Genomic DNA, 60,984 nt, shown 5'->3' with positions numbered 1-60,984 from the left:
GTCAAACAAAAAGCCTGCACTCTGTAAAGTTTGTTAGAAACAGTTAATGAATAAAAAGAAAACACAGGAGCATTACTGCAGAGTCGTTTTTTTTTATTCTGCATTATTCTTTCAGAATTGCTCTGCGCCGACAGACCCTGAGGTTCCCAGAGAGCCGTTCACAAATGAGACACAAGCTTAGTTCACTCACCCACAGTGATTCTGGTGTGCAAGCTCAGTCTCTCCACCAGCACGTTGTTCAGGATCACGGCCATCAGAGCCACGATGATGTATGTGAGACTCATGTCGAACACAATGGACGTGCCTGCAACACACACACACACACACACACACACACACAAGGGTGACCCCTGGGAGCTAAACACAAACGTGCACTCTGCAGCTGTGTGCATGTGAGGTTCTATTTGTGCTCGTGCATATTTACACCTTTAAACTTCTGGTGCAGGTAGTCCACATCCGTGATGAAGCTGTTGTAGGGAAGCAGGAAACCCACTCCGGCCAATAGCATCGCGAAGTAGATGCCATGGTACCGGTCGTCTGGGATCGGCTCCTCACAGTCTGTATGGGAAACAAGGGGTCAAAGGTCGGGGAATTAACACATCAGTGAGGAGAGAAATGAGTTTAAAACATCTGAATGAGGTCTGAGTGCGTCTCTCTTCATCTTCATCACAGCTGATGAGGAGGAACCTGCCTCGCTCCTGTTGTGCTGATCGATCAGAGGAATCGTGGATGAACCGGAGTCGGACCAGCAACTCAACGCGTGTCACTCAAAATCAAAACTTTTTTAACGTTTTGCAGCTGATTCGGTTTTTGCGGTGAAAGTGTGAACTGCAGGATCTCTAGGTTATGGTTTATCATCCTCCTCTGATCCTCTGAGCCCACTTGAAATGGCTCCAAAGGATTCCTGAGCATTTTGATTCCTGCATTCAGCTCCTAGAAGCATCCACATGGTTTTCATCTGCCAGCAGGTCAGATTCACAGCAGCAGAAGCAGAAGAAGAAAAGATGAGCGGCTGCAGAAAGTCGAACCTTTTCTTAAAGGAAATCCGAAGCGCTGCTCACGATGTGGGACTGATGCTTCAGGGCGAGAGCTGACAACATGGAAGAGCTTCAGGATGGATTCTCCCTTTGTTAGGTTCCTGTTTAGGGATCATCTTTCTGTTTGTTTGCTTCGGGGATTGTGAGATTTATGTTTCTCTCCTTAAAAGAAAAAACAAGACTCTCCTGGGTTTTCTTTGAACATGTTTGACCCCCATCACATATCCAAATAATAGATATCCCAGAACTAAAACATTAGTTAATCCCTCTGTAGTGACCAATTCAAATTCAAGATAAATGTTTCCTCCACGATTCTGAGTTTGTCTTTCTGCAGAACGCACACGGAGGTGGATGGAGACTGACAGATGCAGGAGAAGGAGAGACGGAAGCAGAGTATATAGGGATGGAGGGTGGGTGGGGGGTGGGGCTGGGGGGGTTCTGAGAATCTGGGCCTCTCGCTGTGTGGCCCTGTTCTCTTCTGATTTGATTAAAGTGCCCTTTGCTCAACCTGTGTAACCAGGCAACAGAGCTGCTGTGTTTTCTATCCACTTCCTTTCTTTCCTCTCTCTCCTGTTTTCACTCACGTCACCGTCATGTGGACAAACACATTCAAAATCCAACAGGTCACATATTCAGCTTCACTCATTACAATAACTGCCACTGTGCCGGCAGCTCGGCACTTTTAGGGTCAAAGACAAAGAAACGTACAAAAAGATGGACGACACAACGTGAAGCTTAAAGTGAAGCCAAACCATCTCCTCCATGTTAGTGGATCGGACCAAATCCAAAAGTCAAAGTACATCACATACATTTATCTCAAAGATGGTTTAAGGGAACCTCGTTCTTATCACACTGATGTTTGTTCATTGTGCATTTTTTTGGTAAGTTTTGTTTTAACTGATTATTTTATATTTTTTTAAGTAGTGTGAAACATCATGATTGACAGCTGAGACTGACGAGCGCAGGAATTGGCCGGATTTGGCGATGACAACTGGGAACAGACCAATCACACACGAGAACACACAAGTCTCTGAAGAGATAATACAAACTGTAACACAGAAATATCACACAAATCAAATCAAAGTGAATTATGGAGGAGATTCTGACTGAGATTTTGTAGCCTTCACATGTTCATTGTTTTTAATCCACCTCCTGAGTATAAACACGCAGAGGAGAACATTATACTGCTGCTGGTTGTGCTTCACTTGATGTATTAAAACACAAAGGTGTTTCCTGTCTATTTATTTTCGATGTGTGGATCTAATCTCACGGTTTTCCTGCTGTTTCCGGATCAGAATAATAATGTGGTTGTCTTGTTGTTGGAGTTGATGCATTTATCTCTTTGCTTCTATCCAGGGCCCTTCTCTGTGTGAAGCCAGGACACACACACACACACACACAGGAGTTACACACAGTGAGTCAGAAGTGAAACTCCCTCACCGGGTTCGGACAGAGCCAGGACTCCTCGCTCGGGGGCGTCTTTGCTGATCTCCTCCTCCTCCAGCTGGTACGAGTCGAAGCTGTAGCTCTGCACCACGCCGCTCTCCCTCCCCTCCCTCCCCTCCCTCCCCTCCCTCCAGCCCTCCCTCCCCACATCCCTCCATCCAGCTCTCCCTCCATCCCGCCACACATCCCTCTCTTCGGGCGTCTGGGCCGGCGTGGGCCTGCGGCGCTCTGCTCCCACAGAACCCATCTCTTCACGTCAAGTATGCACACATATATAAACACCTCCCCCCCCGCACACACCCACACACACACACACACACTGGCTCTGCAGGCTACACACTGTTGAGAGTGTGCATATTAAACACAATCCCAGAGACTGGAGGGGAGGTGGGAGGCCGTCAGATGATGGAGGATCTGCAGCAAGAAACAACAGGAAACAAGATCAGGAGCAGAATAAAAATGATGAAGAAGAAGATGAAGAGGTGGAAACATAGATTCTCTGTGTTTGTGTGTGACCGTGTGAGAAGCATCTTAACGAGAGAAACAGACAAGGTCGGCGAACAGGCAGCTCTGCATTCAAATAACAGCCACTGCAGTTTATATCCCTGCAAGAGGCAGAAGAGATGAAGTGATAACAGAGTTTTAATGATCTGTTCGTTGATCTGTTATTAGGTGAAATATTCAAACTTTGTTCCAGCTCCACAGATATGAGGATTTGATCAAACTGAATGATTTAGACAGAAACAAGCATCATGAAGATAAGACGTTGTGTTGTCCTGGGGGGGAAATTGTAAAATCACTGAGATTTAGACAAAAGAACTGATTAAAAGACAATTTAACAGATTTGCTCGGTGTCCATTAAGGGATGAATTCATCACTTATCAAATTTAGAATCAGTAGAAAAACATCCACCGAGGCAGTTTACATTTTCTCCAGGTCTCTCCTCCACTGCTTTCATTAACTTCAGTCAACAGGGAGCCGCTGAGAGAAATGATATTGTTACAAGCTCGATCAATATCCACGGACAACAACACTACTCCATTTGCTGTGCAAACACACAACAAAAACCTCCACAAAGGCTCATCCATTGTGTTCACCTGTGTGCTCACACAAACACGTGATGACGTACAAAGCCCTGTCAGAGGGAGCCACACAATCAGGCCTGTGGTGAAGGGGCTGCTGCTGCTGCTGCCGTCTCTCCTCTGTCACCTCCGACGCCCGGAGCTGCTACATGTCTGCTCCGGCTGCCGGCTGCTTTGTTATTATACTGAAATCCTCGTCTATTTTAAAAAGCCAGCTGTCTGCTCACTGAGATGATGTAAGAAGGTTTTCATCCGTGTAACGTGGGCTCGTCCTGCCTGGCCTCCTCGGGATGCAGAGGAGCAGGGATGTTTTTAATATTATTATTTTAAATGTACAAACAGTCTGGCATCTTAGATCAAGATGTATATATAATGAATTGCACAGTTTGTTGCATCTGGCTCACGATGCAGCAAGCAGAGATCAATGATATATGAACTATGGGTAAATGAGTAAAGTAAAGTAAAGTGAAAGCACCGGTTGCATTGAGCTTGTTTTAAATCTTATAATGATTCCAAATGAGTGGCACGTTCTGCCCTCTGCAGACTGCAGGCGGCGCTCTCGGCCCTTCTCCTCCTCCAGATTAAAACGCTCCAGTCAGGGTCTGTAATTGATTTGTTCTCCCGCTGCGGTCCCTTTTGTTTACTGAGGACGAAACGAGCAGGAACACGGAGTAAGAAAAACCCACAGAGGAACGTGACTGTGCGCCTTTTTACGCACGTGAACCTGTCTGGACTCGAACTCCACCTCAGGTAGAAGCTCGCGTGTCCGGCTCGTTATTCATGTGGAAATTAAAGATTGAAGTCAAACACGACGCAGCACAGTGACGCATTAGCGGAGGTGCACCTCCTTCTGCCTAAATCCTCTTTTAAATCCTCCTGCTGAAGAACAAGCAGCTTCAGGTTCCTGTCGCTTCCAGAGCCGAGCATCATCTTTGTGTTTTTCACCCCGAGACAAACAACAGGTTATCAATGTTCCCGTTTACCTGGATGTGTCTCCTCCTCCTGCCCGGGGGGTTCAGACGCACAGGGACCGTCAAGCTGGATTCTGCTGCCGGTCGGACTCGCTCCCTCCTCGGCCCGTATCCATGCGACTGAGAGAAGGGAAGCCCCGGCCCCGTGCGTCCTTCATGCGCTCCTGGAACGCACCAGCATCCAGTAGAGCGGAGGAGAGGGCTGGAGGATGTGTGTGAGCAGGGGGAGGACAGGGGCGGAGGGGGGGAGGAAGGGGGAGGAGGAGGAGGAGGAGGAGGAGGAGAGGGCACTGTTGCCTCTAGCTGTTCATCTTTTGCAATCAGTCTTTATAAAAAACAACCCTGCTCTATATGGAGGATAAAAGCTTCCAAACACATGTGTAAAAACTTCTTATTTGAATTAAGAGCGGTTTCTTTTTGTGCTCATCCTTTGCAAGTAGTTGACTATGAAACTGAGATTGAATATTTATTGTTTTCGAAGGTAAAAGAACAAATACAAGCAGATTCCAGAGATCAGTGGAAATAGTTTTACAGAACTGACAAAATGCCACACAGCAGTAAGTCACTGATGTCACAGTGAATCTCATAAAGAAGATAAATATGTAGAGATATAATCAACTATATAGATATATTAAATGTGTATTTGTCAATGAATTTATTAAGATTTATTCAGTTGCATTTATCCTCATCGGCTTCAGGATGATATGAGAAATGCAGGTGCTGCCAAATATGAGAAATAAATAACAACATAGTGGGGGTAAAGATCTGTATCGCTCATTTCTATGACACACACACAAACACACACACACACACAGAGCCAAAACAAATTCATGTCTGACTCTAACCTTACCTTGACCACAGTTAATAACATAATAAACCCTAAACCAGGCCTTGGTCCCCATGAGGTCAACTGGTCCTGGTGAAGTCAGTGTTTATGCTGGAAAAAAGTCTTTAGGACGTGATAAAAACAAGTGTAGACACACACACACACACACACACACACACACAACCACACACACAGAGACACACTCTTGTTCAGTGCTGGCACCGGAGCCTCTGTGTGATTGACATTTTATCAGTTCACTTCAATAGCTTATGCTAATTATTTATTATTGGCAGGGTCTCTTTGTCATATTGCAAACCCCCCCACTGCGTCATGGAGGAGCGGAGCCAGGATGATGTAGTCGTCCTTCTCTCTGTCCACCGTCAGTGCATCTCAGCAGATATCCAGGATGTGCAGCTGCATTGCAGGTTGTGGGTTTGAATCCCAACTTGATACAACCTTCAGTCCCTCAACACGTTTGACTCAACATCACAGACGAGTTCATAGATCGACTGGTTCAAGTGATGTGGTGCTCGGTGCTCAAGGTTCATCTCATTAGATTAGATTCAACTTTACTGTCATTGCACAGAGTACAAGTACTGAGACAACATGCAGTTTAGAGAAGTAAAAGTGCAGAGTATGTGCATATGTAAAGTGGAATATGTAAATAAATAAGATATGTACAGTAAGATATATGGATTATGAACAGTATTGATACAAGACTAGCAGCAATAGAAGTAGGTAGTGTAGATATGATAAGTCTATATAAAGTACGATGAATACACTATGAGATAAGTATATAAATAGATATAAATATATCTATAAAATATATAATACTCTTTATACACACAGTCTAGTCTAGTGCATCAAAGTCAACACGGCTGCAACCCCATGTTTCCACTCAGTGTAATGCTAAGCTAAGCTAACACCTCTGGCCTCAGAGCTTCTGTGCAGATGTTACAGTTATTTTCATCTCCATATTTATTTTAAATTTTCAAAATGCTAGACAACTGTCCAAACAAACATTTTTGTGTTGTTGTTTTGGCAGATTTTATGTGTTAATTGGTTTGAATTTCTGGGATAAATTATGCAAACTTGTAGATGTGCTGAAATATCCCCCAGAAAATTGTGATTGTAATCTCTGCAGAAAAAAATTATACATTTGCTTTGCATTGTAACAATATTGATAAAATATGAAGTGGATTCCCAAACATTGAAATTGTAAATTAATCCTTTAAAGATGTGAAAAACTGAAATTGTAACTGTCTACTAAGCAAAATCAGGCCAAAATGCCCCAGATTTCAACAGGCTCACTGAATATTAACACAAACAGCAACTGACTAAACTAAGTATTTTGCTTTCGCTATCAAAGAAAGTTAATCGCTTTATTTACAGTAACAAAAACAACAACATCCCAAGAGACACTCTCTTCTTTGAGCTCCGACAGTGAAACAACTCTAATCTGTGATTTATCAGCCAAACGCTTCTTAATGAGTCGTACAATCATATCTCTCACAGCACAGCAGGGTTGTGATGCAGTTCCAGAAAGACGTTCTCTAGAGGAGTCTGATCTGTGTGAAATCCTGGGAGGACGAGGAGGACATTGTTTTTCTCACTGTCTGCCTGTTTGTCTCCTCGGCTGCCTGTCTGTCTGACTCTCTCTCCACCTGTCTGTCTGAGCTGTCATCCCTCCTTCACCCTGCCTGTCTTCCTCACCGTTTGGCTGCGTGCCTCTCTCTCTCTCTCTCTCTCTCTCTCTCTCTCTATTGTCTTTCTGTCTGTGTCGCTCTCTCTGCTCAGCCTGTGGAACGACTCGCGGCTCTGGATTTATGCTGCGTGTTGAATAGTAATGGTTCCTCATGTTGTTTCAGCCCCTGGCCAGTCTGTCCAGAGGAGAATGAGCATTTCCTTCTCAGCAGCTTCTCTGTTATGAATGTATAAAAAGGTCAGACCACGTTACGCCTCCTTCACTCAGATGGAATCATGTCCCTGTCCTACCAACACCCTGCAGGACTGTACAGACGGAAGTGTGTGTACGCCTGTCCATCCCTCTCTTCCTCTCCGTGTGTGTGTGTGTATACCTCCATCCACTCATCCATCATCCCTTCATCCAGCCTGGTGAAGATGCTGAGCCTCAACTGTTTCTATATTTAGCTGCCGGTCCAATCAGTGACGGCAGAGCCTCAGCGCCATGACTCTGCATACTGATAGTACTACGCCGCCTCCATCACCACCTCCGCTCACCTCTGGAGAAAAAGATAAAGAAAGATGGAGAGAGAGAAACACATGAGGAGAAATGCATTAGCAAATTAAAGAAATGATGGGAAGGAAATGAGAGCAAAGGCACCAAAAATTAAAAAAAAAGAGAGAGAGAGAAAGATTGGGCCTTAATCCTATGACACAGTTAGAGGAAGATGGAAAGGAGCATGAGAAACAGGCATCAGGAGGAGGAAGGTGAAGAAGAGGAAGGATGAAAGGGAAGAGACAGGTGTAAATGCAGAGGCAGAGGTGTAGAGGGAGGGAGACAGATGGAGAGAGAGAGAGAGAGAGAGAGAGAGAGAGAGAGGCGGGTGCATGAAGAAGAAGGAGGAAGAGTTTACACATGCAGGCAGAGATGAAGATATACAGAGAAGACAGTGAGTGAGGGGAGAGTACAACTGCAGCAGAGAGAAACGAGTTCCTCAAAGATGGAGAGACTGAGAGGAGGAAGAGAGGGAGAAGAGAGAGCAGAGTGTGCAGCCTGTTGGCATGAGACGCCGACGAGTGGGTTTGTGGGGATATTAAAGTGCAGAGAAGAGTAGAGGAGGAAGGAACAGGTGTATGGAGGAGGAAAGAGGGCGAACAAGCAGAGAGAGAGAGAGAGAGAGAGAGAGAGAGAGAGAGAGAGAGAGAGAGAGAGAGAGAGAGAGAGAGAGAGCAGCTATCTTCACTGGTGTTTAACTGCAGCTACATCCATACTCGTTAGTTTAGAGACAGCATCTCAAGCTAAAGTGATCTCAAGCCTTTTACATACACACACACACACACACACACACACACACACGCACACTTACACACACACACACAAACACACACATACACACACACACACACACACACACACACGCACACTTACACACACACACACAAACACACACATACACACACATACACACACACACACATTCATATCCACAACAAATCTCAGCAGACATCATGTAACCAGAGCTCAGAGATGCTCTCTCTCTGTGTCTCATTATCAGAGCCTCCATCTTACAGCTGATGTTTATTAAAGGTTGCTATGTAACAACCAGCGCCCTTTACCATTCAATTACACAGCGCTGCTTCGTGTGTGTGTTCCCATTCCTGTCCTCGCTGTGTGTGTGTGTTTGTGTGTTTGTCTGTGTGCACTGTAATCTCATTTGTCTCTGTTCTCAGCTGCAGTATTTCCACAGCAAAGCAAAAGGACCAATCTGTGTCTGATCTGCTGCTGAGGCTTCAGGTTACATAAAAACAATAAACAATTCAATTTGGTTATTTACCATCAATGTATACATTAATCTATTTAATGGAATTATGAGAATATTTGCTATTCGTTTATATTTCAGGTGATTTATTTGTAGTATTGAAAGCCATGTTCCAGAATTACAAATGCATATCCACTCACCTCCTGGTTTCATCTCTACACTGAATACACACATATATTATTTCAAATCTAATGAAGAAAGTCACTGAGAATTAATTGTCGTCTGATTAAGTCTGACAACACAGTGAAATTAAAGTTAGATGTCTAATGTTTTCAATTCAATGTAAAGAGAAGATTAAACTGGGTGAGTGATTGATGCAGAAACCACCATCCTCCCCATCTGCTTCCAGAAAAAATATACTGGCAATTTAATAATACTGAACCCCCCGCCCCCCCTTCTATATTTTCCTGCAGATACTCACTCCAGCACTGCTTCTCCTTCCAGACGTTTGAGGCGTCTCTTTGTGATCTTCTGTATCGTGCTTGAAGAGCAGCTTCGATTAGTCAGGGAGTCGTTAGCGGACATTACGTTTAAGTGTGTGAGTGAACGTGAAAGGGAAAGTTTGATTTAGTAGCCGGAGCCATTAGCGCTGCAATTAATAAAATGGTCCCTGTGGAGCTTTTTCTACACATATCTCTCTCTCTCGCTCTCTCTCCCCCCTCTCTCTCTCTCTTTCTCTCTCTCTCTCTCTCGCTCTCTCACGCACACACACACATGCACATTCATTGACATAATACATCCTCTCACTTTATTCTATCCTCACCATCACAACCAGATGTCTAACACCAGCTCGGCCACTATGACCCTAACCTGCTTCTGACCTGAACACGTTAAGGCCGTTGCTCTTGTGGGGACCAGTTATAATGTCCTCACTTTATATCAGGTCTATAACTGGTCCTCACAAAGGTAGAAAGTGCAGGTACACACAAACACACATGTTCCTCTGGGAGGACGAGCTCATTTTAACTGCTCCCCTGGGGATCTGCATATTTCTAATGAGATAGACTAATAGGGAAGTTAATAAACCCTGGGCCTGTCTGACTGTCTGTGTGTCTGTCTGTCTCACTTTCTGTCTGTCTGTCTGTCTGTGTGTCTGTGTGTCTGTGTGTCTGTCTGTCTCACTGTCTGGCAGGACAGCGATGAGGGCGAAGAAACATTCAGTCACGGACAGGAGGAGGAGGAGGAGGAGAAGGAGAAGGAAGCAACATTTCATTACAGGGAGCGAGTGGAGGCAAAAGAGAAGCAGAGGGCAGAAGAGAATTACAGAAGATTAAAAATGTTGGTGTGGGAGGAAAAGGAAACGTTAGATAAAGAAGGAGAGAAGATGTGGAATAAGAGGAGAGAAGATGTGGGGCTTGAAGCTGAACAGGGAGCGACTGGCTGCTCAAAGGTCATGGAAGCTACGGAGCCGCGTGCAGAGACATGAGTTCAGTTCCTTTCTCTCCTTTATCCTTCATCTCCCTCCATCATTCTCTCTCCCTGCTGCCAGTTTATCCTTTTGTATTAAAGTCTTCATCTTTTCTTCCCTCGTCCTCTTTTATAAGCGTGTTTCTATTCTCTGCACAGACCGACTCCCTCCCTCCTTCCCTCCCTCCCTCCCTGTCTCCCTCCCTCTATCTCTATCTCTCTCTATCAGCTTCAAAGAGCCGTCTCTCTGTGGTCGACCTCGGGGGCATCGGCCTCTTGAGGTGGAATAAAATCCCCCCCCCCATGCAGTGCTGGTGTGTGCAGCTGTGGCCGATGCAGACTCCTCAGAAGTGCAGTGAGGCCGCAAGCGATGCACAGACACACACAGACACACACAACCAATAAACAAGCAGGTGAACCAGGTTATTTCTGTTCAGGAGTTTAGTCTATATATGAGATTACAATACACTGCTGTCTGTAACCTTTACTGCCCAAATGAAATGTGTGTGTGTGTGTGTGTAGGTGTGTGTGAGTAGGTGTGTGTGTGTGTGTTTGTGTGTGTGTGTTTGACAGTCTGCCACTCCTGGAGGCGTGTGCTCAAAGGCTCCAATGAGATTGGATTAGAGGTTCTGACCTGCCCCTCCAGGGGGGAGGGGGGGGAGGGGAGGGGAGGAGGAGGAGGAGGGATGGTTTTTAGACTTATGATTCTGTACAGTTCATCGTGTCATCATTTATTGCATGATGACAAATTAATCTAAAGAAGCTACAGATCTTGGAAAATGTCTGTTTCAATTTTTTTTGTTGAACTTGACTTTTGACCGATCAGCTGGAGAAAGACTCCAAAGTAATAATCCAACAAAGTTTGTTAAAAATATGTATGAGTTATTTCGTTCATATACAATGATGTCAGGATTATTATACAACTTGGGTCCAATTTATTAATTATATACAAAAACAAAATCCAATGTTCTGTGTCTGTGCTTTTCTGTGTTATTTTGAACCAAGTTAATAATGTTTGAAACAAAATGGTTTCAGGCCAAAACACAAAGCAATGAAAGAGGGAAACTGTGGAGTCGTGTGATCTCTGTGGGTTTCTCACCACTAAAATATTGATGAGAGACATTTAGAATTATTATTCAGTTTCAAACTTACAGCTCTGGAATGAAAGTCCCAACATTAGACCTTTATCTTTTGATGTAGTGAAATCTAAGAAGATCGTTTTACAATTGTTTTGATTTAAACTAAACACTAAAATAGACCCACACACATCTTGTATTCATGAGGCCACCTATGTGAAGCAGTGCATGTCGGACATCTATTCGAGTCATCGTCTACAGAGAGTCGTTATATGGAAGCAGGGAAATCAGTCTAATAAAGGAAAGAGGTTTCTGCTCAGTCTTGGATGAAGGCCAAAAATCACTGCTGCACCCTAATTCTCTCTTGCTCTCTCTCTCTCTCTCTCTCTCTCTCTCTCTCTCTCTCTCTCTCTTTGTGTGTTGTGTATTGAGCGTATTGATCGGCGTGGTTGCTGAGAAGGGACCTGATCTACCACAGCTCCACCTCTGCCACTCACAGACAAACACAAACACTCTCAGTCCGAGACCTTAACTACATCTTCAGATACTTTATGGACACGGCTGCTGCCGGCTGCTCATTGGTCAGACTGATGGAGGGAACTCTTCAGGTCACTGCTTCAAACTACTTGAGATCTGACTCACACTGGGCTATTTGAATAAGAGAGAGGTTCAACATGGCGTATATAACATATGAAGTACACAAAACACAGTACATAGTACAACATAGAAGCAGTGGATAGGATGAGAGTTGTGCAAACTGGAAAACTGCAAAAATGGATTGACAGGTGCAAAGATACTTCAATATACTTAATATAATGTACATGCACAAGATTAAGTAAATAGTGATTGTACATTATTAACTACTTCTATCTGAACTCCTTCTATATGAACTCCTTCCATAAGAACTATTTCTATATGAACTATTTCTATAATAACTCTTGCTATATGACTTGTTTCTATATGAACTGTTTCTAAAAGAACTCTATCTATAGGAGCCTGGTTCTATATGAACATGTTCTATATTAACTTTTTCTATATGAACTGTACCTATATGAACTCTTTCTATATGAACTGTTCGTATAAGAACACCTTCTACATGAACTATTTCTACATGAACTGTTTCTATAAGAACTGTTTCTATTTGAACTATTTCTATTACCTTAGAGTTAATTGTTAATTCATCGCTAGAATCTGGTGACGTCTCCTTTGCTGCCCCCTGGTGGAGACATTCTAAAACTACATCCTTTCCCACAATGCACTGCCTCATTTTATTCCCATCAGCCCTTGCGGTGAATTTCTCGTACCAGACCAGTCAAGATGGCGGACAGACCAGGTACAGTAACGTGTCCTCTGCAGAAATAATAACACTCAGCTTGTTTTTTTTGTCTCGTTGTGTGTTGCCTGTTGTTGTGTGCAGTTTGCAGTAGCGATGTGTCTGTGTGTGTGTCGTTGTTTGTGAGTCCGTGAAGCTGTGTGTGGCCCTTAAGGCCGCGCTCTCTCCTCCGAGTCACGTCAAGGACTTTGCGTGTCATTGGCCGAGTTGCGGTTTAAATGTCTGCGTGAGACGTTTCCAGACGTGAACCCGTTTTAATGAAGTCACCAACGTGTTAGATTGTGATTCTCTGTTTGTTTGAAGTCTCAACACTCGAGCTGTGTTGTTGTGTTTTACTTGTATACTCCTTTTCTTGTAGCTTGCATGCTAAAAGTGCTAACCCGGTGTCGTCCTCCTAAACGCTCTTCTTGGTTTAAATCAAATAACAAAAACAACTTAAATACAAATAAATAAACAACCAATAACCTTCACTTTCCTCTCAGTGGTTTTATATCAGCTGAATAATTAAACCTCATTCATTTGAAGCTGATCCAGAGCGACACTCACCTGCTAAATGTCAAACGTCAGTCTGAACTTTGCTTCAGTGACTTTACAGAGCAGATGATTTAAATGAGTCTTTAAACTGTGCCACTGCAGCTTCACGTGTGTTTTTGTACACTTTTGTATTGCTACTGTCCAAAGTGCAAAGTTGTGTGCTTTGCAGAATTACAGGCTGTAACCACCTTGAAGGAAAAGGCACCTTGAAATGTGAAGGAATTAATAGATCAATAAAAAATATTGGGTGAAGATCAAGTTAAAGTAAAACATGTCTTGTGAGATTAATGACAAAGATCAACATGTTTATTATGCATTGTGTTACAAGATTAGTGTGGAGGTGTAATATGTTATTAGTCTGTAGAAAGTTTAGATGTTTGTCAAGTGTCATTCTCTGCTCAGAGTTTAAAACCACAACCTTCACTCAGGAGAACGTAGAAGAAGTTACGTGACATTTGTTGTGATAATTATCCATATTGACGGATATGAATATGTTTTGGTGATATTACCCAGCCCTGATTTCAGTGTTTCAAACAAAGTACTTCTGGGCTTGTGTATTGAAGCCTGGCAACCCCCCAATAAATGGAAGCTCACTGAAGAGCAGATTTCAGGACCAACATTCATTTAATTGTTGTTTCTTCTTTATGACCAGTTGCCGTAGTGGAGAAGCGTCTGCTTGATGTGAAGCTGGGCGAGCTGGGCAAGTGGCTCGGAGGTCGAGACTTCACCCCCAATGGTCTCATCTCATCTGTCCGCAGTGGTGAGGAAACCTGTTCTGACTGAAACTTAGTCGACTTGGCAGTTAAACAAAACAAATGTTCAGGATTCAAACCAGTCACTCTTGAGACACACACACTTTCTGCTGTATATTTCCTCTCAATTTGTGTTTCCCCTCCGTCCCTTCCAGGTCATGACAGATACTACAACAAGTACATCAATGTGAAGAAGGGGGGCATCGGCGGTATTGCTATGCTGCTGGTTGGCTATGTCACCCTCAGCTACCTGTGGGAATATGACCACATCAGTAAGAAATGAGTCTCACTTCTTATTTAATGTATTCTACTTCCCTCTGTTTCACTGATATGAAACAGTGATAATGAAAATATAATTCTCTTCCGTTTCTTTTCTTCCCAGAACACGATCGCTGGAGGAAGTACCACTGAGCGCCCTCAGCAGCTCTCAGACCTTCAGGGGTTGGCGGTGGATCTCTTCACTCCCCCGGCTCTTTCTACTCTCAGCTCTTGTGTTAATATGTGACCAATAAACAATATAAAGATTCACACTTGTGTCATGTTTGGATGTCTACACCTATCCGCTGTACATGACCTGTGTGACAACACTTTATAAACATATTTATACGACAGGTGAATCAGTAACAAGAACATTTATTTGAACATATTGTACAGTTTGTAAAAATGTTCACTCCGTCCAAACAAGTGAAGTTTATCCTTTCAACGTAATTAGGACTGAGTTCTTTACACCACACAGTTGAATTTTTTGAGTGTGTTGAGATCTAACAGGAAATAATTATCAATGATTCAAATGTTTGCAAAAAGCCACAGATGTAAGAGTTGGAAAGTAACATTTGACAGTGACATTGTTTCTGGCAAATAAATTTGGGCTCCAATGGATCACAGTAGTTTTGAGTAAAAAAAATTCCTGCTGGTTTTATCACAACTTTTCTTTATATAATAAGGTCAACAGATTCTGAAAGGATTAGCAGGTTGTAGCACTTGGTCTGCCGTCACAGATGTAGTCACGTGACCTGAGGAGACGAAGATCGGCAACGTGTTGGCGCGGTCCCTCCGGAGAGGCACGCTGCAGACTGGTCCCGGGGTTTCATGTCTTCTACTTCTGGGTCGAGCCAAGTCATCCAGCCACAGGGGTCACCTCAGTGGCAGAGTTTGTAAGAGGCAAAAAAAAGTTCATCTTTAGCTTCCTCTGCTCACATGTGGAGCGCTGGCTGCAGCACTGTGGGGTCAGGACCTCAGGACTGAAGGTCACTGTCCACTGAGGAAGGCGAGGTGGCCTTTAGTGCATTTGTTGGCATAGTGGCCCTTCTCTCCACACTACAGACACGGGAGACAAAGGCATGAAGGGGTTAAGGGCACAGACAGGATGGGAGTTAGTAGAATAACAAGTTTAAATATTAATAACTGGATGTTCAGTGTGTTGGTCCACTACTATGTAAGGAAGATGAATTGTCTAGATACTGACGATGCAGTGAGCTACTAGGACACATAGGACAAGTCTCACCTTGTAGCAGGTGACCTGGTCCAGTGGACGAGGCCCTCTGTTGCCAATCATGGTATTTTGCTGGAAACCGCCCATGTGATGGTTGTTCTGCGGCCGCTGGCCTGGACTGGAGTGGGTCAACTGGATGAGAGAGAGCGACGAGCGGCCGAGGGTGGGCACAGGCTGCAGCGTGACACGGTGGGGGGGGGGAAGCAGGTGATTAACATGCGGCAGCAACTGACAAGTAGGTCGATGAATGACTCTGTATAATCGTATCCTCTCACCTTTGCTTGGTTCTGGGATTGTAATGGTAGCGGAGGCTGTTCAGAGGCTCCCATAGGCAGCTCAAAACGAGGGCTGCGGAAAAAACATCTCACTGTTAAATCTATAACTGTTGACGGAAGTCTCTCAGCTTACTAAACGATAACTCATCGTGTTCTGATCATAACACAGGCAGAAATATTATGTAGGAGTCAAATAAAGAGGATAACTTACTGCATAAATTTACAGGATTTTCCTTCTGGACAGAAACCGACCAGGTAGTTCATACAGATCACTCTTCTTGTGTGTCTGTGTCTGCAGTCGGGACCTGAGACAGACAGATGGACAGAAAGGGTCAGCACCTTAATTACAAACAACACAGAGGAAGAGGAGGAAGAGATGCAGCTGATGAGCTTTGGTTAAAACAGAGCGCCGTGGGACCCACCGTGTTTGCAGAAGCCCCGGTCGTACCAGGGACAGTCCTTGATCTTGGACTCTGGATCGATGTGCAGGAAAGGACATTCCTTGTTGCTGCACTCGCCTGCAAGAATCGAACAAACAAACGAAAACAGAGACCAACAGGGTCGAGTCATTAACCAGCCCAGAGAGGAGGAAGAAATACACTACAGGTTATTTAACGACTGGAGGCTGATCAACAATCACAAGACAAACGCAGTAAGGAGAGGGGGGACAAACCAAATTTGGAGTAGAAGTAGCATTCAGGCATCTTGGTCATGTCGTACTCATGGAGGAACTCGCACTGGTCTCCCTTCTTACACAGGCCTCTGAGCCAGTGCTTACACACCACTGTCTTCTCTCCACTGATGTGACGGAAAGGACACATCCCACCTGAGAGAGGAAACACAAACAAACAAACAAATAATCAATTCATGCCCCTGGACAGCTGTGGTAATTGATCACCTTTAAAATAACGTGTCCCTCAAATCCAATGTCAGGTTGCAGATTTTAACCTATTTATTACGACAGTAGTTAAACAGCCGTATCTTAAGGGGTCTTCAGTTACTGTTAAGTTAAAATGGTCACTTCCTGTTGCTCTTTTTTTCAGAGTAACAGCTTCCAACTGAAAAATTCCATCACAAATAGATGAAAATAAAGAAACATGAAAACATAATGAATGAATCGTTTTTGATTTGTTGAAAGCTGCTCATGTGAAGCACAGTCCCACGCTGCACCTTCATTATTATATATTTGAGAAAAGGATTGAATTTAGTAAATGTGCTCTTTTATTAAAGCAGGTAACAGCCAGCTCCAGCAGTGTTAGAGTTGACAGCAGCTGCAGTTTGTCCAGTCAACTCATGTTTGATTTAAAAAACGAGGGAAACCATAAGAAGTTTGATGTGTTCTTGTTTTCTTGTGCACTGAAACTCAACCCGCGGGCTGAACCGAGCAGTGCTTCCTGTTTACATGCTGCAGGAACAACTTCGTGCAGATCGGACACAAGCAACACGTTCATGTTGTGTTTCTTACCTTTCACACACGCCGCTCGCATGAAGTACTCGCACACAGCGGACCCGGACTCTGCAGAAAACAAAACAGATCATTCAGCAGCAGACACCAGTGGCGGTTTGCAGAAGCACACTCCACCTGCAGCAGGCTAAAGCACCAGCTAGCACGCCGAGAACTTACTGTCCATGCCGGGGAAGGGCAGCGGCTGCGCCCCCAGCTGCTGCTCCATCGCGAGCTCCAGGTCGAACTTGATGTGTTCCGCGTTGGCCAGTAAGTCCTGCATGTCTGCGGGGAGGGGGGTGTTTGCGACCGGAGGAAACGTCTGTTAGCTAGCTTGAAGTTAAGCTAGTTAGCTAGGTACTTCTTCATGAGCCAGCTAAAGTGGCTAACGAGGCTAGCCCGGGCTAACCGACACTCCCGACAACAATCGGCGGGCTCACCGACGACACAGCGCCGCAGCTGCAGCTCCTGACGTGCGTGGAGGGGACGTTTCAGACAAAAAGCCCCTGACGGAGATCCGCGTTCAACCGGTAAACTGTCACCGAGCGGCTCCTTGTTCTCCACAGCAGCCGTGAGGCGCGCGCACTGACCTCTGACCCCGGGCCAGGCGCCATTAAACGATCGTCGAGCGCTCGATCGAAGGTGTCTCGTGGGCTCGATTCACTCAAATCACATCTGGATGAGATCGTAGATTGAATGTAAATACAAACTTGAGATATAATAAAGTGTTGATATTTCCTCTGGTTTACATCAATTATCAATAAAGTTCTTTGAGGAAATTATGGTTGTAAAAAAAAATACAATAATAGATTTATGAGAGATTCAAATCACATCTTGTAGGATTTTCCCTCAATTTCACTTGAGGTCTTTTATTTTATTTATATATTATGTGAATATATATTCTAAAAGCTTAATTGTGTTCTTATTATTAACTAGTTTATCTGATATCTATTAAAAGTCTGCTCCACAAGTCTTTCACCTGTTGTTGGGAACCTCTAAATGAGATGTAATAGTGTTTATCATTTTCTTTCCTGTTTTAAATTTGAGTTTCCTTTCTTTAAATCATTTTAACACTATGTTACTTAAAACCTGTTCTGATATGAATTACATTTGAATATCTTTTTAATTTGATCTCCATTCTATTATCAATTAATTTGTGAAACATCAATTATTGTGTTCTTGGTCTGGTGACCTGTTCAGTGTGTATCCTGCCTCTCGCCCCATGTCAGCTGGGATTGGCTTCAGCTCCCCAGTAACACTCTAAAAGTATAGAAAATGGATGGATGGATGTTTGGAAGTTCGTAATACACTAACAAAGTAACAACAGTGGTTTTACAATTCACAGATTTTATTGAAAACGTCTCGTACACAAGGATGATCACGCATGAACGCAGTAATCATGTTTGGCACTCAGATGTGTAGTTCTGCCTGCTGAAAAAAAACTTGAGATTTTGACATAATTAAAGCTTCAATGTAATTGTAACAAGAGAGATTGAATTCACAGTGGAGAAAAACCATCGAAGACAGTAAAGGCCAACAAAACTGATTTTTTGCAACTACAGTTCCAAGCATTGGTATCGTTCTGATTTGGAGAGACAGATTTAACCCTTAAAAGAAATATACACACGACACACAATGTTTGTTTTAAGCATCAGTGCAGCTGCTCTCAGAGTGTGAACTGCTGCCCCCTACAGCTCAGGGAGGCCGGGCATGGGGAACTGACCAGCGAAAGCTTCCACCTCAGCCTTGATCTCAGCCACCCGCTGCTGGAACTTCTCTTCCTGTCCCAAGGCCTTGATGAACTCCTTAAGAGGGGCCTTGGGATCCAGGCTTCTCTGCACCTCCAAGGTCAGCTCCACGCCTGCAGGGGAAAAGGAGAGAACTTGTGGTTAGTTTCAAACATCTCTCAAAGAACATCTTGAATATACTGCCTTTTTTTAAATGTGGGCTTTACGACTATACCTTTGTGGATGAACTCAGCCACCTTCTTGAAGTCATCCTGCTCCATGCCTCTGGAGGTCAGAGCTGGGGATCCAAACCTCAGACCACTTGGGCGTAAAGCACTTTTATCCCCTAAAAGAAAGGAAAAATTAAGAATGGCACTCAAAAAGACCTTTACAGCTTTGCAGGAGCTACATCCACAGAAATAAAAGGATATACTAAATTATACACACACCAATGTCTTCATTAATATAAATCAAAGCTGTATACATGTCTGCCACCTCTATTTAACTGGTCTTAAGTCTGACATTTCTCTAATGGTAGCTTATTATAGAGACACAAACGCTACCTGGACAGGTGTTCTTATTACAAGCGATGGCACAGGCTTCCAGAACCTTCTCAGCTCGTCCTCCATCAGTTCCCTTGCTGCGCAGGTCCAGCAGGATCAGGTGGTTGTCAGAGCCGCCTGCACCAGAAGAGACACACAGCATGAGAGGACATCACATGGACCATAAAGCTATTAAGTGCTTCTACAAATATAAGATTCCTTTAACAGCTAAACCATTAACGAAAGAAAACAGGTGTCATCGTGCAGTGTGTCTCGTACCAGTGACGATCTTGTAGCCGTAGTCAATAAGAGCACTGGACAGAGCCTTGCAGTTAACAAGAACCTGCTCCTGGTAGGCCCTGAACTCTGGGGTCATGGCTTGTTTGAGAGCTACAGCAACACCTGAGGACAACCAGCCACAGACAAACCTGACATAGATGCTGCCGACATAATCAATTGGCTGTTTACTTTGAAGTCAAAGGGAGAAGAAGTATGATACCTGCAATAGCGTGGTTGTGTGGTCCTCCCTGCAGCCCTGGAAACACGGCCTGATTAATCAAAGACTCCAAGTTGTACAACGTCTCCTTCCCCTTGGCATCAACACTCCGCACCCCTGGAAACACAGGCGAGAAAAATGAAATGATTTGATAAATAACACAGAACCAATACAGAGAGAAATACGTGCTGATGTGGTTTGTTTGGACAGAGGAAGAATCATTCTCCATTTCTACCTTTCCTGTAGAAGATAAGTCCAGAGCGGCAGCCACGCAGCGTCTTGTGAGTTGTCGATGTAACAATGTCCGAGTGCTCAAAGGGTGAGGGCACCACACCGGCAGCCACCAAACCACTGATGTGAGCCATGTCTGCCATCAGGTACGCACCGTTCTCGTTGGCGATCTGCCTCAAACGGGCGTAGTCGAGGTTGCGGGAATAGCAGCTTGTTCCTAGTTAAGATAAACAAGGAGGAGATGAACGTTCAGGTTCTGTGGCGAAAAAACTTTGTGTGTGGGTTTGTGTGTACTAAAAATACCTGCAATGATGATTCTGGGGTGGAACAGACGTGCGTTTTCTTGCAGTCTGTCGTAGTCAATGTAGCCGGTCTCTGGATTCACCTACAAATAATTAATTAATACTCGGTTATGATTTCCCCCCCATTTTATATCAAGTTTCCTTTATCTAGTTATGTATTATTTATTTACCTTCTTTTTTTGGCTCCAGCTAATTTTGTCTATTTTTACACCAACAACTCTGTCAAATGATGGACTTTGTAAGAACAGTTCCAGCTTTTATGAGGAACAACTGGCCACTTTTATTTGGTATGATAAAAATGAATCTTGTAAAACTTTGACTCTATAGTCAAAAATTAACTAGTCCAAATATAAAATGTGTTTCAGACAGCCACATTAAAAATTGTGTTTATCTTGATTTAGTTTATCTTACCCAGGGAAACAACACTTATTCTGTGTAGAGTTGAATTAACATGAGAAACAAGGCCTCCACAATAAGAGCATTGTGCCTGGATTCTCATGTATTAACAATTATTATGGAAAAATTTAACAGAATCTAAGCATAGTTACTGTTCACATCTTTAAGAAATTTGTATATAGATTTCCTGACGGGTGTGTGTTTACAGAATGTAATTGTTTGCTCTGTACCTTGTACGGCATGGACTCGAAGAAGATGGAGGTTGCTGAGATTTTTTTCTTTTCAGTCATGAAGCCGTGGGTCAGGTGACCTCCATCAGGGAGGTCCAGTCCCATGATTCTGCCGTGTGGCTCCACGATGGCCGTATAGACTGCGAAGTTAGCAGGCGAACCTGAACAAAGAAGAATCAACCACAGGTGAGCAAGGACCAAACTGAGAGAAAGGACAACAGAGGAGATTGGAGAAAATAAAGTCACATCAGTAATATTTAAATCAATATTTGATACCCGAGTATGGCTGCACGTTGACGCCCCATTTCTCTGAGTCCAGACCATAAGCCTCCAGCGCCCTCTTCTGACAAAGTCTCTCCAGCTCATCAACATGCTCTGTGCCACCATAATACCTGGACACATGGATCACAATGATTATTACAGCAAATGGTTTTATACTTTCTTTTTTTTTATAATTTGACCCACTCAATGAATCTTGTACCTCTGTCCCGGGTATCCCTCAGAGTACTTGTTGTTCATGCAGGAACCCAGGGCCTCGAGCACAGCTCTGCTAGCAAAGTTCTCAGACGCTATCAGCTCCAGACCGTAAGTCTGCCGGTGCTTCTCTTTTTTTATGATAGAGAAAACCTGAAAACACAGACAAACACAGGTGCTGTGTCCTTGAGGGGTACAGTGACAGTTTATCACACAAGATCTTAAAGGGAAAATCTGCATAAATTGTTTTGTACATTAGTTTCACCCAAATAAACCTGCAATTGTCTGATGTAAATGTAGGATGTAAATGTCGTGTATTCATTGATTTATGTATTTTTGTTTGTTTTCAGTTATGACTGCCAAACTACTGATGTTTACTCTGTGTCGGCTGATGAGCAAAGTCCAGGTATGAGGAAACTGCTATCGAACCATCCCTCAACTAGATATAGTGACAATTATAATAAAAAGCAGCTATAAAATATGTTTTTAAAGGTTAGTTAGTGAGTGATCGTATAAAGATGTGATCTAATATGGATGTGATGAACTGATCCACTGGACAACAAACCTCTGAGTCGTTGATGCCCAGAGGCTCCAACATCATCTTGTTGTGCGACTCCCATGTTTCCTTGCTCACACCGTGGCCGTTTGTTGCAGACATGGCGGCTGATTCTTTGGTCACACGGGATAGAAATCTTAAAAAGAGAAAGGTTATGATTTCTTTGTTTAGAGATCGAGATGATCTGAACCACACAGAGATTTGTTTCGGCCTTGGTCGGCCCATGTCTTCACACTGTCACCCTGCGTGGAAGGAGGGCACTTGGGCAGTCTGCTCCTGCTTGCCAGATCTGGGCTAAAAATAATCCAAGACCATACCGCATTTCAACCAGTGGTTGCTTTAATTAGTTTTGTGCTGTTTGGGCCACGTTCACCCTTTACCACATAGGCCACTTTAGAGTTTAAATCCATTTAGTCCAGGCCACAAGATCCACATTATTGACTGAATGGGCCCACATCCGTATTCTATCTGGGGAGGGATCAGCCTGAGCTGCAGTCAGGGTCTAGGGTCTTTGAAACAAGTAGTAATATTTAGAAAACACGTCTGAACTGAGCCAGAAGCAAGTGCAGTGATTCCTGAGTAGATGAAATTTTCCCCTGTTCCCAGAATCATACAATAATACACCTTTCCCAGCCATAAAGGTTTATATATAACCAGTGGAGTGAGTGAGTGCTGCTGCGGACACACTGATCCACCATCTCCATCAGATCTATTATATCAGACAAAGACACATGATGTAACTCTGGGGGTCTGCGGCCTGATGTGGTCTCATAAGTTGAACTTCGACCCTCCATGTTAGAGACAGTTCGATACCACAGCCTCCACGGAGACAACAGGGAGACAACAGGGAGTCAGCGGAGGGTTGAGTCCAGGTCAGCCGAGCACATGACGTTTATTACCGGGTGACTGCTCGGCTCGACCGAGACACAAACATCTGCAGCGGAACGGACAAACCAACACGGATGTGGACAAAAGGACAACTTAAATAAACCTTCACAGTTGAAGTGACGCAAAAGAAATGATTCTAACTCTAATGTTAACAGATTAAACGAGACTTCAAACTGCAGCTGAGCTTGTTATTGTGTCACCGCGGGAAATCAAACTCACAACAAGTGGTTAGTTATTTCTCTTAAATCACTTCCTGTCACTAGAAACTAACTTTAACTACAAAGTTACCGCGCCCATGTGACGCCCAGTGGGTCCGCTACACGAGGAGGTCGCTCACCCGCCAGTGGAGAAGAGGCTCCGGCCGCTGGAAGACGTGAGTCCGGCTGTAATGACACCAGATCCCCGCTAGACCTCGACCCCCACACTGCCTCCCGCACCCGTAGGGTAAAGTCCGCCAAACTAGGCACCAATCACAGCGCTTCATCTTCTTCTTGTGGTCGCTACCTGTCAGAGTGGCTGCAACAGCACCCCCTGTGGTCGAAGTTGTTAATGTGGTTGTTTTGTGTATCATCCCCCGAAATAAAATATAATAAAATGATTTCAAATAAAATTCCTCAGTTGAGTGCTCAGGATGAAGTGGAAATATTCAGTGAATGACCTCGATGATTTTCTGGGGCACTGAGGGACACTCATTACTCATTAGTTTAGATTTATTTATTTAACTTCTCTCCTTAAACATATATATATATTTCCTATTACTAAATATCTCTATATTAGTATTTACATTACGTTAGATAGATGGTGGGAAATGCTAGGCCATGTTGTTTCTTTTGTCGTCTCTGTGTTGAACTGTGAAGTTTAAAACAATGAATGGCAGTTCAATAGTGTCATATATATAAGCTCTAAGCAGAATAGAGCATATGATTTAGACAACTTTATAACTTAAATACAGAAAAAGAGATAAAGGAAATTTATATGATATTCATAAGCAAAGTCATACAGTCTTCTCCTCTCACAAGTGAATTATAGACACTAAGAGTTGAGACTTGACATTAACCAACGTGATACTAATATATAATATATATAAAAGTTTTCATCCATCATTCAAACGGAGAATGTGAACTTTTGTAAAAACCTTGAATGTATGTCTCTTTATTGTACGAGTATCGGAAAGATTTTAAGGATTCTCTGAACTGTGAAATACTTCTATTCTAAACTGAATATCTGTGATGTTGACTCATTTGTTTTTATCAGTGAGTCCAACATGGACTCTTTCACCTGAGGTTGGGAAAGCCTCCAAAATACAAGATGTTTTTTTTCACAGGTAAATCAGCAAACAAGGAAATGAACACACTTGTTTCATCATATTTATCTGAAATATTTTCATGAGTCCGTTATATACAATGTAACATCCCCCAAAATATAGTGGTAATGCTCAATTAGCAAAGTTGAAATAGTACTGTGATAAGTATTACTATAAATATCATGTACAAGCTAAATGGTTAGAAGGGATTCATTCCAAGTGTACTTGAAGACTGATGTCATCTCATTTGTAACTGTATTTCCTGGAGGGATCAACAAGGCCATTATTCCATGCCAAAACATTCACAACCCCTCTGGTGTCATGTTACAGTAAAATCAAATATTCTTCATAGCTCTTCATTTAAAAAATAGTCATATATATATATATATATTGCACCAGTCCAGAAACATGTGAAGACGCCTCAGATAAATCATTTCAGCGTGAGGGAGTTTATTCCTCTGGTTGCCGCTGACGCTGCTACTTTTGCTGTGAAGAGAAAATAAAGGATACACACGATCAGCTCGACAAGATTAAAGCCACATTTTCACTGGACGAAAAACCGAATGATACCCACTAACATCTCACATCCAATTGTTTTGACCAGATGTAGGTGCTCACCTTTCTTCTCTTCGTCTTTCTTTTTTGCAGCATCTTCTCTCTGCTTTCTGATAATGGCGAGGCGAGCGAGGTCAGCTTTGGCCTGGTCCGTCTTCCCTGCCAGGTGCAGCTTCATGTAGCGCTCCTTCGCCCTCTGCTTCTCGATCTCTTCTCTGTGCAGGAGTTGGTGCATGTCAAGGTGACGAGAGCGACATTAGGAAAGTTAGTGTACAATGTTCTTGACTGGAAGCACAGAAAGTACATTTCAAAATAAGTTGTTAAAGTGTTCAGAATATGCAGGTAACATTTGGAAATTTTCAGCACATAAGACAATATAATTGGACATCAGATGTCCATACAATTCTAATTGTGTCATTCCTTTCCTTACCTTTCTCTCCTTGATAACTGCCTCGGCTCATCCAGCTCAATTTGCGTCACCTTCTTGGACTTCTGTGAAATTCTGTTGGGGTTTTCAATTTCTATCATGCCCTCCGTACCTGTTCTCTTTCTCTGCAAACACATCACAACAGTTCGTACAGTATAAGGTGAATGAATTACATCACTCTATGTCGAGGCAACTGTATTTGTGACAACATAGAGCACAGGGTTAGTGTGGCAGTACCATGGAGTCGTCATCATCGCTGTCCTCTGATCCTGATGCTGGTAACTTCTCTGCCACTTCATTCAGAGCTGCAGGCTCCACCCCCTCTGCTTCCTGCTATAAAAGATAAATGACAGACAAGAAGTTGAACAAAAAACAGACCATCATTAGCATGATCGCTTAATGTATTTAGATGATATCACTTAAAAAAACAAAGATGCATTTGCAATGACATCTCAGTAGGAAACCTCCCTATAAGGACCCCATGTCACTTTCCACCCGGTAGTGAAATGGAAAGAGAAAGGAGTTAATGAGGAAAAATAAACGAACCTAGTAGTACAGACAGTCTTGAAACTTAATACTTTTAATATGGGAAACCAGGCATTAAACCACTGGCCTTGGTTATATTTATATTGTTTATATTTCAAGTTACATATGATTTTTTATATATTTATATATTGTGCCACCTTCTAAAGGCTATTGTGATCACTGGCTTCTTCCCGTTTTTATTGTTCATTATATTTATATTTCATATGTTGTTTGTTTTTTGAAAACTTTACTTTAGTAAGATAAAGATTTTAAATAAAAAAATGTTTACACTTCCTAATATTGGTGTAGGGTTATTTATAACGTAGTGTTGATAAACACTGTTTTAGGGAATCACCACTGTGTAAGGACATGAAGTTAAATCTGTGGCTGTTGAGCTTCAAACTTCTGGATCAGGTCACTCAAACTGTTGCATGATGGGAAGTGTAGGCAGGAGCCTGTACTACCATGACCATACGCAGCACACTAACCTCCTTCCTCTCCTTTTCCGCCTTCATCTGAGCGTCTATCTCCTCGGGGCTGGTGTAAGTTCTCATGCGGCCCTTGTGGCTCCCTCGCTTTCCTGCGTCGAGTGGGAAAAAGAGCAGAAAAACAGAAGCTTGTTTATGCACATTGTTGTTTACTAACATGTGAAAGTTAGGACAGCGTCTGCAAGCAGCCAACAGTCTGTGGAGTAATGTGCCTAACAGCAGGAAAACATTGCTGTCAACACAATGGCGCTGGTTTCGGGAATCACTCTTACCTCCTTTGGGCATTTTGATAAACGAGTCCTTGATTAAAAACGTGAACACGGTTAGAAAACACAAAATGTTCAGGCGACAACACAAACTGACAGCTGACTATACTCACAGCAGTGATATGCTGAGTGGTCCGAGGATGTGCCTGTCCAAAAAACTTAAAAACACGTGTTTGTTAAAGCATTTAACAATCCCGTCTGTTGTTATAATCTATATTATACATATATTTGCATTCAATGTGCATTTGTTGAACTAAGCAACGTGAGTTATAAACTAACATAAACAAACTTTCTGTTGTTTTTCTTAAGGCAATTTGCTAGAGCGCTAAACTGATGCAATTCACAGAGAAAGTGAGAAAAACATCTGTGTGGGTTTTATCTCTGTTTTCTTCCTGATATGGAAAAACACTTTATTTAAATGAACACATGTCGTGTTTTCGTCCTGAGGGAAATATAAAAAGTTTTTAAAAAGTGCAATAACGGAGTTTATTTTTTGCCTTGACGTCATCAGAGCGCCAATAGAGGGAGAACCCCCCCCCCCCCCTTGGTGACGTCTAATTTCAGCGCCTGAGATGGGTTCGCATTCATTATTAGAAACGAAAACAGAGAGACAGGAAGTTCAGATCGTGGCAGCGGCAGCTCGTAGAGGCACTTCCGGCAGCAACAAATATGATATGTGCCTGTGCCACACTGTTATTGCAGCTCTGAGGCCCTTTTTAACACTCCATTATTTACATTTACCATCACTGACACAATATGTTATTACAATAGACACTGCTGTAATGTAATGCTTTAATTTAGTTAATATGATCTGCATTTGCACTAATTACTCAAACATTAAAAAATAAATAAAAGGAGATTATTTATACATTTTGAATGTCTCTTGTACTTAGTAACCTTGGTGGAGATGACTAACAACTACTTGTTAGCCAGGAAAGTATTAATAACAGTTTGCTTCGATATTTCAGTATCGTTGACTTTGTTTTAACAGGATAGGCCAGCCTGTATCAACATTGCTGTCCATGGAGTCATTGTCAGTTAACTGAATTCATATAAACACTGAAGACTTGATAATAAAGATTGGTTATAAAGTAGTAGGTCAGTATTTGTTTGTTGTGTACATCTTAGTTTGTCATTTGTCAAGTATATGTACTGTTAAGTTACTGTTTACAGAAGTTCAAAACTCATACATCATATTCTGAGGTTGAAGGAGTAACAATAAGTCTATTTTAAATGTCCTTATGGATGTCAGTGCATTTAACTAAGAGTCCTTGGAGATTGCCTCTGATTACCGTCATAAGGAGAACATTCGGGCCAAAGTCAACTTATGAGAGTAAATAAAACCGTAAATGGTTTGTATGCAACTGGATAGTAACATTTTGTGAGTCTCTCTTTGCTGTCTTGTAACACAAAGAAACACTGAATACATTTCTTCAGCCTAGAGAACCACAATATAAATGGGGAGTGTGCCTGGTCCTGCCATCTCTGGTCAAATTCTTCTTTCGTTGTACTTCCATTTTCTTTGGTACAGTTGTCGTCTATAAATTTCTAGACTACTCTCTTTGCATTAATGCTATCATGGAGTTATTCACCTTCTAATGTAGAAGTTAAGGGAAGGATACAAATGTAAATGTTTGCTTTGGTTTATCACAGTTTACTCAGGCAGTTATTAAAGGAAGCTTTAAACAGTGCGGCACATATCAGTGTCAGTTTCTGTTGCCCCCGGAAGTGCCTCCTCACCGGAAGATCCACTACACCGGAAGTGCCTCGACGAGCTACCGCTGCCACTATTTGAGCTTGCCCTCACTGCGTAAACAAGAGGGGAGCTTTGTTGTACTTTGTACAAAACACGACGAGATGCCCAAAGTGAAGAGAAGCAGGAAGCCGCCGCCAGACGGCTGGGAGCTGATCGAGCCCACTCTGGACGAGCTGGATCAGAAAATGAGAGAAGGTAAAGCCGGTGGATGGCGGTCGTCCCCGCGTTGGCTCCGCTGGACTCGCAGCGTGTAGCTCGGTGCAACGAGTTCCGTCGGTTCTCTTGGTTGTTCCATCACTGTCCAGTTTGGTTTAAACACTGGTGGGTGATGGTGAAACCACTGTTTTTTGGTATTGGCGACAGCAAATGTCGAGTAACACGAGTGGGGAAGACTTCCGTGGAGGCATGGGAGGGGGGGGGGGGGGTCCTGAATAGACGCTTCCACCCCCCCAGTTAACTAGCCACAGCCGACATCTAGTAGTAGTTCCTTAACCGATACAACACGGAGATACTCATTCTCTTTGAAAGCATCAGACGTATCCGTTTGAATCCCCGTGTACTTGTAAAGTTTGACGATTTTACATCTTCTTTCTATCCTGATGTTGACCTACGAGTCTGAGATGGAGGCAGTTCACAGCATCATATCATCTCTAACATCACCTCCATGAATTCAAATCTATTTGTTCTGACTCCAACCTTCTCTGTCCTGTGTCCTGCTCCTCGCAGCTGAAACAGAGCCTCATGAAGGAAAACGAAAGGTCGAGGCCCTGTGGCCAATTTTCCGGCTTCACCATCAGCGGAGTCGATACATCTTTGACCTCTTCCACAAACGCAAAGCCATCAGCAGAGGTGAGCAGCCCCCCCATCGATGAACCACCAGATACCTAATGTTGTCCACTTCAGTATTTTACAAAGTAAACCTGAGACGACTTAAGACTTTACTTTAAAGGTTTTGCCTCACGCAGGTTACCTTTTTGTGCGTTTTTTAATGTGCAGATGGCAATACACACATGTGCATTACCTATTTCCAGATTTAATGAGTCAAGTATTAATGTTCTTTGTGTGTGTGCCCTGGCAGAGCTGTATGATTACTGTATAAAGGAAGGCTATGCAGACAAGAACCTGATTGCCAAGTGGAAGAAGCAGGGCTACGAGAACCTGTGCTGTCTGCGTTGCATCCAAACAAGAGACACCAACTTTGGAACCAACTGCATCTGCAGAGTCCCCAAGGGAAAGCTGGAAGTCGTAAGTCTGACATTGACTTATTTAAAAGACGATCTTAGCATGATTTCTTTATTAAATATGTATTTAAGGCTGAAGTTGGTCATCAGCTTTAAATTATTCCTGCTGAGTTCTGTACAGACGTGACTCATCAAAACTGCCACAGCGACAAATTAGTAACGCTTCAACTCACCAGATTTAACTCCTGAAGGATAAAGAAAATGGTGACAAAACATACCAAAATCATTAGACTGCTGTGTACTTTGAGATTTTACTATTTCTTGTCAAGTTGTTTGGTTTCATGCAGCCAGCTGGTCTGGTGGCTAAACAACATGCTGCTGCTGAACGATGAAGTCCGACTTCACATCAAGAAAACGGGCACAAACCCAAGATGTGCATTGATAAATCTGAGCATATGGGACAGAGGTGTCTGGAAAGAGCTAAATTTGTTGACCATAATTTCATAAAACATTTGTTTATCAGTGTAGTATCTTAGGGTAGTCCTAGATATTTAGGAAGTTTCCTGCATCTAATCCTTTTTTTATCAGGTGAAGGGTTTGACAAACTAGATACTTAAAAATACAAAATTCTGTAAAATCTTGCAACTAATGCTGTTTTTGTGTGGTTCTCCTCTCTCTGCAGGGACGGATCATTGAATGCACCCACTGTGGATGCAGAGGCTGCTCTGGCTAAGTGTAGATTATGGACATCTATTTTCTGTTGGACATCAGGGCTCATCAATCCTCCATCTGTGCTCCCTCACAACCCTGACGTCACAGTTTCTTTAATTCAGTCGCCTGCTTTAGAAACAGTTTGCTAACATCTTCACCACCGACTCCAGCAGACCTGATTAGGGATCAGTATTGAATATTCTGCTTTTAAACATGGTTGGGCAATGGAGAAAGCATTGAGAGGGGCCATCTTATCTTAAATACATTTGTTTTTCTCTGTGCTGTTTTTTTTTAATACACACTAAACTGAAGCCCTGGCCTTAGCTCGAGATGAGGTGTTTCTGGATCAGGTCTGTTATTCAACTGTGAAGGTCAATTTCAATACTTCTGTGTTTCATTTCATTGAAGGGGGGGGGCTGGCAGGAAGTGATTCGTGTTTGAATGTTGTTTTAAACCTGAACCTTTTCAACATTGTTATTGTAGTATAATTTTAAATAAAGAAATTCTGATTTACTTGCTCTCACATTTTTCTCTTTCTTCATCTTACACGTGAAGTTAAATATTGGCTGTAGTTACAGACGTCTTCTTAGGTTGAAGACCTGAAAGAGACTGTGTTCTGCATCGGTCTGTGTATCTGTTGTGATATATTTTTTTAGATGGGAATACTATACTTGAACCCTCATCTCTTTCACGGCTTAGTATAAATTCTACTAGAAACATTTACAGTATAATCAGCTTATACCATTTCCCCAGGAAATAAATAATTGATCTTGATGGGGAAAAAAACAGGACCATTTAGGGAACTGATATCTATGAGTGTTTGAAATTTGGTGCAGGTTGAATTAATTACAATGGACGGTTGAGCCTTTACAGAGGTTTGAGCTCTACTGAGTGACATTCCAGTTACCTGTGCAACTGTTTCATCTCAGGCATTAACATTGCAGGTGAATCTAACTCCTAATTAAAGCCTGGCCTCTCGATGTACAGGGGTTATTGATCCCTAGTGCAGCTGACAGAAGGGCTGTGTGTTTGTGTGTGCCTGCAGGCGTGTGTGTGTGAGCTGTCCCTCTTCTCGAATCTGCGATTACAAAGACGCTAGAAAAAACATCCTCGCCCGAAAAAGGTGGAGAATCTCACATGTTTTCATAATGGCTGAGACACACAGCGCTGCCCACACACTCAACTCCTGTATACCAACAATAATCAACTCTGAACACGACTGTATTGTTGTGAAGTGTTTGTAAATCAATCACCCGCTGCTACTTTCTCTCCCGGCAGGCCACCACCTTTTCCTTCTGGAAACCCAGCAGGGCAATTAGATGTAGCTCACAGAGAAGTATTTATTATTCATGACACCTCCAATGATTGCACATGCGTCATCGCTGAAGCAAGTCACACAGACAAAGAGTCTGTTGGGTATCGGATGTTTAATGTGAGAAATGTGCTCCTTCAGTATCTCACAGTGAGATTCAGCAACATCAACAATATTCGCCCGCCTCCTGTGGAAACCAGGCACTGACGCGAAAATGATTTAAGTTGATCTTCAAAAAAAAAAATCTTCATAAAAGCGTCACGACATTCACAACGTGCTTTATTAAAGTAAATGGCAACAGGGCTGGAGTTAACAGTGGCCCCCTTCGTGGTGAGATACAAAAGGTGGATGTGATATGGCAACATAAGGACACGACGTGTTAAGCACACTGTGGTATGGCTTATTAAAATTACATTCACCTTTTTGCATTAGAGGGACAATAGCTAAAAAAAAAAGGTTTTAATGTCCGAACAGATAAAACAAATAAAAGAAAGACATCACATGAGGCAGAAACCTGAACTAAAAGGGAATAAAAGATTAGGTGCAATTAAAAGTGAGGTTGTCATTAGTAGTTGAAAGCATTTGCCTTAAAAACATATTTTTTTTAAATCGTAGCAGGAAGGACAACAGCCATGATCCCACATTGTTTGACCTTTCACATTAAAACTCTGACCATGCAGTCACAAGTACAGTTACCACCTTAAATACAGAATCAAAGCTCCAACGCCGACGCCACAGAATTAGGAACAGAAAAATCTAAAATACTAACATGGTGCGAATTCACTGGCAGAACTTCAGAGATTTCCTTTTTTTTTTTGCATTTCTTCAGCTTAATCCAAAACAGAAATTCTCAGCATAATGATTCAAATGGGGTCGTGAAGCAATAAATAATAGAACCTTTTGTTCATAGCACACATCCAGCAAGGATCGCTGGGATAAAAATCATAGGCCACTACTGTCCTAAATAAAGTGTCAAACTTCAGAGTTTTGCTTTTGATGGCACAGGAAATTCATAAAATCTATACAAACACAACGTCACCGTCTCTCCCAGCAAACATCTCAATGTGTTCAGCATCCCATCCGAGTCAGTTCGTTCAAATGTAACAAAAACAGAAATATCATCAACATGGTGGTTCACCCCGGCACAAGACAGTCTCATGCTGACACCACAACACTCGCACACAACTTTAAGACAACAGTGAATTTCAATACATTTAGGTTAAGTAGCTTTAAAATGCCACTGACCGTTTGAGTAATATCCATGAAGATGCTCGTCAGCAGTGAATATGGACAGGTTTTGACTGCCGCTGGCCTTACATTGGTGAGTATGTGCGCGATGACAGTTTTTCTCTGGACATGCAACATCACGTGGAAGCCGACTGGCTCCAATTCACACGGCGAATACACTTCCTCATGCATCACAACCCGAAAGCAGCCTCTGGGAACGCTTACTTCGTGCTCTCAAAGGTCAAATCTACTCCGGTTAAAACATCAATACTCCTGGAAACAAAACACACATTCAACCACTACTGCAGAGATATGTGTTCAAAAATCATTCACGAAAGAGAAAAAAAGAAAGTAAGGTCGAGTGAAACAGAAATATGACGAGTGTCGGCTTCAGAAAAGCTTTGGCCCTTGGAAGCTTTGTGGTGGTAGGTAGAGAGGCGTGTCACAAACCAGCTGTAACAAACCATGTCATGGACAGATTCGAGAGGGACGTCTGTTCACCACACAAAATGTCACAGTATTCCTGAAAAACATGTTTACATGTAGCTGAGATGATGTCATCGCTGACAAACTGCTCAGTGGTTGATGGGTGTTAACACAGAGCTGTGATTGAACCTGTTACTGAGCCGGCTGAGGTCAGAGAAGCACTTTAAATACACACAGACAGCCATGTTGATTTAAATTTTGTAAAAGAAAACACACACTCACACACAAACAGTAAAAAAGTGTCCCTGACCTCAGACAAGCACATAAACACAGAAGAGGAAAACCCCCCAACAAGCTCAAAGGGTAGCGATGACACTTGTTTGTCATGGACATGTTTTTCTGTGTGAACCTGCTCTGAACCAAAGTTAACACTCACTCTGAGTCTCCTTTCCCCTGCACACAGAGGAAAGAGCCAGAGCTAAGAAAAACACAGCAAGGCAGAAAAAATAAAAGTCAGTGCAGATTTTCCTGAAACTTAAATAACTTTAGACCTTGTAACAATCACCTTTGGTCCATTAAAAAACAAAGAGACACAGATAATTTCTGCTAAAACCTGCATGAGAATCCTTTTCCCACAAGGTAATTAGATTTTGTATAAAACGCTTGTGGTGTAGTTAAAACTAAAACAAGGTGCGAGTGCGCTGCTCCCTGTGGCGGGCTGTAGGTACTGCTGAGTGATGAGCTGGCTGAGGCACAGCAGTATCTGGCTGTCCTCCTCGCTCAGCCCCAGCTGCTCCTGCAGAAAGCAAAGGCGCCGGCCCTCCACGACCTCGGGCCCCTCTGTGGAGCTGACCGGCAGGTGGAGGTGGTGGGTGAAAGTAAACAGGAAGGCTTTGGCAGCCAGGCGGCACAGCGTGCTCTGTACATGGAGGAAGTAGGTGGAGCCGCGGCGGATGTAGGTGCGATGATCGGCTATGTTGGCGAGAAGCTGGCCGCGATACGGCGGGGCGCGAAGGGTCTTCTGGTCCGCATCAAGGATGGAGATATAGCGGCTGTAGCGGGACAGCGAGTAAAGCATGCTGGAACCAACAGGGGACGCCACTCTGTGGGAGGCAGACAGATACCATAGTTGTCAGTTGGTTAAGAAAGCTTTACATAGAGGTATACATTTATTTTTATCACAATATTATTGTAATATATCATTATTTTCATTTAATTGTTATTGCTATAAGGATCTGGTTTATATATCTCAACATCTATTCGACACATTGGCAAACCATCAGATACAGACATTCATGGCTCCAGAGGATGGATCCTACAGAAGTTCCTACCAAGATGACGTTTGTGGCTTTTAAGATAAATAAAATGTGTAATTCTATCTGCAGCTTTGTATCTGCTTTGTTGAAGTTATCACTTTTCAACAAGAGCATGAATTTATAAAGCTAAAGCTTCCTCTCTGTAAAAACTCCAATACAGTCGAGAGGCTGGAAGGTGAATAGTTTATGTGCGTCATCACAGACTGAGTCAGAGCAGATGAGTAATAGTGGATTGATACAAACTCTGTTGAGGAATCTGTCATCTTCTTCATATTTCATATTGATTAATATGTTCTATGGTTCTGTGAGCCTCAAACTCAATGTTAGAGTAAATCTGTGAAATCAACATAATTTGTCTCGTTCTACTCGCCCTGAATAAAAGCTTTTTATAGCAGTGTTATTTAATATGATATGGATAAAATGTAAATGCAGATTGAACAAACCTTTGCAAACCAATGAGTTTCCACCTCTTCAGGTCAGTAAGTGTGAAAGGACAGGACAGCCAGGCTTGAACCCTCTCGCCGCACTTCCCAGGGCCGGGGACGAAGAGGGCCAGAGCAGCAACCAACCGTCGGACCCTCCCCTCATCTGCCCCAAGCACCACCAGGGTTCTGCCACTCAGCAGGCACCACAGAGCTTGTATGGCAAAGGGGTACTGTCGCACAAACCTCAGGGCTCCTTGTCCAGCCTTCTTCCTGTGACGCAGGGTCATCGACGCCCCGTAGCCGAGAGGTGAGGCAGCGCGATCAGACCCAGTAGAAGCACTCATGGTGCAGTCTGACCCGTCCTCTGCTGACGTACGGGAAACTGCATCTCCAAGGAGGCCCACGGGCAGCTCTAGCCCAGATGCTTTGTTTTCCGAGCATGGAGAGCCTACAGCGTAATAGTCCTGGAGAAGAGGGAGGGATTGAGGCTCCTGGTTGACCACCGCGGTAGGAGAGGACTGATGGTGGGAGCTTTGGTCCATATGATGGTTCTTTTCTGGGGCAGATGCCTCATAAAGGAAACCCTCTTGAGACATACAGCATGCTGTGTCAATTGGAACCAACAAGTCAGACTCGATTTCATCTGCTCTCTCACAGTCGTCCTCCCGGCTGGCCTCCAGCTCAGACACCACTTCCAGCAAGGACACAGGTGTGTCGTCTCCCCCGTTCTCCCCCTCATCCTCCCCTACCGTGGTTTCCATGTCTTCACTGCTGCTCTCCCTCTCCAGGTCAGTGTTGTGGTCAGGGGTCAAGTCAGAATCAGGATCAGGATCAGGATCGGGAGGTTCAGACCTAACACTAGCAAGACTTTGCTGCTTTTCTGCCGGGCCCATCCCGCTCTTATCGCTGCTGAAGCTTCCTTTGGTCCCGTCGGAGCTCTCCTGGGTCTCCAGAGTCTGGTCTGAGGGGGAGGATTCCAGATGACTCTCCCCAAGCCCGAGCTCACTTTCCTGAGTATGGCTGGTCTCAGAAGTTGGGTCTCGGGGATCTAGGGGTGCCAGTGATTCTAGCTCAAGAGGTTCTGGTCCCAGCACAATTGGAGGAGGATTTAAGAGTGTGAAGTTGTTGACAGCATGGTTCACAGCACAGAATGGTCTTGGTACCCCCTCCTCATCCTCAGCATCGTCACCAAGGTCCTCCTCAAACAGGAAGTTGGTAATTATCTGTTTCCTGCGTAAAGACTTGTCCAGGCGGCGTGTGTGAAGGTAACACAGGTCACCACGGAAGCTCCTCTCCGTCTCCTTCAGGAGCCCCATGGTGGCCTCGTAGAAAGTGTCATCACACAGCTCCTGCATGGTCTTCAGCCGCTTGTCGAAACACTTGGCGGACCTAGCTTTGATCAGCTGTGGTGTGTAAGACGGCCTGCGTTTAACGCCCTCATCCTCATCCTCCACCACTTCCTCTCTGCCTTCTTCATCATTGATCTGACCCTGCCCTTCGTCCTTCTCCCTTCCTTTGTCCGTGTAACAGAAGGGGTTGGCAAGCTTGGCGTATTTTTCCAACAGCGTTTCACACTCGCTCAAGCACTGTGTCATACACTTCGGACAGGTGACAGCGTGCGGGTCTCTGCGCGGGCGGCAGTGGAAGGAGCTGATCTGCCTCAGCAGGTCCCTGTGTTCGTAGATGCTCTTCTCAACGTTAGCCAGCTCATTGGCTTTGTCTACGGCGTGAGCGGAGTACATGCACTGAGTCCCCGCCTCCCTCTGCAGGCCCTCCTCTTTCTGCAGCACAGAGTGAGTGTACCTGAGGGGAAGACAACACGGGTTACTGATGCACATGTGTTCATACAGGGAACAGGAATAAGAGGAGTCAAGAGTCACATGAGCCTCATTTAGACCTGGTATTAACATCCGACCTGAGAGATGGGATCACAAGTGGACAGATCTATGTCCATCTCTTCACACCTGGATTTAAAATGTGATCTGTGACTGAATGTGAATAGATCACTCAGGACAGAGGTTAGTGTCTGAACGGTGTTTGAGAAAATTCTCCACAAACAAAACAGGAACAACTTTCAGCAGAACTTCATGAACTATCAGATTAGTGTTGGAAAGTTATGTTTATATCCATTCTAAGAACCCACATGGGTAAGAGTGTGGGTTTGTTGATCAGTCCACCACATCAAACTGAAATATCTCTGGATAGATTTTTGACAAAAAATACTGTATAACATTCAAATTCCTGAGAGGATGAATACTAAAAACTTAAGTGGCCTCTGACTTTTCCTCTTGTGCAGCCATGAAGTTCACATCTTGGTTCTGGATAAAATGTTTTAAGATCGTCAGTCTTTTTTTGAGGTCAAAATCACAATATTTTGTTATTTAGCAAAAAGCTTTGCCTAATGTCAGCACACATTTAAAATGTGGAGCAGTAGACATGAGACTGAGGGATTAACAGGGGCCCAAAAGCAAAGTCAAGCTGGTACAATTTTTCACATTGATTTGAACAATTACCTATTTACATATATAATTGAAGAAATTAAGAGAGATAATATTGAAATATAAGATTTGTACAATGATTTGTATTTGAATTATATGTGGGAAAACAATTAAAATCTTACTCCAGGTCCTGGAGCTTCCTCTGCAGTTCTTTGGCGAAGGCTCTCCTGTTCCCGGCCTTCAGACACTCGGACGCCTGCAGGAAGCGGAGGGACATCTCCTGAAACTGCAGCATGATTTTCCTCTCGTCGGCTGACACGTATGCCATGCAGAACGGTCGCACAAAGCCCCTCGCCTCCAGGTCGTACAGCGTGAGGTGATGGACGTAAGCGAATGCCCCCTCCTTCGAGTCGCCCAACACCACCCTTGAGTCCTCCACGAAGCTGAGCCTTGGGTAGCCACTCCCTGGTGGATGCCCGACGAAGGAGGCCTGGTAGTCCACTGACATGATGCGCAGGGAGAAGTAGTTGAGATCGAACGTGCCACAGACCTTGGGGTCGGGGGGGATGGTGAGGAGCGGCTGAGGGCCCACCTGCTCGGAGAACTCCGAGATGAGGATGAAGTCTTTGGTGAACTTGGCGAAGGAGGTTTTGGCCCAGGGGTTGGAGTCACCCAAAGGATGGAGGGGGACAGAGAACTCCTCAGGGAGAGCCCAGGGGTCCGGGCTGGTCTGGCCAAACTCATCCTCTTTAGTGAAAGCCACCACGTCAGGTGAGCCTATCATAGTGGTGTTGTGGAGCAAGGCATGAGAAACACAACACACGCTGCAGCACCACTCAGAGTCATAACCCAGCGGTCAGAGAGCCACAGACACATTGATCATCCTGCTCTCACACCATCCGGGCGATAGATCATTTAAAAACAGGGTCCCACAGCAGAGCAGGGTGGGCCCCAGGCTGATCCCAGCAGGAGCCGGTCCCCAGAGCAGGATCCTCGATATTTGTCAGACTGGATACAAGTAGAGCCCCCCCACATGAACTAGAGGCAGCGTCTCTGTTAACAAAAGGAATGATCTGCGCCAAACACAGGCTCCGGGCAGGAATCAGCTTCTTCCCGCTGAGCACGGAGACAATACAACATGGAGGAGCATCATGTGAAGCGCTTCTCTCCTCCGCAACCGCGTCTCGTCCCGCGTCCTGTTCGTCCACCGTGGTGTCGTTTACACACAGGAGCGCAACATGTCATTTAGGTCCAGACGCAGACGCCATGTTTACCCAGCTGGTCACAGTCCCGTCAGGTGACCATCCCTCCGCCTCCTGCACGGAGTACACCCTAAAACACAAATTACACACAGTGACCGGCTGGGATGAATGGGAGTACTTGATGTGATAATAAAAATATATTAAAGTACTTTCAGCGTTTGTAGCAGGTTCTTATAACCAGTTATTGTGTTACTTTGTTGATTACTCATTTATTTTAGCTATTAGTAATATCATATCGGTTAGTCTATATTTCAGCATTCCGGATTTAGGGTGTACTTCCGTTATCTGTGACATGAGATTATATTATTAACATCATTATTAAAAACGTTGTTAATAACAACACAGCGCGTGTTACAGATGTAACGGTTCTAAAATTAAAAAGCTTTACACCTACTGTTGTTAAAATCTGCCTGTTGTCGTGTTCCGCAACGAGGCAGTTCCTGGGTTTTTGCGACAGTTTTACGACCTTGAATACGGCAGTGTTTGACAGGCAGACGCGGCAATTTGTAAACAGAGTTAGCGGTTTGCTTTCAGACTTCAGTTCCGCCACTAGCAAAGTTTTAACTTCCGTATTTGGTGTTTACGTTTTATTCACCGGGTGTTGTTTGAGTATGAATGCAGGTGGACAACTACTGAGGATTGTTTTAGTTCTTTTAAACAGTTTCCGGGAGCGTAGACCATGTTTTTAGCTGTTAGCCACAGCTAACATGCTAGCAGCAGAAGCGGGGCTGCCCGGCGGTGCGGCTGCTTCATGTGAGCGACACCAGGCATGCTCATAGCGAACCTACCGGGAAGATCCTTGCTTCGACCGGGACTGCAGCGGCTCGGGGTCCAGTGGAGGCGTCTATGTGCGGAGCAGAGTGGCCGGAGTCCGGACACACGTCTGCAGGAAGACATGAACCGGAGCCGGGGTCAAATCAAGCGGGTCCTCTGCGTGGCCGAGAAGAACGATGCAGCCAAGGGCATCGCAGAGATCATGTCCGGCGGCGGAGCCCGGAGGGTCAGTGGAGTCTCTTCGTCACCAACAGAATAAACACGTCCAATAGGCCATTTTGTAATCACAACGAACATGTTGTTTATTATCCCATATTTCTTCAGTTGTTCTTGTATTGATTGTATTATTTTCCTTTTCAGAGGGAAGGAATGTCAAAGTTTAATAAAATCTACGAGTATGAATATCATCTCTTTGGTCAGGTGAGTGAATACACATAGATAATTGATTATCCACACGTGGACCTAAGTGTCTGTTCTGTTTGTGTTTTTCCTGTTTCTGATTTTGTTGTTGTTGTTCTGTCTCCTACTCCAGAATGTCTCAGTATCAATGACATCAGTATCTGGTCACTTACTGGGTCTGGAGTTTAAAGCTGCGTTCAAGAAATGGTAATAATATTTTTTTAATATAACTGTACATTCAGCATCTCACAGTGTTATAATATATTACTCATACGTGAATATTTGCTCTCCAAAGGCACAGTTGTAATCCCCAGCTGTTATTTGATGCTGAGGTAGAGAAGTACTGTCCAGATAACATGATACAAATCAAGGTATGGTCTTTTGGTCTCATTCTATAATCTTCATTTTATAATAGAATTAACCCTTTGTATCTTTAGGACTCATCTGTTCATCACACCTTTTTCTCTTCTCCCCTTTGCTCTGTCTCTGTAGCGGACTCTGGAGAAAGAGGTGAGGCAGTGCCAGGCCTTGGTCATCTGGACCGATTGTGACAGAGAGGGAGAAAACATTGGCTTTGAAGTCATAGATGTCTGTAAAGCAGGTATGATAAGCACGATTTCACCATGTTTCTGTGAAAGTGTAAAGCAGGGGAATCACAGTTACTTTGCTCATTTGTACCTTACTATCCCCTGATGGTGCGTCTGCGTGTGTTCTTCAGTTAAACACAATTTGCAAGTCTTTCGGGCAAAGTTTTCTGAGATCACCCCCAACTCCATTCGGAGAGCTTGTGAAACTCTGACAGCGCCGGATGCTAACGTCAGTGATGCTGTTGATGTCCGTCAGGAGCTTGACCTGCGGATAGGTAAGGTCGTACACCACATGCTAGTGCATGGCAACAGTAGTTTTGAAAGTAGGTTTAACATGATCCCGTCCACCCGTGTGTGCTCATCTTCTGCAGGTGCATCCTTCACTCGATTCCAGACCCTTCGCCTTCAGAAGATCTTTCCAGAGTCTCTGGCCAATCAGCTGATCTCATACGGCAGCTGTCAGTTTCCCACTCTGGGCTTTGTGGTGGAGCGTTTCAAAGCCATCCAGGCGTTTATACCGGAGACCTTCTACAAAATCAAAGGTAGAAATGGATCCATGCGCAGGCCCACACATCAAATGCAGAGTGGTGAGGATTTAAACTGACATTTTGTTTGTGTGTGTCAGTGCTCCATGAAGTTGAGGAGGACACTGTCGAGTTCAGCTGGAAAAGAAACCGTATCTTCCACCACACGGCTTGCCTGGTGCTTTACCAGATCTGCATGGAGGTACGTGCCTGTTTGCATGTGTTTGATTCACACTGTGTGTCGGACAGTGAATGTGTGCACAGTCATGCTCTCTCATGGAAGCTTGTGAGCATGTGGTTGGTCCTGCCTCAGCATCTCTAGTCTCAGTTACTGGAGGCAGGACCGAGGTGTCGTCTGAACCTATGACTGTCATTGAAAGACATTTACACTCATTGTCTGTTTGCCAAGATGCGAACAGCTTATGATCACGTAATTATCACTTAGCTAGTTTCACTGTTTCCCAGCGGGCAAGATGTGACGATCAGGAGCCAAACTCAGGTCATTGTTCACTGATACCAGGCAGTGAAACAAAAAGTTCAAACAACATCCTGCAAATAGTTCTTGTCAAATCCTTCCTTCTTCTTTTTCTTTTGCACTTTCTTAAACTGTAAAATGGAATAAAACATGGGAAAGTAAAAAAGAAAAAAAACTTTCCCTAACTTATGCTCTTACATAACAGGTTCAAAATATATTCATATTCACACACAGCAACAGCAAAGCAACACATAAGAAGATATACAACACTGTTGTTAGCTGATCGTACAAACTAGTTATTCGGTATAAAGCAAAAACACTGATGGTTGTTGTGCACGGATAAAGGATTTGTGCGCTGTGTTTGTATGTATGTGTGTGTGTGTGTTTCTGGTCTGTGCTGAAAGTGCATCCACACGTGTGTAACCGCTCCTCTCCCCTCAGCTGTTACCTCCGCAGGACACGGCAGAAAATTCAAATTCAAATGTGTTTGTTTAACCTCTCTGAATAAACTGGGCTTTAATCCACGTGCGTGAAAAGAGACACACAAATATAATTTTACTCATTTCCAGGATCCCATAGCAACAGTCACCTCAGTAACCAGCAAACCCAAGAGCAAGTGGAGACCGCTGCCTCTGGACACTGTGGTGAGAATATGAAGCCATACACATGCACGTGCTTCTTGCAAAGATGTAGCTGTATTCAAGCATGAGAAACAGATTGAGTTTATTCAGCTCCATGGTCCTGAGTGTCATCTTTGTCCCTTTGTGATCAGACATCAACTTTTTATCTGACCAACAGGAAATGGAGAAACTGGCGTCTCGGAAACTGAGGATAAACGCCAAGGAGACCATGAAAATCGCAGAAAAACTCTATACTCAAGGGTGAGTGTTAAGAGTTATTATAGGAGTTTAATAAGCAGCACATACTGGTGTTGTTCTGGTCCATGTGCTGAATGTCCAGCTCACTTGAACTGGTTTCAGTCAGAAAGCTGCCTTGAGTCTCTGTCTGTCAGTGAAACGGTCAGTTGTACTTTTAAAACCACATCAAAGCCGTTCCTGTTGTTGTACATGAGAAGGCAGCATCTGGCCGTTTAGGTGTTTAATGGATGACTTTACCAGAGATTACAAACTTCCCCGGTGTTATATCTTGATTTCTTTGCAGTGAAGGTTACTCATGTGTGTTCTCAGGTTTATCAGCTACCCCCGCACTGAGACAAACATTTTCCCTGCAACCCTGGATCTAAGTCCCCTGGTGGGGCTGCAGACACAGAGCCAGGCCTGGGGGACGTTCGCCCAGCGGGTGCTCGACCAGCCTGGGGGTCCCAACCCGCGACAGGGCAAGAAATCTGACCAAGCCCATCCCCCCATACACCCCACCAAGTTCACTCACACACTGCAGGTATGAATATGGAGATCAGTTTTCTGCATAAATCGTTCATTAGTCTCAATGTGATGTTTATAGGCATTCTCTCCCTGTGGGTACATCTTAAAAATAATAATAGATTAGTATTTCATGTTGAGGGTGGTTTCTGCTTCTCAAATCAATAGTAAACCATCATAATAAACAATTAGCAACACTTCCTTCTGTGCACAACCAGTCGATATATAAGGGAAAGAAGGGGCTCAAGGATCAAATAAATATTATTTAAGATAAATATATAGACACACATTGAATCTGTGACATAACTGTTTTCCATTTCTTTTTGTGTCCAGGGCAATGAAGGACGTATTTACGAGTTCATTGTCCGTCACTTCCTTGCCTGCGTGTCCCAAGATGCTCTGGGGCAAGAGACGGTGGTGGACATAGACATAGCCCAGGAGACGTTCTCCACCTCGGGACTCATGATCATTGCAAGGAACTACCTGGATGTTTACCCGTTTGACAGGTGGAGTGCCAAGGTAGGTAGTGTGTGTGTTGTGTGTTGCTGCTTTTACTACATTACATTCCCATGATCCCTAGCTGATTTACAATGTCATCAAACTACTTATTTTTTGTATTGTTTTGATTGTGAGGCCCCTTGGAGCTGAACTCACATACTCTACGATTATACAGTTGTATGTCCATGTGTGTGACTCCTGTGTTAAACCTTCATTTTGTATGTTCCAGGTGATTCCAGTGTACGAGAACGGCTCCCAGTTCCAGCCCTCTGCGATTGAGATGGTGGACGGACAGACGAGTCCTCCGCAGCTGCTCACCGAAGCCGACCTCATATCACTGATGGAAAAGCACGGCATCGGTAAACACAGACACACACAGGCAGAGTGTGTGTAGCAACCCACAGACTCACAAACCTTTATCCATGAACAAAGCAAATCCAGGAACGACTTAGTCATCACAGACCTTGTTTGTTCAAGATTTACTCCTTTTTGCATCATGAGAACTCAATTGTGTTAAACTGTTTGTGTTACAGGCACAGACGCGACCCATGCAGATCACATTGAGACGATCAAGAGCCGCATGTACGTGGGCTTGACATCTGACCAGAGGTTTCTCCCTGGAGAGCTCGGCATGGGGCTGGTGGAGGGTAACTGCACAAACAAACACAATCCAATGCATTCTACAATGTACTGTGGGCTTTATACGTAGTGTTATCAGCTATGACACAAGTGTTTATGAGCGTTTGTTTGTTTAGGATACAACTCCATGGGCTATGAGATGTCTAAACCCAACCTGCGTGCTGAGCTGGAGGCAGATCTCAAGCTGGTGTCCGAGGGCAGGAAGGACAAACGGGGCGTGCTGCTGCAGCACATCCAGAAATACAAGACCGTCTTCATTGAGTCCGTCAGGAAGGCAAAGAAGTCAGTCTGCACTCAAGGAGATTTATTGAAATCATGTCTTAACTGAATAGTTGCATCTTTGATGTATCATTGCAGGCTGCTGGTAGGAAGTAATTGTCTGTTGTTGCCTCAGGTTAGATGAAGCCCTGTCGCTGTATCTGGGTGCAGCTCAGGAGATCCCTGAAGAAGAGCAGCAGGACATGGAGATCCCGCTCCCTGTCAGGAAATGTCCTAACTGTAGTCAGGACATGGTGCTGAAAAAGAAGAGGGAGGGAAACGGGTGAGGCGAGACTTGTAGCTTAAAACCTTATTATTTATACAAACTTTAAATCTATATGATATATTGAGTTAAAGATGCTCTTCTCGTTCTCTGTGTAAAACTCTTTGCTTCTGTCCCGTCCCTTCCACTGTGTCTCCGTCCCCCTGCAGTAAGTACCTGTCCTGCGTGGGTTTCCCTGCCTGTAAGACAGCAGTGTGGTTCCCCGACACAGTGCTGGAGGTCAGCAGAGACGACAGCATTTGTCCCACCTGTCAGCCACGCCCCGTTCACATGTAAGTATTTATCTAATACTCGTCCGCGTTTCATTGGTTGATGCACAAAAATGAACACGGCACCGTTTTCTGAATGATAACATAACACAAAGATCTACTTGTCGACGGGTTGTCATTAAAAGATCCTGCCTCACTCATGATGAATCTTTAATAACTCTGGTTTTCAAATACTTTGATTCGTGACCCTGCAGAACGACCAGACATTCCCATCAGCCTCAGCTGTGCTTTTGTTTTGAAAAGAGTGAAATTATTACATACAACCATGATATTCACATGTGTTTTTTTTTTTCAGTTCCTGATTATCAAATGAACTCAGTGAAGATTGAACTGGTTTGGTTTGACTGTGCTTTGCTTTCTTTAGTCCTCCACAGTAACTCGACTTCTTCTCATTGGTCAGTTCGATGCCGGTGAACACACACATTTTAAGTGTTGTGTTGCTGAGGAGCGTATCTGGGAGCTCAGAAGAAGTCCGTGCTCAACACTCAGATGAAGTTTCTTCATCAGCACAAGAAACTCGTCAAAGTTCTTGTTTTCCCAAGTGGGCGTTAACCCCTCGTGCACGTGCCTCAGCTCAGTCCAAATATAGGGCGCGCTCGCCAGCCCCCCCCCCCCCCCCCCCCCCCCCCCCGGAACAGCATCCGTCACCATAGCTACCGGTCTTGCACAGGGCTCAAAGTTGAACTGCAGCACTGACTCAGAACCAGCTTCTCTTCTCACATCAGTCAGCTGCTGCCACCTTGCTGGTCACCACGGCAACTTGATATAATATCCCAGCTTTTATCTCAGATTCCTGCATCTCTGTGTTTATTAATGTTACAGTTATTTATTAACCTGGTTTAAATCGGTATGTTTTATTAAATAACAGTATAATCAGGGTGCAGAATATAAAGCCTTCATCGAGGTGGAGGAGGAAACTTGTTCAGCAGAGTCATTAAAGGTCATGAGAGGGATTTTTTCATGACAAATCTTTTGAATTTGTAATTTTGAGGAACACAGAAGAGTTTCAGGGGGTTTCTCACGTTAGACTGAAATGTGGTCGGCTCGTGTCTCCTCAGAATCTTCTGTGTCTTTCTTCACGTTTTGGTAGTTCTTCACTCACATGGCCGGTGCTTCCCGGTTCTGTTCGGCTCATAGTGACTCAACTGTTGCTTCTGTTCTGATTGGACCATTCGTCCTCTGTTTGTCCTTCATCCATCAGGTTGAGGTTTAAGTTCCGAAGAGGCAGCCTCCCTCCCATGATGCCTTTAGAATTCGTCGGCTGCATCGGTGGATGCGATGAGACGCTCAGAGAGGTGCTGGACTTGAAGTACCTCCGAGCAGGGGGAGGAGGAGGAGATGGTGGAGGAGTGGGAGGAGCTGGGAGACGGGGAGGTGGGGGAGGTGGAGGAAGAGGTGACCCTCGGCCACCGGCTCCGCGGCCTCCTCGACCAGACCCACCCAGACCCCCCCGTTCCAATCCCCGACCTTCCCTTCCTCCCGTCCCCTCCTGGACCCCTCAGCCTCGCTCTCCACCAGGTGGGGGCGGTAGTGGGGACCCCAGCAGCGATGCCATTGTGTGCAACTGCGGTCAGGACGCACTTCTCCTCACTGTGCGTAAAGACGGCCCCAACCAAGGGCGTCAGTTCTACAAGTGCAACGCTGGGAGCTGCAACTTCTTCCTGTGGTCAGATGAACCAAATCAGCCCGAGGCATCGCAGAGTCGAGGGCCCCCCCGTCCCCTGCCCACACCGAGCACCTCCCAGCCTCCGAGGCCCTCGCTGGGCTTCAAAAACACGTTTGGAGGAGGCCAAGGGCAGGAAGGGGGATCTGGAGGACAAGTGGGACAGACGATGTGCAACTGCAATGAGACGGCGGTGACGCGTACTGTGCAGAAGGACGGTCCCAACAAGGGCCGGATGTTCCACACCTGTGGGAAACCTAGAGAGCAACAGTGTGGCTTCTTCCAATGGGCGGACGAGAACGCACCTCCACCAGGTAAGGCAGACACACACACACACACACACACACACACACACACGTCTTGTTAGGACGTCATTGACATAATGCTCTAAACCAATACTGAGCCCCAATTCCAAACTCTAACCTTAAATGGAGAAAAATTATGTCAAGTGTTGTTCGATACAGAACTTTGTTCTCGTACAAGAACTTTCATGTCAGTCTCTTTGCAGCTGGAGGACACAAGCCTCAAGATTTTTATAATTTTTCTGGCTAAAGCAAACATTATAGTATAGTATTAAATCCTATAACTTTTAATATCACTGGTTAGATTGAATTAAAATACTAGATTTCTCAAAAAAATGATTGCCTTCAATCTTAAGCAACTAATAATGCATTCACGTAAAAACAATTCACAATGAATTAAAGACAAACTTTAACTTCTCACAGTTCAGTGTCTTACTTCCACAAAGTGCCTGTTTGATCATTTGCACCATGAGGTCAGTGTCCGCTCATGCTTTCTGTGCGCTGTGTAAAATGTTTAAAACCTTGTTAATGCGAGTGTTGAATCAGGAGATTTACAGTCAGATCCAACAAAGGAGAAGGAGAGAGAGAGACTTGATGCTAAAGAACATCTGTCACGACTCTCTAACACTCCTACTGAGACCTTGAAGTGTCCTCTTCTCAGGCGCGCTCACAGAAACATAGTTAGTGCTCAGTTTGCATCTCACCACCTCATGTCGTGTTTGACCTGTTCCCCCCCCATGGCAGGTAATTTTGGTGGTGGATTTAACGGTGGAGGAGACCGTGAGGATGGAGGGGGAAGAGGGAGGAAGAAAATGGGAGGGGCCAACCCCAACAAACCTCCTGCTGCTAAGAAACCCCGGACCTGCGGCATCTGCCACATGCCAGGACACACCCGGGTCACCTGTCCTCAGCGGTGACCGCTGGGCCGGGGCAAAGACTGTGAAGCTGCTCTGGAGCTGAACGGACATATTGAAGTTTCTGACTCTACAGTGTGGAGTCAGGTTTTACTTCTTAGATATGCTGCAGGTTGTAAGTGCCTCCTCTCTGGGATGGAACTCCCAGAGAGGAGGTGTGATTCACACACTTTAAAGTTGTATTTACTGTTTCAAAAAGGAAAGAAGAAAATCCAACAACTACGACTCTAAACGAAATCAAAACTTGTTTTTCCTTGTCTGATTTTTGCCACACGTTGAAAACTTGTATTAAAAAAAGAAGAAGTTCATAAAACGTATCCCAGGTCAGTAGAAACATGAAATTCTGTCTCTCATCCCTTCTGTCATGCCCTGCCAGTTACTACAAACACTGCAGCCCGCCCCTAGGTGGCGATGGAGACACGTTGGCTTCACTTTCGAGGAGCAGTCTTGTCTGAAGATAATAAACTCAGCAGCATGGGCAAGTCTCCTGCTGCCTGAGTTTGTCACTCCAGTTTCCTGGAAGTGCTCAACAGATAATGAGAGAGTTGCTCAGCTGGTCTTGGATCAGATTAATAACCCTGTCAGTCGTGTTCCCGGTCCTGAGTGAGATCAGCAGGAGGAAGAGGACTCTTCCACAGAAGCAGTTCTGTCTTAAATAAAAAGGTGTATTTTAAATAAAAACGTACTTGCACACAGTTTTTTAACAATAAATAATACACATATGTAGATTTCTGGATTCTGAAGGGTTGTTGGAGGAAACATTGAAATATGTAAATGTACGAGTGGGTGGATTGAGGAACTGTCAGCAACACAATCATCAGTATTTTTTTGAACGTTGATGTTAATAAACTTTCTTGTGCTGTAAACCCTGATAACATCTCCACAGTCATAACAGAGTTTGTTGCAACAAGTTTTGCTTTTGGTTTTTATCTTTGGTCTTTTGTGTCAATTCACCTGGTTTTGGTTTCAGTTTTATCTTGAGACTTTCGGCCGGGTGACTATCTTTGTTGCTGCTGTTCACAATAAACATAACGAGGAAGAAGGAAACCTTTTCTCTTTCTAGAAATCTATTTATTCATATCTCCTTACCTACTATTTAATCTGGAATATCTTTTAAAACATGTACTTGCTGTTCTATTTGTTCGAGCCTGTGCTGATTTCAACTACTCGTAGTTTATTGCAAATGTTTTACACATGAAACTGCAGCCTGCACAGAGCTGTCAGATGAATGAAGTGGAGTGAAAAGCACTTTACTTAGAGTAGTAGTACAGTTAATCAAAGCAAACTAGTACCTGAATTATCAATTAGACCTGTTGTTAAGGTGCGGGGGATAAAACAATATCAATAATTATCGCAAAATAACTGAGTTTGAAAGATTCCTCTCAGGCTAAGTGACACTATGAGGACAAAAGTATTAACTGTCTTAACTACTGTATTCATTCTGTCTGTACAATACAATTCATTCACTGCACATACTCTTGTATATATTAGTTTTTATTTCATTCATATCTTATCTTATAGCTGTGCAGATGTGGGTTTCACTGCTGCATTTGAATGGTTGTGTGTTTTCCCAGATGTGCGGTCACTTCCTTCACTTTACCGGGAATGAAACTGTGACTTTGGACGAAAGGGAATAAACCAGAAACGCGTGGATTCCCGGTATGAGGCTGTGATAAGTTACCCTAATGTTTTTCCTCTTAAATTTGTGTGCGCCTCTGTGTGTGTATATGTGTGTGTATGTGTGTGTGTGTGTGTGTGTGTGTGTGTGTGTGAGGCTCTTACTGGCACGTTTGGTGAGTCATGCGTGAGTCACAGCACGTGGGTGTGCGCGAGCTGTGATCGGCTCCTAAACTCCTCACTTTAGTTTCCAGGCAGATCCGCCGGTCATGTGATCGTTTTGTTCTCCTGCCTCCTCCTCACGGGAAGAAGCACCGGGTTCCATCCCCGCGTCCCGCTTCACTCCGCCGGGCTGCAGCTACACCTCGGCCCCGCGGGCTCACTCCAGCAGAACCGTGCACGATCAGAGACAAACCAATGAGATCAGATCATGTCTCCGTCAGAAGGAAAAATCATTAATATGAATATGTGATTCCCCACTGGGCACATCAGGCCTGGTTGAGATATGATCATCACACTTTACTGTCAGTATGATCATCACACTTTACTGTCAGTGACTCATAGAAGCAGCCGATGACTCATTAAAGGTGATGAAAGATAGAATAACAGTAATTAGAGCTGGTTCCAGATCAGCCTCCTGACATCCTCAGATCTGAGAACACAAATGTTCAAGTGCAAACTCTGGAGAAAGTCTGTCTGAGTCCAGGTGAGAGCACAGCAGCAGATCCTCCGGAGGACGCCCTGCCAGCGAGTGGGCGTGTTGTTGACGTGTTGATGACGTGTCAACACATGACACAGGAAAATGAACAAACAACAACAACATACAGTACTTGATCAGAACTAAATTGTGCAATGTGTTGTGAGTCGACCGGGTCCCCACTGGAAGTTACGGGGACGCGAGGGGCCGGACGTCATGGAGGGAGGTTGTGTGTTTGTGTAGAAACACGTCCATGATGCTGAACTCTGTGGTTGACAAGGAAAGTGGCAGAATTACTGTTGTTGTGTCAAAGAATGAGTAAAAGTTTGACCCCTTTGTCTTTGTCTCACCACAACACAACGTCCACCATCATGGCTCAAACTGGGTGGGAATGTTGTGTTGGTGGTTCCTGGCCCATGACAAGAACGTCTACTGGAGGAAATGTTTATAAACACTTTTCCTCTGGTAGGAAAAATCCCACAATCATGTTGTGTGAATGGATTCAATCATCATTCACTCCCGGGTCAAATGACTCTGCAGCTGACCTGGGTTCAGTTCTGGAGTGACGGAAACATGACGCCCGTGTGAACGACCAAATGTGGCAAGAAGGCGAGGAGAGAGAGAGAGAGAGACTCTGTGGTTCGTGACGTCCAACATGAGTCATCAGGCAAAAACAAAAAGACTCTTAATTTTCATCTGCACAATGAAAACAGTTGTCGCACTGACCAATGAAAGTCGTACTTTGCTTGTCCTGCAATGTAAACATTGTGTTTAATGTAATAAAACTGGAAATACCTGGGTTAGGGTTTTCACCTCCGCTGTTTTCTCTTTCTCTTTCTTTCTTTCTCTCTCTCTTCTTCATCGCTCTTCATCAGAATCATCAATTTTAACACCAGTGAGGTCATCATCAGACACCGTGAGGCTTTTATTTTTAGAAATATGGCGTCATCGTAACGGATGAAGCCTGGTGATTTATGTTGGTGTCTTAACTGTCAAAAAATAAATATGATGCTTTCATGTTTAGATTTGAGACGATTATTAATTCTTATTCAAGGATTAATTTATAATCATCATTAGTCTCAGTATTCATTTGGATCCAACCAGAGCAGCTGAACGAAAAATCCATCAATTGAAAATCCAGATGACAGGCGACATGGGATTATATAAGAATACGATTGGATTATTATGGGATTGTCGCATTGGGGCTGTTTTTACAACCTCAGAGCCGGGAGGTCAAAGGTCAACGTCGGGTCAGGACAGGTGTGGATCACTTTTCAGCCAGAGTTTGTTGCAACAAGTTTTGCTTTTGGTTTTTATCTTTGGTCTTTTGTGTTGGTTCAACTGGTTTCAGTTTTATCTTGAGACTTTCGGCCGGGTGAACGTCTTTGTTGCTGCTGTTCACAATAAACATTACGAGGAAGAATGAAACCTTTGCTCTTTCTAGAAATTAGATTATTTATTTATTTATATCTGCTTACCTACCACTTAACCTGGAATATCTTTTAAAATATGTACTTGCAGTTCTATTTGTTTCAAGCCTGTGCTGATTTCAACTACTCGTAGTTTATTGCAAATGTTTTACACATGAAACTGCAGCCTGCACAGAGCTGTCAGATGAATGAAGTGGAGTGAAACTAGTACCTGAGTTATCAATTAGACCTGTGGTAAAGTTCCAGGGGATAAAACAATATCAATAATTATCGCAATATAACTGAGTTTGAAAGATTCCTCTCAGGCTAAGTTACACTATGAGGACAAAAGTATTAACTAGAATGAAGAATAAAACATTTTCTCTTTCTAGAAATCTATTTATTTATTTATATCTCATTACCTTCTACTTAATCTGGAATATCTTTTAAAACGTGCCCTTGCTGTTCTATTTGTTTGAGCCTGTGCTGATTTCAACTACTCGTAGTTTACGGGGTTGTTTTTTATAACCTCGGAGCCGGGAGGTCAAAGGTTAACGTGGGGTCAGTGTAGGTGTGGATCACTTTTCAGGCCTGAACTCTTCATCACCTCTCGTTGTCTCATCACCATCATCCAGCTTTTCACCAGTCGCTGTAGAAACTGTTGCCATGACACCCAATGCCCATAAGTGATGCGAGTGTTCCAGGTGCAGAGATAGTGTGTGTGTTTGTGTGTGTGTGTGTGTGTGTGTGGTTTCATAGAGTTTTTGACTGTAAACTGATCCACGTCCGCCTCAGTGAAAGATAATAGGAATTCTTGCTCCGGGCCTTTTTTTTCCCACAGCCGTCACTTTGCCTCTGTCAGATCTTCCTGCACGGGGCCTGGTTGTGTAGTTGTGTAGATGTTCAGGTGTAAAATTAGATAAGTGTGTGTGATCAGCGGCTGTGATCACACACCGCCGAGCCCAGATTTTAAGTTAAAACGTGGGCTTCAACATCAGGGATGATTATCGTCTCGGAGATCTCTCTCTGTGCTCTGGCTCTCGGCTCGGCAGCGGTTGCTTAGCACTCATGTGTAAAATTAATACTTTCAGGAGTGTTTAGCTCTTTGGTTCCATATTTGGATCAAACGCAGCCGGAGGTGTGGACGTTTTTTATCTTCCCAGAGAATTGAGCAAAGCTTTTTTCATTTCCATTGCAGATTCTGATCTTTTTCCTGCCTTGGAAAAACTGTTACATAAAGAGACACCAGTTCACTTTCTGTTTCGCTCTCAGGCTGCAGCTCGGTGCGTTCAGGGTTTTTAATTATACAACCTCTTCACAGGAAACCTTCAGATCAATTACAGGAAGTTAAATCTGGAGCCAGTGACACGACTGAGCTGTTTGGGAAATGCTTCTCTGCTGCAGCCAGTTAGCTTAGCTTAGCATTAAGACGGGAAACGAAGACCAACAGTCACCAGCTCAGCTAAGCTAACAGGCAGCTTTCTCCAGCTAAATTTACACCGAGCATGAATTGGCTTCACAGATTTGTAGAAATACAAAAAACCTGATTTATAACGATGATCTGAGATTTCAAGAAATTAAGTCGTAATGTAACGAGACAAAAGTCCTAATCTGTCTTTGTGTTACATTTGTCCTTCTCCCTCAAACATGTAAAGTGTCCTTGCCTCCCCTGAACGTTGCGATAAAGTTCTTATTATTAAATCATAAGAAAAAAGTTGTATTATTACAAGAATAAAGTCAAGCATCTTGTTTAGTTATTCTCTAAAGTAAAAGTTTCACAAATAATGAAATAATGAAATACTTCATGTTTTGTTTTCATTACGAAACTGAGTCTGTTCTGAGGAAGGAACCACATGGATTTATTATTATACTATTTATAACTTTATTTTCCCAATATCACAACTTTCTTCTAACAACTTTGAGACTTTTTTCACATTATCATACGACTTGAAGAACGAGTAAACTTAGAGTAGATTTGCGTTTAAATCTTTATCAGAATTAAATGTAACTATATCTATATGTGTAACTATATGTTTTTCCAATAGTTACAACATCAGTTTTGTTTCACAATAACCTCCTCGTACATCCTCGTCCTCCTCCTCCTCCTCTTCTTCTTCCTCCTCCTCCGCTTCCTCCTCCTCCTCCTCCTCCTCCTCCTCCTTAATTCCAGCCACTCTCCTGCACTTTGCTCCAATTTGCGTGCGCGGCCTCGAGGACGCGGGCACACTAATGGGGGCTCGGTCCTACGCAATGGAAAAGGGGGCGCGCCCGCTGAAAGCAGCGCGTTGTCCGGTGTTGATGTGTCGCAGATTTTATAAAGGGAGGAGGGAAGCAGAGAGGGAGAGAGAGAGAGAGGGAGAGATAGAGAGAGAGAGAGAGAGAGAGAGAGAGAGAGAGACGCAAGGAGGGAGAAAGTTCGAGAGGGAGGGAGGGAGAGAGAGAGAGAGAGAAAGTTCGAGAGGGAGGGAGAGTCAGAGTCAGAGAGGAGAGAGAGAACTTTGTGTTTCCTCCTCTCTCTCTCTCTCTGTGTTTTTATTTTGAGCGCTCGCTCCTCTGAGCGCACACGCGCGCGGTGTGGAGCGATGGAGCTGTCATCCATCGGAGACCAGGTGTTCGCGGTGGAGTCCATCACGAAGAAGAGGATGAGGAAGGTGAGGCGGCGCCGCACTCCGCACGAACTCACACAACTTATTCTCACAAGCGTGATGATGGATGTGGTCATGGTGGAGCAGCGCGTGCTCACTGTGCCATCATCTGTCCTCGTGCGCTTACACAACTAGGCTACGCAGTCGTCGTCCCCTGTACCCCGTCCCCCCCAACCCTCGTGCACTTCACTTAAAACAACCTCCTCCGTTCTCTCCGTCTCTCTGTGTGTTGTTTGCGTGGAGGGGCCGCGCGCCGCTGACCTGTAGCCCGCCGCGCGCGGGGCTCCAGCTGCTGTGCTGCGACACGAGCGTGTTTTGGAGGCGCCTACGCAGCTGTAGTAAACCGGAGAAGGGGGCGTGTATTCTGGAACCGAGCTGCGCACTTTATTTGGGTTACGCCAGCGTGCGGGGACCGCTGCGTAATGTCAACGGGTTCTGCGTGATGCTGTCCCGCCACTGTGCGCGTAGTGGGGACGTTGGGAACAGAGGATGGAGCCGCTTTGCGCGCGGAGCTCCGCATGCTTTACGCACAGCGTCTCCTGCGATCCGGAGGAAGCGCGCGTGACACCAGCTTCAATGCGACCCCGAAAAGTTAAGAATGTGAAACTGTGTTAAATTACAGCTTCTCTCTTTTCCTACCTGCACACGCACACGCACTTTGCGAACCACTTATCTGATGTTGTTGTGTGAGGGGTTCACTCGGAGGTGGGACTCGAACGTTGCGCAACGCCACTGTTTACATGCTCGCGTGCGTGGCCCCACCTATCCGAAGCCCGCTGCTGCAAATGTTCGAGAGTGAGCGCGCGTGCGTCGCCGGCTTGTGTGGCCACGTGCGGTCACGTCACCGCGGCGCGCGAGAAAAAAAAATAAGAAAGAAAGATGCTGTCAATGACGTCATTCCCGAGAAAAGCACAGAGAACTACGTCCATGACCCCCCCCTTCATTCCTCATCTTAAAGTGACAGTCACCCTTTTTATTCTTACACGCACACACTCAAATACACTACACACACACAGACACACGTGGCCACAGTGCAGATTACAAAGTGCAGGTTGTGTGTTTGTGTGTTGTATCTCACCCTCCTCCTCTCTCTCTCTCTCCCCCCCCCCCTCCCTCTCCTCAGGGTAATGTGGAGTATCTACTGAAATGGCAGGGATGGCCCCCAAAGTGAGTAAACCTCGAGTCATCGTCCAGTGACCTCATTCCCTCTTTATAAACTCAGGAGTCTTTTCATAACGTGTGTCGGTGCCGGAGCGAGCAGCGCGTCCCGGAGCAGATCGATGGGTTCATGAGGAGATCCATGTGGAATTGATGGAAGGGATTTGAACGTGTTTTTGTTTTCACCAGGTACAGCACTTGGGAACCGGAGGAAAATATTTTGGATCCCCGCCTGGTCCTGGCCTACGAGGAGAAGTGAGTGATAACAGAAACTTTTAGTCCCGTTGCTTTAGCTGCTTCCAGACGTTCACTGAAGCTCCTGACATTCTCCAGAGGGGCTGTACGTGAGAACACAAATGTCCCAGTGAGAGGCTCTGGACATTTCCTGGAGTTTCAGAGTCAGCCCCTCAGTAGAAACTGGTCCAAAACTGAAAATAAGAAAAATGGATATCTCTGTTGTTGTGTCTGAGTGGAGAATCTCCTGCTGTGTTGTTCATCATGTTCTGGACATTCTCCTGTATCTGGAAAAGGTTTCACAGTGCGTCTCTTTCTGTCCCTCTGTCTCTGTCCCTCTGTGTCCACCTCTCTTCCAGTCAGGAGAAGCTCCGAGCTCTGGCCTATCGCAGGAAAGGTCTCAGACCCAGGAGGCTCCTGCTGCGGGTAAACAAACTTTTCTTCTGCTTCACTTCGCTCAGTGGCTGTAACTGCTGCAGGGCTTGTTTAGGAACGTCTCTGAATGATCCTCAGACGATGAGTTCTTTGAGTCGAGGCCTTTTAAAAAGGAGTTTTGTGTGATTAAATGCATTAAATGCATCAACATAAGTACACAAAATGATGGCGTTTAACCTTTAACACTACATTTCCCAGAACTCAATGCTGCTGTTCACACCTCCAAACAAACACAGGAGTGACTCCTCTGTCACCTTTGCCCTGACGCAGAACATTTTTGCGATGGACCTGCGGAGCGCCCACAAGGTCGCAGTGAAGCCGCCGCCCCGGCTGCGTCTCTCCCTCACCCGCGCCATGAGCACGGACGTGGACACGGGCGAGTGCAGCACAATGTACCGCCACCCGCTGAGGAGGAGTAGCAAGCAGAGGGGGGCTAAGCGGGGGCCGGACGAGCCCTCGAACGAACCCCTCCAGCCGCTGAGCAAGAAGGAGGAGCCCATGGAGGAGGACTGGAGCGGCACCAGCGAAGAGGAGAAGCAGGAGGAGTCCGAAAGCACCGCAGAGGAGCAACAGGAGGACAGTTTATACGGTTTGTTTTCCAAGTGGATCAATTCGTAATCCAGTGGCACAGCGTTGACCTTTGACCTTTCGTGAATAAACATAGGTTCTCTGTCTTTCAGGTGTGTCGGAGTGCAGCTCCCCCCCGCTGCTGCAGCGACAGGACTTGATGGACGAGGAGGAGAAGGTGTACACCGAGCTGACCATGGCGGACTCGGACGCATGGACTGATGGACCGGATGCATGTGACACTAAAGAGGACCAAACGTCAACGTGCAGCCAATCGAAGGACGGCGCCTTGGCGATGGTGGCCAGACCAGAAGATGCAGTAACCGTGGGCGACAGGTCAGATTGGGAGGAGGAGGAGGAGGAGGAGGAGGAGTCAGGGTCGGCGTGTCTCAGATTAGAGGGGGGGGACACGGTCTCGGTGATAGTGAGCGTTCAGGACACCGGCATGATGGCGGGCGCCGCCTACTCCGCTCCTGAGGAGAGGACCGAGGAGGTGGGCGGCGACAAACAGAGCGTGACCACACCCCCCACAGAGCGGTCCGGGAGCGTGATCGTGACGAACGTGACCATCAACGCGCTGACGGTGACTTTCAAAGAGGCGACGGTGGCCGAAGGCTTCTTTAAGAGCAGCTGAACCCAGAACCCCCAAACCACCACGATCAGAGTTACCGCTCATTTTCTACGTGTAAATAGTCGTTTATGTAAAAAATAATTTCCACGTTTACAGAACTACACTCATTTCCTACTGAGTACCATGAAGACATTTTTTCACCTTTTGAGGAAAAAGGAGTGAGCGATGATTTTAATCAGTGCTGCTCATTAATCAGACAAGAGGTCCCTCCCCCCCCAAAAGGACAATCTGTTGCAATAAATCGATCACAATGGTTTCCATTCCCGGGGCCGCTGGGTTTACAGAGCAAGGCGAGGCCTGACACACGTTCCAGTCCACTTACTTCCACGCAGCAGCTGTTTCCAGTCGTCTTCGGTCATTTCCAGGCGGACTCACGTCTGCTCCCGGGGCCCGTTTCAGTCGCTCCTCTTTCTTACGGAAAAACTTTTTTTTTTTTTTTGTAAAGACACTGCTCTTGTTTTCTTCTTTGTTGTTTTCAGTTTGCACACCGAGCTGAACCGCATGACCTGCCAGTCTGTGCCACGCGTGCACAAAGCACTGTCCTGTGTTTTATTGAAGAGGTTTATTTCTGTCACAAAAGACATGAAACAAAGAGATAGAATGAATGCCTCCTGCTTAGATGAAGTTCTGCATTTCAAGGGAGGTGGAGAAGAAGAAGAAAAAAAGAAGTACACAGTTGTGTTCGCTGTCTGCTGTCTTTTACTTTATAAAGTGCTATCTGGTTCTATTTTTGTATTATCAATTGATAGTCCGCTCTTTCACTTTCACTCGCCTTTGTGCATTTCAAAAGAGGAGCTATCAGTTTACACTGCCGCTGACAGCGCTGTGTAGGGTGAGGCTGACAAGGAAGAAACTGTACGTTAGGTCAAGACCGGTAGGATATTATTTATTTGCATGTCACATGTATAAGCTAAAGTAATTTATGTCACTAAATGTATGTGAATCAGTCTCTTATGTGACACAGGTAACATGTCTCTTACAAGCTAATTTTTATTTTGACTGCATTTCCAATAAATATGAACTAAAGAAACCGACTCCTGGAGCATGTTTAACATTTGGGTTGACAATAAGTTGTTAAGTGTTTATCGTTGGTGATGTTTTACATTGACTCGCAGCTCTGTCGCCTCATAGCAAGAAGGTTCCCGGTTCGAATCCCAGTTGAGCCGGGGTCACACCTAATTGACCGAATTAGACCACTGACCCTGAGACCAAGATGTTTTGATTAGAGGATGTGTGTGACCTCTGGACAATAATCAGGTCAAGAAACACAACCCCTGTTTTAGACTCACTACTCTGGCTCATCAATCGACAGTTAAATCTACAAGTGTGCAAAAGGTCTGAAGCCAATAAGAAGAGACTTGTGAACTGGGAATATTCACAATGATCAGTCAGCAGAGAGTTGAAGAGTTATCTGATCATAACACTCTATAACACTGATGATCTCATCTCACTGTGGAGATCAGTATAAACCAGTAGGAGTGATGCATTCAGGAACTTTTATCAAACCATCACCATGTGTCACCACTAGAGAGCACAATGTTTCCTGGAGAGAGAGAATGACTGAGTGTGGATCAAGGGCTCAGTGTTTATTCAATTTATTCGGTTTAATTTTGGGGTTACTCGTTTTATTTATTATTTCTATTAATGAAATTAACTTTTTATATGAAGGTTGATTTATATATCCCATAGAAATCAGATGTAAAAGTGATGAGCTTATTTTGTTATAGTACTTAGTAGTACTTCATATTATACTCATAATTAACCTTAAAAAAAACAGCAGCTCCAACCCCAGAGACCAAAACCTCCTCATCAACTGTAAACACGCACTTACGCTTGTGCAAGATGAAAATAAGAAATGTACTTATTTCAAATTGTCGTTATGAAGTGCTCTCTTCTTAGTGAAGAATTAAAAAACACAAATATTCTGGAGAACAGCTCTTTCTAACAGCACGAGTTCCCATATTCACCAACTACCAATCGCAGGTCTCAAAAACAGCCACATGCAGGACACGCCTCTATTGGTAATTTTCATTTTATTATAAAAAACAGTATTTGAGTCCACAGTTTGTGTTTCTTTGTACAGTAAAAAATATTAAATTAAAATCCCAAAGTTCAGAAAGATAAAGATGGAGTTGAGGAGGAAGGGAGATCGACTTTCTCGTAGAAGAAGAGGAGGGGGAGGGGGGGGGGGGGGGGGGGATTTAAACGTCCGGGGGAAGCAGCAACGGGGCCGAGGCAGAAAGACACGGAGACTTTCTCCTCATTTCTGTGCAACACAGTTCATTTGGATCAAAAATCCTCTGTTTCCTCCAAACAGCAGAATCCTAAAAAACACTAAGAGGAGCCCACCCCACCCAATTTCTTGTCTCCACGTCCCAGCTCATGTACTCAAAATGTTACAGGCACACAGGTATGCACCCCCCCTCCCCAAGCCTCCACTGCTCCGTATTAAGTGTCTTTAAAAAGGAAGGAGTGCACACACATTCGAGGGAGAGGGCTTGCATGTTTGCGAGGGATTCGTCCCTTCCAGCACGGCCGATGTCCAACGCAGAGGAGACGTCAGGACGCGTCCCACGTCTCTGACTCACAGCAGACCCCCGACTGCTGCGGTAAAACACTGACAGTTCATCCCCCCCACCTGGACAGACCCGACTAAAGACGTCTACAGCGAAATGAAACAAGAACTAAAGACCCCCCCCCCCCCCCCCCTCCCGACAGTCAATAACAAAAATATATTTCTATACAAATTTAAGCAGTCTCAGGGATCATAACACCCCCGCCCCACCCCCTCAAGAGAAAAACAATAAATAAAGCAAACCCAAACATTTGAAAAAGGAGGATATGCATCATGTTTGGATTCACAATAATATTAATAATAATAATAATCCACATCACTCTGCAAAACAGAAATAGACAGACTGAATGATGGGAAACGAAACCGATAAAAAAAGTTCTTTGCATTAAATCATTTCCTCTTTAATCTTGACCACGTTTAAAACCTTAAAAACATTTCTTAAAAAAGGCAAGTTCTCCTATTTACCCCCGAAAATATGACCTTTCTTCTATTCAGCAAGATGTGGAGGTGAGGAGGCTGCCGAGAAACCGCCCCCCCCCTCCATGTCCACGATTGGCAAAAAAATATATTAACAGCAATAACTTACAATTCATTTATTCTAATTTATTTAACGACTGCTTGATTTATTGTTCATCTCCCATAGGAAGTTCAGTTCAATGCATCTTTATTGAAAACATTTTAAATAACATTTAATAATAGTATAAAAAAGAAAGGCTAAGTAATAACAATAACACTGTCCTGGGTGAGTGCAGTTTGTGCGAAGAATCACGGAGCATTTCAGCTCAACATGACACGTTAGTAGAATTCCTACATGATGTCTAAAGGGTTGTGATTCATATTCTGGCCTAGCGGGTCCTGACTGTTTCCCCCTGGTCCGTGGAGACTGGCCATGCCACTCAGCTGAGATAACATGGCGCTCTGGTCCGACCCAAACTGCTCCATAGAGTTCTGTTGCTGCTGTTGGGTTGTTGGCTGTTGTTGTGGAGGGACCCCCATGCCTGGGTGGTGCTGGTTCAGATGGCCTGGGTGTGGTGAACCCGTCTGCATCTGAGGGGAGATGTGATGCGGGGAGGGCTGGGGCTGCATGCGCGGGGACGGGCTGGAGTGCGGCGGCTGGGACTGCGGTCGGGGAGAGGGCTGTGGAGATCGCACCTGGTTAGCCAGCGATGCGGGATGCGTCTGGCCCTGCAGGTGTGGGGACTGGGCCATCTGCTGCGGCTGCTGGGGGCTCATGGGATTGCTGTGCTGGGCCGGTGACCCGCCGGGGCCCAGATGCTGCTGTTGCTGCTGCTGCTGGAGCAATCTCTGGTGGAGGGCCTGTTGTAGCAGGGCTTGAGAAGATGGCGGCTGGGGGCCACCTTGAGTGGGCTGAGGACCTTGAGATGGCTGCTGAGGACCTCCCACACCGGGCCCT

At 44.6% G+C, this 60,984-nt stretch overlaps 10 protein-coding genes across 26 annotated transcripts in view; 4 read left to right on the top strand and 6 right to left on the bottom strand.

The window, feature by feature from the left end:
• The window catches only part of slc29a4a (solute carrier family 29 member 4a), an 11,998-nt gene extending 7,244 nt beyond the window's left edge, over positions 1-4,754 (bottom strand). Inside the window, exons 1-4 of the mRNA XM_062407753.1 lie at positions 4,549-4,754; positions 2,478-2,897; positions 427-558; positions 191-304 (exon numbers count right to left, since the gene is read on the bottom strand). Coding sequence (XP_062263737.1) covers positions 191-304; positions 427-558; positions 2,478-2,730 — 499 coding nt within the window. The 5' untranslated portion in view covers positions 2,731-2,897; positions 4,549-4,754. The remainder of the gene's footprint in view (positions 1-190; positions 305-426; positions 559-2,477; positions 2,898-4,548) is intronic.
• A 7,836-nt stretch (positions 4,755-12,590) lies between these two features.
• Positions 12,591-14,495, top strand: atp5mf (ATP synthase membrane subunit f). The gene is made up of 4 exons (XM_062407862.1): positions 12,591-12,681; positions 13,868-13,975; positions 14,123-14,239; positions 14,350-14,495. Exons 1-4 carry the CDS (start codon positions 12,666-12,668, stop codon positions 14,376-14,378), a joined length of 270 nt encoding a protein of 89 aa, XP_062263846.1. The 5' UTR covers positions 12,591-12,665; the 3' UTR covers positions 14,379-14,495.
• An 88-nt stretch (positions 14,496-14,583) lies between these two features.
• cpsf4 (cleavage and polyadenylation specific factor 4) lies at positions 14,584-17,806 on the bottom strand. Its single transcript, XM_062407822.1, has 8 exons — positions 17,359-17,806; positions 17,200-17,250; positions 16,408-16,560; positions 16,157-16,252; positions 15,946-16,039; positions 15,735-15,807; positions 15,472-15,633; positions 14,584-15,284 (listed from the first exon to the last, which is right to left on the bottom strand). The coding sequence occupies exons 1-8, from the start codon at positions 17,459-17,461 to the stop codon at positions 15,216-15,218; spliced, it is 801 nt and encodes a 266-aa protein (XP_062263806.1). The 5' UTR covers positions 17,462-17,806; the 3' UTR covers positions 14,584-15,215.
• A 702-nt stretch (positions 17,807-18,508) lies between these two features.
• Positions 18,509-23,500, bottom strand: shmt1 (serine hydroxymethyltransferase 1 (soluble)). 2 transcript variants are annotated; one of them, XM_062407769.1, is made up of 12 exons: positions 23,358-23,500; positions 22,142-22,268; positions 21,584-21,729; positions 21,379-21,494; positions 21,103-21,263; positions 20,478-20,559; positions 20,179-20,391; positions 19,947-20,060; positions 19,727-19,849; positions 19,469-19,585; positions 19,141-19,251; positions 18,509-19,039 (listed from the first exon to the last, which is right to left on the bottom strand). In XM_062407769.1, exons 2-12 carry the CDS (start codon positions 22,232-22,234, stop codon positions 18,867-18,869), a joined length of 1,449 nt encoding a protein of 482 aa, XP_062263753.1. In that variant the 5' UTR covers positions 22,235-22,268; positions 23,358-23,500; the 3' UTR covers positions 18,509-18,866. The 2 variants fall into 2 exon arrangements, with proteins under 2 accessions (XP_062263753.1, XP_062263755.1); XM_062407771.1 differs by lacking the exon at positions 23,358-23,500 and adding an exon at positions 23,292-23,311.
• An 873-nt stretch (positions 23,501-24,373) lies between these two features.
• On the bottom strand, positions 24,374-26,729 carry pdap1b (pdgfa associated protein 1b). Of its 2 annotated transcripts, none has more exons than XM_062407839.1 (6): positions 26,591-26,729; positions 26,319-26,410; positions 25,543-25,638; positions 25,309-25,430; positions 24,942-25,093; positions 24,374-24,809 (listed from the first exon to the last, which is right to left on the bottom strand). In XM_062407839.1, the coding sequence occupies exons 1-6, from the start codon at positions 26,601-26,603 to the stop codon at positions 24,754-24,756; spliced, it is 531 nt and encodes a 176-aa protein (XP_062263823.1). In that variant the 5' UTR covers positions 26,604-26,729; the 3' UTR covers positions 24,374-24,753. The 2 variants fall into 2 exon arrangements, with proteins under 2 accessions (XP_062263823.1, XP_062263824.1); XM_062407840.1 differs by having other exon boundaries at positions 25,543-25,635.
• A 1,602-nt stretch (positions 26,730-28,331) lies between these two features.
• Positions 28,332-30,745, top strand: bud31 (BUD31 homolog). The gene is made up of 4 exons (XM_062407851.1): positions 28,332-28,535; positions 29,067-29,189; positions 29,419-29,585; positions 30,204-30,745. Exons 1-4 carry the CDS (start codon positions 28,442-28,444, stop codon positions 30,252-30,254), a joined length of 435 nt encoding a protein of 144 aa, XP_062263835.1. The 5' UTR covers positions 28,332-28,441; the 3' UTR covers positions 30,255-30,745.
• An 897-nt stretch (positions 30,746-31,642) lies between these two features.
• Positions 31,643-38,702, bottom strand: smcr8a (Smith-Magenis syndrome chromosome region, candidate 8a). Its single transcript, XM_062407717.1, has 3 exons — positions 37,559-38,702; positions 34,957-36,741; positions 31,643-34,300 (listed from the first exon to the last, which is right to left on the bottom strand). Exons 1-3 carry the CDS (start codon positions 38,158-38,160, stop codon positions 33,841-33,843), a joined length of 2,847 nt encoding a protein of 948 aa, XP_062263701.1. The 5' UTR covers positions 38,161-38,702; the 3' UTR covers positions 31,643-33,840.
• Positions 38,703-39,132: 430 nt separating this feature from the next.
• top3a (DNA topoisomerase III alpha) lies at positions 39,133-49,024 on the top strand. The gene is made up of 19 exons (XM_062407713.1): positions 39,133-39,638; positions 39,773-39,832; positions 39,945-40,018; positions 40,107-40,182; positions 40,304-40,412; positions 40,530-40,673; positions 40,770-40,940; positions 41,024-41,124; positions 41,967-42,041; positions 42,196-42,278; positions 42,585-42,795; positions 43,110-43,295; positions 43,504-43,633; positions 43,808-43,921; positions 44,030-44,195; positions 44,308-44,454; positions 44,604-44,726; positions 45,925-46,700; positions 47,433-49,024. The coding sequence occupies exons 1-19, from the start codon at positions 39,408-39,410 to the stop codon at positions 47,603-47,605; spliced, it is 3,150 nt and encodes a 1,049-aa protein (XP_062263697.1). The 5' UTR covers positions 39,133-39,407; the 3' UTR covers positions 47,606-49,024.
• A 4,696-nt stretch (positions 49,025-53,720) lies between these two features.
• On the top strand, positions 53,721-58,025 carry cbx7a (chromobox homolog 7a). Of its 2 annotated transcripts, none has more exons than XM_062407797.1 (6): positions 53,721-53,976; positions 55,094-55,137; positions 55,318-55,383; positions 55,722-55,788; positions 55,996-56,386; positions 56,478-58,025. In XM_062407797.1, exons 1-6 carry the CDS (start codon positions 53,908-53,910, stop codon positions 56,996-56,998), a joined length of 1,158 nt encoding a protein of 385 aa, XP_062263781.1. In that variant the 5' UTR covers positions 53,721-53,907; the 3' UTR covers positions 56,999-58,025. The 2 variants fall into 2 exon arrangements, with proteins under 2 accessions (XP_062263781.1, XP_062263782.1); XM_062407798.1 differs by having other exon boundaries at positions 53,723-53,976; positions 56,068-56,386.
• Positions 58,026-59,011: 986 nt separating this feature from the next.
• Positions 59,012-60,984, bottom strand: part of ep300b (E1A binding protein p300 b) — a 26,942-nt gene continuing 24,969 nt past the window's right edge. For all 14 annotated transcript variants that reach the window (XM_062407649.1, XM_062407648.1, XM_062407654.1 and 11 more), the window contains one exon: positions 59,012-60,984. This exon is cut by the window's right edge and continues 3,143 nt beyond it. In XM_062407649.1, coding sequence (XP_062263633.1) covers positions 60,378-60,984 — 607 coding nt within the window. In that variant the 3' untranslated portion in view covers positions 59,012-60,377.

This window comes from Platichthys flesus, chromosome 16 (assembly GCF_949316205.1).
Source record: "Platichthys flesus chromosome 16, fPlaFle2.1, whole genome shotgun sequence".
Lineage (NCBI taxonomy): Eukaryota > Metazoa > Chordata > Actinopteri > Pleuronectiformes > Pleuronectidae > Platichthys > Platichthys flesus.
This window is presented reverse-complemented; position numbering and strand designations above follow the sequence as displayed.

What these genes read in the sequence shown, in the direction of transcription:
- bud31 (XM_062407851.1), top strand. Translation starts at nt 28,442, where the DNA reads ATGCCCAAAGTGAAGAGAAGCAGGAAGCCGCCGCCAGACGGCTGGGAG. An exon ending in ACGCAAAGCCATCAGCAGAG is followed by an intron (nt 29,190 to 29,418) that starts GTGAGCAGCCCC and finishes GTGCCCTGGCAG; the next exon opens with AGCTGTATGATTACTGTATA. An exon ending in CCAAGGGAAAGCTGGAAGTC is followed by an intron (nt 29,586 to 30,203) that starts GTAAGTCTGACA and finishes CTCTCTCTGCAG; the next exon opens with GGACGGATCATTGAATGCAC.
- top3a (XM_062407713.1), top strand. Translation starts at nt 39,408, where the DNA reads ATGCTCATAGCGAACCTACCGGGAAGATCCTTGCTTCGACCGGGACTG. An exon ending in AATATCATCTCTTTGGTCAG is followed by an intron (nt 39,833 to 39,944) that starts GTGAGTGAATAC and finishes CTCCTACTCCAG; the next exon opens with AATGTCTCAGTATCAATGAC. An exon ending in CAGCCACGCCCCGTTCACAT is followed by an intron (nt 44,727 to 45,924) that starts GTAAGTATTTAT and finishes TTCATCCATCAG; the next exon opens with GTTGAGGTTTAAGTTCCGAA.
- pdap1b (XM_062407839.1), bottom strand. An exon ending in CGGAAAAGGAGAGGAAGGAG is followed by an intron (nt 25,639 to 26,318) that starts GTTAGTGTGCTG and finishes TATCTTTTATAG; the next exon opens with CAGGAAGCAGAGGGGGTGGA. An exon ending in GCGATGATGACGACTCCATG is followed by an intron (nt 25,431 to 25,542) that starts GTACTGCCACAC and finishes ATGTGTTTGCAG; the next exon opens with AGAAAGAGAACAGGTACGGA.
- atp5mf (XM_062407862.1), top strand. An exon ending in CATCTCATCTGTCCGCAGTG is followed by an intron (nt 13,976 to 14,122) that starts GTGAGGAAACCT and finishes CGTCCCTTCCAG; the next exon opens with GTCATGACAGATACTACAAC. An exon ending in GTGGGAATATGACCACATCA is followed by an intron (nt 14,240 to 14,349) that starts GTAAGAAATGAG and finishes TTTTCTTCCCAG; the next exon opens with AACACGATCGCTGGAGGAAG.
- cbx7a (XM_062407797.1), top strand. Translation starts at nt 53,908, where the DNA reads ATGGAGCTGTCATCCATCGGAGACCAGGTGTTCGCGGTGGAGTCCATC. An exon ending in TGGCAGGGATGGCCCCCAAA is followed by an intron (nt 55,138 to 55,317) that starts GTGAGTAAACCT and finishes TGTTTTCACCAG; the next exon opens with GTACAGCACTTGGGAACCGG. An exon ending in GTCCTGGCCTACGAGGAGAA is followed by an intron (nt 55,384 to 55,721) that starts GTGAGTGATAAC and finishes CCTCTCTTCCAG; the next exon opens with TCAGGAGAAGCTCCGAGCTC.
- smcr8a (XM_062407717.1), bottom strand. Translation starts at nt 38,160, where the DNA reads ATGATAGGCTCACCTGACGTGGTGGCTTTCACTAAAGAGGATGAGTTT. An exon ending in AGGAAGCTCCAGGACCTGGA is followed by an intron (nt 36,742 to 37,558) that starts GTAAGATTTTAA and finishes TCTTCCCCTCAG; the next exon opens with GTACACTCACTCTGTGCTGC. An exon ending in AAACTCATTGGTTTGCAAAG is followed by an intron (nt 34,301 to 34,956) that starts GTTTGTTCAATC and finishes TGCCTCCCACAG; the next exon opens with AGTGGCGTCCCCTGTTGGTT.
- cpsf4 (XM_062407822.1), bottom strand. Translation starts at nt 17,461, where the DNA reads ATGCAGGACTTACTGGCCAACGCGGAACACATCAAGTTCGACCTGGAG. An exon ending in GCGAGCGGCGTGTGTGAAAG is followed by an intron (nt 16,561 to 17,199) that starts GTAAGAAACACA and finishes TTCCTCTCTCAG; the next exon opens with GTGGGATGTGTCCTTTCCGT. An exon ending in CTACTTCTACTCCAAATTTG is followed by an intron (nt 16,253 to 16,407) that starts GTTTGTCCCCCC and finishes CGATTCTTGCAG; the next exon opens with GCGAGTGCAGCAACAAGGAA.
- shmt1 (XM_062407769.1), bottom strand. Translation starts at nt 22,234, where the DNA reads ATGTCTGCAACAAACGGCCACGGTGTGAGCAAGGAAACATGGGAGTCG. An exon ending in TGGGCATCAACGACTCAGAG is followed by an intron (nt 21,730 to 22,141) that starts GTTTGTTGTCCA and finishes CTGTGTTTTCAG; the next exon opens with GTTTTCTCTATCATAAAAAA. An exon ending in CCCCAGAATCATCATTGCAG is followed by an intron (nt 20,392 to 20,477) that starts GTATTTTTAGTA and finishes TATCTTAACTAG; the next exon opens with GAACAAGCTGCTATTCCCGC.